General features: G+C 36.7%; 1 protein-coding gene and 1 pseudogene across 1 annotated transcript; one reads left to right on the top strand and one right to left on the bottom strand.

The window, feature by feature from the left end:
* Positions 1 to 12361: 12361 nt before the first annotated feature.
* On the bottom strand, positions 12362 to 14124 carry LOC114914318 (B3 domain-containing protein Os11g0197600-like; annotated as a pseudogene).
* Positions 14125 to 22401: 8277 nt separating this feature from the next.
* Positions 22402 to 62331, top strand: LOC105047074 (2-oxoglutarate and iron-dependent oxygenase domain-containing protein CP2). The gene is given in 10 exon segments (XM_010925866.4): positions 22402 to 22969; positions 28403 to 28450; positions 33663 to 33839; positions 33959 to 34091; positions 34094 to 34108; positions 34228 to 34314; positions 53572 to 53696; positions 54917 to 55035; positions 61881 to 61992; positions 62108 to 62331. Coding segments are annotated over 10 exon segments (1176 nt in total). The 5' UTR covers positions 22402 to 22642; the 3' UTR covers positions 62141 to 62331.
* Positions 62332 to 72089: the final 9758 nt, after the last annotated feature.

The raw sequence follows: 72089 nt of genomic DNA, 5'->3' as shown, positions 1-72089 counted from the left end.
TGGAAGGATGACTTACGAGATTTTTTACATCATGAAGAATTCTCACAATCTTGTGGAGGAAGAATGATAGGCTTTTATATCTTGATATGTAATGCTAATATAGTTAGAAGCGCAGAATGCAAAGCATATATGTGGCAATCAACATGTCACAGAGTTATCTTTCGTCAATTAAATTATGAAGGATACAAGTGTCTTACATGGAACTTACTTTAAGCTACCTATAGTCTAATAGAAAAACATTAAAGGGTTAGTTGATATGTGGGCAGTGTCATGATTTTTTTTTTTTCGTTATAAGAATCGGAATCAACATAATATTCAAAATATTACACTCTGGATCCATCATTTGGGTCGACCACGCGACATGACCATATAAACTCCTAGTAAGTCTTAAAAATCGTACAAAGCCTATAAAAATAGCTACATCGCTCGAACTCTACAATCAAACTCATCCAATGCTACATATCTTGAACTTTGGAAGAAAAGAAAAAATTAAAGATACGAGCATTACAGCCCAGTTAGAATCCCATCATAATTATACGGATATAATATGTAGTTCAAAATAATAAGTGAGCAAAATCAAAGAAAAATCATAAGTCATAAAATCTTGTATCAGGCATACAATACAACTTAGTAATTACATATATAAAACTACATCACAAATCATGTATTATCATAAATCTATCATAAACATTACCAGTGGATTCATATGACTCACAATTCATGGTTCATTAACATGTAATATATCAATGGTTGCTTTTCAGTTTGGATAATCATAGTTATGCTTCAGTCTATGACCGGCAAACCATACCTCATACTTTGATTCATGGTGGCAAACCATAATATCTGCACTTCAATTCACGATAGGAAATCAAAATATCCACATTTCGATCCACTGTGATAAATTTGAAATATCCGTACTTCAGCCCAAGGTGGCAAACTAGGATGGCATAATTTGGAGCAATCCAAGGTATCATGATTATGGATTCAACCTATGATCGACAATCATATAATGGCTAGTCCAAATCTTTTTACACAATCAATAAATTATTCAATAATTTTATATTATATTTTTTATTCAATTTTAAAATATCAGATATCATATTTTCAACGATCAAAACAATCCACATACGATACATATATATATATATATATATATATATATATATATATATATATATATATATATATATATATATATATATATATATGATAATAAATCTTATATCTAACATAAAGTCAAAAATCATCATGCATGGTGTAAAACATATATTAGTATATGGATGATCGATCTTTTACCTTGACTACTTTCACACTAGCAACCGATCTACTTATCGTATAGGCTCTGACTTTGTTAAAGAAAAGACCTTACTCTACTCCTAAAAGCGGTTGAGCCTCACATATCGTGGATGGGTTTCTGCATTTGTAACCAGTCCTAAGCAAGTTATAATTGGCCTGGAGGACATAAGAAGTTGATCACAAAATAAAAGCAGAGGGCATTACTGGAATCAAATAATTGTTTCTCAAGAAGTATTCTTTGAAGCCGCTTCTCTATAAACCATTAATGCAAACAACAAATCTTGACTTCCATGCACCATGATTTCTTTCTCAAACTTTATTCTGGAGCCTAAACCTATGTCAGATAATACTACCTCAAAAGGAATATAGGGGGAACATAGATCGTCGAGTAAAGGGGTCAGATACCTTAAGAAAGTGAAAGCCAATATGGAGCAAACAAGCCTAAGAAAGCAGAACCTTGGCGCTGATAGGAGTAGAAATTGATGGCTACACCTAGTAAAATGTTTTATTTCTCAAGATTTTCTTCCTAGAGCCTAAACCTGCATCAGCTAATACTACTTTCGGAGAAACATAAAGGAAATAGAGGTCCTCAAGAAGTAAACGAGTTGGATTCTTTAAGAAGATGGAATCCAACATGCAGCAAACAAGCATAAGAAAACAGAGCCTCTGCACCAGTAGGGGTAGAAAATGGTAATTGTGTCTCGTAGAGATATCCTTTACTTCCTAAAATAACACTTCCACACGAAGTGTGTGTGATTTGGTATCAGGAAGGGTCTCTGAACAACTTTAAGTCGGAAGAACCGTTTTTATATTTGAACAACCTTTGCAATCCATGTTTCAGTATCTAAGTATTGTCATTAGCTACTCCATCTATCTCATATACAGCTTTTAATTAATGTAATGAATAAGACAATAATGACTAAACATAAACAACGGCTATCTAAATCAACACAGAAACTGCAATCCTTGGTATATCATGTGTGCATATAACAAAAAGACATGTAGCAGTCGAACGACACAAAGTGGGAAGCCTTCAGACGGCATTTTTGTTCTGCTAATACAACCAATTTTGAAATGTAAACTAGTTCCTGTAATATTCCTTTCTAAAAATTCAAATATACTCCCCATCTCCTTTTTTTTTTTTTTCTTGTTTTTCTTTTTTTAAGGCCAAAATCCAAAGGTTCCAACAGACAGGATGTATTCACAATGAGAAATAGAGGGGGGAAAAGAAAAGCAAAAAAAAATAGATGGAGCAGCTTTCTCCGAACAGAGGCTTCGAATTCAAGGAAAATTGCAATAATATATGGAAGAAGAAAATGCACTGAAGTTCTTGGTTTCTTAAACAATTAATCAGAAATAATAAGCAGGACAATTAGATGGCAGAACTTTACCAAGAAAAAGCTAACATAAACATAGGTGTCCTGCATAACCAGGTGAAAAGAAAGGGTTTTTGGATTTGAATGATTTTGCCTCTTCAATAGCCTTATTTACTTCCTCCTTTTTTACAGGTCGCCGTTGTGGTATTAGACTTGGCATTCGCCATACCTTTGCGACAACTACAAGAAGCAAGATCACATACAACGCTTAGCACTATCTGGAAAAAAAAATCTAAGAAATGATTCACAAACATGAGAATTGGCAAATTTATGAAGACTCAATCAGAAAATCACGATATTTGTTCAGAATGGCAAACGCTCACCTTCCCCACGTCGAGTTCATCATTACTCTTTAGCAATTTTAAGGGTTCCGAAACCTGAATAGATGGTTTCGAGGCACTGATTTTACTGAGTCTGCCTAGCTTCTTAGTTAAGGATTTTGCTGTTGACGTTGGAGAATGAGGACTAGTTTTAGGAGCTGGAACTCAGAAGTTAAGCATATTAGCAAAATCTTGTGCAAGCAGCGCAAAAGAAGAAACATAGTTTTTCAGAAAAATGAACGAGCATTACCACTTGATTTCTCACTAAGATTGCATTTGATGCATCGCTAGACAATCTTGAAAGATAATATGGATTGCTTTCAATATAGATTACCACTATTAAATTATCAATAATATTGATTATTGTGTTTGATACACACAGATAATGTTGCAGTAAAATTATTGAGAATCTTGATTGACAAATTTGGTGTCACGCCCCCGACCCGAGATTGTGAGTCGAGGGTCATGGCAACCGCCGCATACTTATAGAATACTTTTCCCATAAGCATGCAAGGCATCTCATCATGATATCTTCACAAACAGTTAAATAATTTTTTTTTTTTAATATCTCAATAAATTCAACAATAATTCAAAGGCTTTGCATCAAATTCAATAAGCCTTCCAACCTAAAATAAAAGTACGAAGATTCTGCTTCTGATCACTCCTCTATTCATATCTTGTATCATCTTAATTCCTCAACATCTGTAAAAACAGTAAAATAAGAGGTAATGAGCTAGACAGCCCAGTAAGCAACGATCACTTCTCAACAGATTTCATCAGGCATATAAGTAAATAATCATTTATAGAAAATAAGCATATAGAGTTCATCAATTCGAAATCAATTTCAATTATGCAATATAATTCATGCCAAATTCATTTCTTTTTCGAAATTTCAAATTTCTTTCGGGATTTCAATTTCTTTTGTTCTTCAATTTCTTTTCGTCAACCATGAGCTATGACCACATTATCCCTGTGGCAGGGTCATAATACCGCGTATCTGCTTGCGGTGGGCTGCGAATCATCTGGCAGCCAAGTCCTTTGGAACCGCCGGTCTAACTGGCGTTTTGTCGCTGGTCTATCTGGCGACATGTCGCTGGTCTTACTGGCGACATAAATCCTCAGGACAGTCAATTGCCAACGTATATGCCCCCGTTGGCGGGGTCCTCAACACAGTCAGGTTGTCAATTCTTATTGTTTCTTATATCATAATTCTTCATAAATCATGTTTCATATTCTAATTTCGATAATAAAACATATAATCATGTAGTATCGAAATCAATCAATATAATGCATCATAAAATCAATATATTCAATCATGCTTCATCATAACATTTCAAATAAGATATTTTTATAACAAAAATACCATTCATCCAATTCATGCATCGTTTCACAAATCATGTCAGAAGAATACACTATAATTTGCCGATGAATCTAGAAAAGGTGAAACATTACTTACCTCGAACGCATTCCAATAAATCCATAAAATTCTATAAATTTTCTTCCAAAAATTCTGTTCGTAGATCATATCGCGATATCCCATGATCAAACATCCACAATCCTATACAGAATCAATTTGAATAATTAGAAAGAATACGAATTCTATATTTCAACGGTTTAGATTGGGTCCGATCATCTAATTTCATCTAATCAAAATCTAATTAGGACCTAAACGATCCAAAGTTTGACTATCAGATCAAATCGGATTCGAAGTGATAGGACCAAGGTTTCTTCATCGATTTCATAAAATCAAGTGGAGAGAGAAAATCAGAGGAGAGAGAATTCATGAGGTACAATTCGAATTGATCAGATGATACAATCCAACATTACGATGGGTCCAATATCTCGATTGGTGAAATTAATGTGATCAAATCAAGTCATGGCTAGATCGGAAATCATGAATGATCAAATCTAAAGATTCATGGTCTGATTAGAGTGGGTGCAGTACGTTGTCTGACAATCATGGATCAGGGTTCTTCATTAGAATCAGATCAGACTTATTAAAAGAAATTTCTTCATTCATAACTTTTTTTTTAGAGAGAGAATCAATCAAGAGAGAGAATATTTTAGAGAGAGAAAATTCTAGAGAGAGAAAATTCTAGAGAGAGAAAACTCATCTTGAATTCTTCAGACAATATGATTCAACAAATTCGATCGATCAGATCAAATCATGCTAAGATTATCATGTGGACAATTCAATAAGATCATGAGAAATAAAATCTAAAAATACTTGATCTGATCAAAGTGGAGGTCGGTGTACCGTCCGACGATCACGGATCAAAAATCCATCACGAGGATCATTTAAATTCATCGTCATTCTTCTCAAAATTCTAGAAATCTTAAGAGAGAGAAATAATCTAGAGAGAGAATTCTAGAGAGAGGAGAAAGTCTAATTTTAGAGAGAGAAAGTCAGGGTTCAGACTGAAGTGAAAAGAGAGAAGAGAGAGAAACTCTCTCTCTCATCAATTTCAATTTTTTTTCCTTTTCTTTTTCTTTTCTTTTTCTTCTTTTCTTTTTCTTCTTTTTCTTTTTCTTCTTTTTCTTCTTTTCTTCTTTTTTTTTTCCTGGTTCTTCCCACGCCGGAACAGAGGACCGGCGTGGCCCATGTTTTGCCGGGCCGTTCAGGCCACGGCCGCCGCGGCGGAGGCCGGCGGCCGACGGGGGCCACTCCCCCGGTTACGGAGGGGCGTGGCCGGCGATCAATTCCGATCGCCGGCGCCGGAAAATCCAAAGAAAAAAGCTCAAAAACAGGGTCTCTTTTCCGTTCGGAAATCGGCGACTCTCGTCGCCGGCAGCTGCGCACAGCAGCATGGGAGGAAGGGGAAGAAGGAAGGGAAGAAGAAGGAGACTTACCTCAGCCTCCGGAGACCTCGCCGGCGAGCAATTACGGCGAGAATCGAACGGTGTCCGCGGCTCTAATTCGAGGAAATCGGAGAGAAAGAGAGAGGGAGGAAGCCAATGATCGGTCTCAAGAGGGAGAGGATCTTCTTATAGAGGACCCTAGGACTCCGAGGGGTCCTAGGAGTCCTAATTTGCCGGGAATCGCCGGAGAAGAAGACTCCTACCGGGAGTCTTCTTCCCGGTTGCTCTGTTTTTTTTTTTTTTTTTTTTTGGGCTTTGATCGACTGGCTGGGCTGGGCTTGGTTGGGCTATCACATTCTTCACCCCTAAAAAAAATTTCGTCCTCAAAATTTTTCTTGCTTGAGTCTTCATACTTTCTTACTTGAATCTCATCCACAAATATTCTAATTCTTGATATAAATTCATTCTTAAATCATTTCATAAGAAAAAGTCGGTACATCAAATATCTATCTGAAACGGAACCATTCATTTTCTTATTTATCAAGATCCACGTCTCAAAGATTTTCAATGTTTCAAGATTTCGAAATTATGATCTTATTTTCTGTAAAAATTAACATTCAATATCTCATGACTCAAATTAAAATCAAATCTATCTCTTGTGAATAGAAGAGGATCAATGTCTCTATTCTTGCATAAGAACTTCATTCATCATCATCATTCATTTTTTTTTTTATATTTATTTCAAAATATTTACCACTCTTAATTTCAACCCATCATAAGATAGGAAAAACATACTTATGTGAATCATTTGATGATATCACAATCAATCAAAATTCAAAAATATTTCTCTTATTCATACTTTCAAAGGTTTAAGATTTATCATTTCAATCTCATTCTCGAACTTTTGATATTTTATTTCTCGATGCAACTTCATCATTAAGTCATTTCATAAAGATCAATATCATCATTGTTGATTGAATCAATATCACTATTTCTAGTCATCGAAATTTTCTTACTCAAACCCTCAAACTCTTAAATATTCTAAGTATATCAATTTTCTTTATCTAAATATTAACATCTCTTAATTAATCGATTCATTATCAAATTATGAATAACTCAATCCATCTTTTGTAGAACAATCGTCAATATCAATAGATAACCTTAATCTTTTTCATTCAGTCGGAGAAATAATAATAATCAAAAGAGTTCAAACTTCAAATTTCATTATACTCTGGAGATAATTATTTGAGTATACTAATCTAAGATCAAAATCATCATTCGATAAACAATCTCAAATTCTTCTTAATAAATAAAGAATTATAAATTTTAATTCTAGAATAGAGAAAATTTATCTCTAAATATTTAAATCTAAAATCAAAAATCAAAGGTCCACTCATCCTAGAATTAGGATGCTAATTATTTTTGTAGCATAGTAAGTGGAAGCACTACTTTTAAAAGTCACCTTAGGATATCTAAAATGATTCAAAATTTTAAAATATTATTCTTTCTAATGTCAATAAATTTTCTTGCATCAAACCATATCATCTATCATAATTCTTTGACTCAAAGAATCAAGATTCCTGACTTACTCAAAGTAATCCAAATTACCATGCTTCCGCTGCGCACTCTGATTTAACAGTCAAAATTTCTTAGGTTCACCAAAAAAAGTTTGATCAAATTATTTCTTTATCCAAAAATTTTAAATTTCAATTGAAATCAAAGATTAACTTTCAATTCTCATTCATACCTTTACTGGTGTACAATAATCTTGATTAACCCTTGAGTCCAATATCATATTTAAACCATCATATAGATTTACTATAATCAATATGAATCAAATCTCAATTCTCATATCAATTCAATTCGATAATTTTCAAACCAAAAATCTTTATAAGTCAAATCAACGAGAAAATTCTTCGATGCTCCATCAAATTTGGACATAATCTGAATATATATGAATTTCAAATCATTATTATTGTTATTTTTTTTCTAAAATTTCTATCATCAGAATCTTCAATATCTATCAAATATCCTTTCATAACAATCATACAAGCTTCAAAAATCAAATCTCCATTTAATAGTAGATTCAATTAAGGACCTCGTTAACAAAAGCAAAGGAACTCCATATCAATTCCTAAATCCAAAATTTCTAAATTATAAAATTCACATGGATCCCTTAGTCTGAAATAAATATAAATCAGATCTTTTATCTTAATCTGAAGATATCAATTTTTCATTAACAACCTCAACAATAATATCAGAAAATCTCTTGATCAACTTAGATACGAAGTCTTTAAATTAAAATTTCATACACATCATATAGTCTCTAAGAGACATAATAAGATCCATTATTTAGATCTAAGGATGATGATTAAAGATTCCAGTACGATGAATATTCTACAACCTCATAATCGATTTCATCAATAAGAAATAGGTTTCTTTACAATATCCTCAAATATACATTCATCCTAATATGCCACTTTATATATAATCTACATATCAAATTCAATTTCGATAAATATTCCAATCAAGCATCATAAAAAAAACTTTCTTAGCCCATTCTGGAATAACATTTTATCGTCAAGTCTTTATCTTGCTAATAATAGTCAACTTCTCAACTAGAAGTAATATCATAGTATTATTCTCACATCGAATTTGAACTTACGATTCACTTGAATAACCAATGATCAAATTAATAACCATAATGCACAATAAAATTTTATATCAATCCTTTTGTGATTACTTTCGATCAAGATCTAACTAATCATATCATGATCTATAGATCATCCATCATTTTTCAAACTCCATATGTCATAATCTCTTGCGATCCTTTTATACATAATCTCAATATTTAATCAAAAATTTTAAATATTTCTCCCACTACAATCATCAAAGATCTACACTATAATGTCCCTAGTGTCTATCCACTTACACCCATTCTATATCTGATTCTATGTTTCATAATTCATCTACTTATGCTCTGATACCATATTAATTGTCACACCCCCGACCCGAGATTGTGAGTCGAGGTCATGGCAACCGCCGCATACTTATAGAATACTTTTCCCATAAGCATGCAAGGCATCTCATCATGATATCTTCACAAACAGTTAAATAATTTTTTTTTTTTAATATCTCAATAAATTCAACAATAATTCAAAGGCTTTGCATCAAATTCAATAAGCCTTCCAACCTAAAATAAAAGTACGAAGATTCTGCTTCTGATCACTCCTCTATTCATATCTTGTATCATCTTAATTCCTCAACATCTGTAAAAACAGTAAAATAAGAGGTAACGAGCTAGACAGCCCAGTAAGCAACGATCACTTCTCAACAGATTTCATCAGGCATATAAGTAAATAATTATTTATAGAAAATAAGCATATAGAGTTCATCAATTCGAAATCAATTTCAATTATGCAATATAATTCATGCCAAATTCATTTCTTTTTCGAAATTTCAAATTTCTTTCGGGATTTCAATTTCTTTTGTTCTTCAATTTCTTTTCGTCAACCATGAGCTATGACCACATTATCCCTGTGGCAGGGTCATAATACCGCGTATCTGCTTGCGGTGGGCTGCGAATCATCTGGCAGCCAAGTCCTTTGAACCGCTGGTCTAACTGGCGGTTTTGTCGCTGGTCTATCTGGCGACATGTCGCTGGTCTTACTGGCGACATAAATCCTCAGGACAGTCAATTGCCAACGTATATGCCCCCGTTGGTAGGGTCCTCAACACAGTCAGGTTGTCAATTCTTATTGTTTCTTATATCATAATTCTTCATAAATCATGTTTCATATTCTAATTTCGATAATAAAACATATAATCATGTAGTATCGAAATCAATCAATATAATGCATCATGAAATAATATATTCAATCATGCTTCATCATAACATTTCAAATAAGATATTTTTATAACAAAAATACCATTCATCCAATTCATGCATCGTTTCACAAATCATGTCAGAAGAATACACTATAATTTGCCGATGAATCTAGAAAAGGTGAAACATTACTTACCTCGAACGCATTCCAATAAATCCATAAAATTCTATAAATTTTCTTCCAAAAATTCTGTTCGTAGATCATATCGCGATATCCCATGATCAAACATCCACAATCCTATACAGAATCAATTTGAATAATTAGAAAGAATACGAATTCTATATTTTAACGGTTTAGATTGGGTCCGATCATCTAATTTCATCTAATCAAAATCTAATTATGACCTAAACGATCCAAAGTTTGACTATCAGATCAAATCGGATTCGAAGTGATAGGACCAAGGTTTCTTCATCGATTTCATAAAATCAAGTGGAGAGAGAAAATCAGAGGAGAGAGAATTCATGAGGTACAATTTGAATTGATCAGATGATACAATCCAACATTACGATGGGTCCAATATCTCGATTGGTGAAATTAATGTGATCAAATCAAGTCATGGCTAGATCGGAAATCATGAATGATCAAATCTAAAGATTCATGGTCTGATTAGAGTGGGTGCCAGTACGTTGTCTGACAATCATGGATCAGGGTTCTTCATTAGAATCAGATCAGACTTATTAAAAGAAATTTCTTCATTCACTAATTTTTTTTTAGAGAGAGAATCAATCAAGAGAGAGAATATTTTAGAGAGAGAAAATTCTAGAGATAGAAAATTTAGAGAGAGAAAACTCATCTTGAATTCTTCAGACAATATGATTCAACAATTCGATCGATCAGATCAAATCATGCTAAGATTATCATGTGGACAATTCAATAAGATCATGAGAAATAAAATCTAAAAATACTTGATCTGATCAAATGGAGGTCGGTGTACCGTCCGACGATCACGGATCAAAAATCCATCACGAGGATCATTTAAATTCATCGTCATTCTTCTCAAAATTCTAGAAATCTTAGGAGAGAGAAATAATCTAGAGAGAGAATTCTAGAGAGAAAGTAGAGAGAGAAAGTCTAATTCTAGAAGAGAAAATCAGGGTTCAGACTGAAGTGAAAAGAGAGAAGAGAGAGAAACTCTCTCTCTCATCAATTTCAATTTTTTTTTCCTTTTCTTTTTCTTTTCTTTTTCTTTTCTTTTCTTTTTCTTCTTTTTCTTTTTCTTCTTTTTCTTCTTTTCTTCTTTTTTTTTTCCTGGTTCTTCCCACGCCGGAACAGAGGACCGGCGTGGCCCATGTTTTGCCGGGCCGTTCAGGCCACGGCCGCCGTGGTGGAGGCCGGCGGCCGACGGGGGCCACTCCCCCGGTTACGGAGGGGCATGGCCGGCGATCAATTCCGATCGCCGGCGCCGGAAAATCCAAAGAAAAAAGCTCAAAAACAGGGTCTCTTTCCCGTTCGGAAATCGGCGACTCTCGTCGCCGGCAGCCGCGCACAGCAGCATGGGAGGAAGGGGAAGAAGGAAGGGAAGAAGAAGGAGACTTACCTCAGCCTCCGGAGACCTCGCCAGCGAGCAATTACGGCGAGAATCGAACGGTGTCCGCGGCTCTAATTCGAGGAAATCGGAGAGAAAGAGAGAGGGAGGAAGCCAATGATCGGTCTCAAGAGGGAGAGGATCTTCTTATAGAGGACCCTAGGAGTCCTAATTTGCCCGGAATCGCCGGAGAAGAAGACTCCTACCGGGAGTCTTCTTCCCGGTTGCTCTGTTTTTTTTTTTTTTTTTTTTTTGGGCTTTGATCGACTGGCTGGGTGGGCTTGGTTGGGCTATCACATTTGGTATGACAATTAGATTATCAGTAATATGAAATCAAATTTTAAAATATTCTCATAAAATTTTATGAAATTTTGAATTACTAGAGAAGAGTTTGATTTTATCTTCTAAATTTAAATCAAAATTTTCAAGATATGCCTAACGAGAGGAGGCAGTGGCTGGGTAGGTGGAGGAGGGAATAGCAGTGATGGAGGCGAGGGAGTAGAGGTCGATGCTGGTGTAAAAGTGGGGGCCATGATCGGAGATGACTAAGGCATGGGTAGAGGGGAGGCAGTTGAGGGTGGCGAGGGCTTGGGGGAGTTTAGATAAGAAGAGAAGGTGAGAGCCATCGAGAAGGGGGTTGGAGGGGTGGGTTTTATATGATTTTTTTTAGAGATAATTTTATCTAATTTTTTTTTTATAATATTATCAAACAAGTGGTAATCTGCACAACTACCTCTCCCCAAGGTAATCTAGATTACCAATGCAATCTACATTACCACCTAAAAAGCATTCCAAATATAATAATCTGATGGGCTCATATGAAATTGTTGGCAATCTGAATAGATTACTAGCTACCAAACACAACCTAAAGCTTTTTTTGTAACAAAAAATAACTCACAATGCCCTCTCTAAAATTTTGTCTTAGCCTTGCTTGCTATTGCAGTACATCGATCGGAGACAATGGAGTTCTTATTCAAGGGCTTCTCTCTTGTAGTATTTTTCTGAAGTTTATACGAATTCGAAAGTAAGCTTCCCTTGTTCTTTTGTTTTCTCACTGCATTAGATCTCCGTGGTGTAGCCAAAGCTCTGGAAGGTGGGCTAGATTATATGTAAATAATGACCAAAGATGACCCAAATAGATGATAACAATGGCACAAAATGAGCTATTCAAATCAACTTGAGATATTGTAACAATTTTTTTGTTGGTAGAAATAAAGCACTCATACATTGTGAGTATGAATACAATCAAAAAGATCGAAAAGAAGAATATCACGGAAAGCTCTCGGCACCTCAGCCAACTCAGTCCACACAACTTCACCGAAGTGCTCAGCCACAAAAGAGGCCATCCAATCTGCCACACTATTGGCCCCTCAGTAGATGTGCCTGAAGTTAGTCGATAAGCAACTCCGTATAAGACATCAAATGTCATCGAGAAGAGAATGAGCATCCCTGACCTTCAAGTGCTTTCACAACTAGCCAATGGCTGTAGATGAATCACCTTCTATCATCAGTCTCTCCATCTGCAGCTGCAACCGTGCGAAGAAGACATCTACCCAGACTGCCCGCAGCTCAGCTACAGAAATAGTACAATCAAAAAAGTGACATCAGTCAACTATCATAAATTTGGAGTCAGGTCATGGATGACAAAGCCAGTGCCACCTTTGAGATCTCTCACAAGATCATTGAAATTGACCTTACGAAAACTCAGGGATGGGGGCCTCAGATGATGAACAGCACATGGGTTGCCACCAGAGCAGTTAGAAAGTTTCAGATGTCCTAAGTAATGAAGATCGAACCATCCACCATCACTTCAATAATATTTTGGTTTGGATCAGTGTATGCTGTACAGTGAGTCTCATCATCTACTAAGATGCTTTAAAGGTTCTCCAATTTCAGACAAACCAAATGTACTATGCTATATACGTCATTCTGATCCTAGACTTCCTAGTAGAATCACTTTATAAACTTCTTGAAACTCCAGAAAAAAATTGAACAGGCTCCATGATGGCACATGCCATCCGAGAGAGAACCCCGCCAGTGTCCAAAAAGATTGCTTCGAGAGCAGACCTTGCATCGCGAGGCAATTAATGCTCCTCATTCCAAAACTTTTACTTGCAAACAAAATCAGAGCTTTCGAATTATGCTTGCCCAAAACCTTCCTTCACTCGCCGCCGTCGCTTCCATGGAGGATGGTGATGTGACTACCACATGGCCTAGCTAAGAATGCGGCCTTCTTCTTGCAAGAAGTCGCATAAAAAACCAGCACCGAGAAGTGCAATGCGGCCTCATACTGGAAAACCAAAAAATCTCCAAGCTCAATAGAATGGCTAGAAATGAATTCCTTCCACCTGTTCTTGAACAAAACCTCTTTTGAACTCTTCACCAACTCCACATTCCATTCCCCGCCACTCGGCCCTTTCAAAGATGCGGTTCCCGATGACTCATGCTCGATGTATTCATGGAATGCAGGTAGTATTTTCGATGAAACTCCCGAAAGATTCCAACTTTTAGCAATCTTGTGGATTAAGATTTAATCTCTAATCCAAGGAAACCCTGAATAACCCTAAATCTTGAAAGAAAGTGAGGAAGGAGATAGAGGAAATACCAGGTAGTTGGAGGAGAGGCAGGGGAAGTATACCTTGAAAAAAATGCGGGCTTGATCTCGCCATGTGAGAGTACTTGATCACTTTCTTTGCTCTAATTATGGATTTTGGAAGCCTTTTGATAGTTTTTCTCTTCGCACCGGCTTCGAAATTGGGGATTTTTTTGGTCCTCTTAGTGGCACATTTGAGGTTTCTAATTACTGAAGCCTAGAAGCCCTACAATTTTGAACTCTTATGATGGGATGCAACGGAGACGAGAACAAGTGTAATGTTTCCTAGGTCGTTATCAAACTAAATGATGATGGTGAAACCAATCAGTTGAATGGGTAATGTATGGTGCCAAGAAACTTCTGGGAGACGCATGGTGTTTTGTAGCTTGAGTTGATGACGTGTCGATATAATAGTGGACTACTATGCTGGCATGAAGTTAGACATCGCATTTGATCTACTAAGACCAGCTCCCAGAGCATTTGGTTCATGGAGGAAAAAAAATAATAATTTCTCACAAACGAAAAGAAGATCTCTTATTTGATTAGGATTTTAAATAAAAAAAAATAAATTTTTTTTTCATTGGGAAAACACTCCTTACATTTCATAAGAAGCAAAAATTTATAAAAAAAATATATTTTGAAACTCTCCATGAGATAGAATTGATGATATATTTTTTTAAAATATCTTTTTAAGACGTATGGTTAATATTTTGTAAAATATTAATAGATGATTAGGATGAAATAATGAATATAATATTAATATTATCTTAATATTTATATGAATATGGTATAATTTTTATATCAATATTATAATATTTATTATATTTTAATATTTTTAATATTTATATTAATATAATATTTTTATTAATAAATTAATATTTTATCTTAATATAATACTATATTTATTATATTAAAATATTAATATAATATCAATATTAGTATTATATTAATATAATAATTTATTATGATCTAATATTATACTATAATATATTAATAGTATATTTGTATTAATATAAATATAATATTATTATTTATATAAAGTTTAAGAATAAAGAGATATGATCTTATATCTATTAAGGGTGTAATAGATATTCTACATAGTTTTTCTAGAAAAATGAGTGTTCGACCAAACATAAGCTACTTTACAATAAGTCATTTTTATATGATGAACTAAATATGTCAAAATCCTATTCTTAAGAAATAATTTTTCAAAAATTATTTTTAAGAAGAAAAGTTCTTCTCATCAATCAAACGAGTCCGAAATAGATTATGGAGGAAAATCGAGCCTTGGGTTTGGAAAAAAGATCCAGGGCTGAATCTTTGAGGTTGCTTCTCAGGTTGAAGGTGACTCGTCTATGTTTTTCCATTCTAAAAAGATTCTTTTTATTTTTTCAAATCAAATATTAGATATTTATGAAAATATCACTATTGTGTTATGGCATCTTTTTTTTCTTTTAATGGATGATATAGTCTGGATCCAATCACAATCGATATAGTAAAATTACTAATCAGAGCCTATCACGAAGCCTTTACCTCAACCAACTAGTTTTTATTGTGTGACTACTCTGAAAGCATGCAAAGATGCTCAAATCTCCTTCATTTGATTAAATTTATCCACAATGGTGGAACAGCCTCCATAACCATGAAATATATGAGTTAATCACCCAATGATATCTTTTAAATGTGTGAGTGGTTATTCACAACAGCCATCCTTGTATGTTCCAAAATTCTATCACGGTGGGCTTCATCCCCTGCCTATATAAATTGCTCCAAGAGATCTTCCAGATATGTCGAGTCTCAACTCATAAGTTCCAAGCTCAAGTTTGATTAGGCCAACTCTGCGATATAATTCTCTATTTTGAACTCTTTGAGTTCTCTCTCTCTCTCTCTCACCTACTTAGAATTTCTCATGTTTCATTGATGATTATATAACTTAGGTATCAAAGGGGCCTCTGTCTGACACTCCCTAATGAGCAAAGTTGTGGTGTTTTAGGATCGATCCCACTATTAAAGTGAATATCTAGCCAATATCACCTATCCTTCAAGGTGCTTCGAGATAGGCCACTAACTCCTTAAATCCTAGCCAATATAAAGGTATTTAAGGTTGAAAAAAATAATTAAATTCATGTTTAGTTAGAAATTGAGCTTGATTTCTAATCTCTTTAGCAGCAAGCAAACCAAGCAAGCTATATTTAACTCTCAAATGCGCAACTCTATTTTGCAAAACATATACATAGATGAATGATTTATATATAAAATATTATAATATAATAGTTAATATCATATTATAAATTATTTATATATTTATCTAATATAAATTAATAAAAAATATAAAAAATATTTAATTATAATATAAAATTATAATAAATAATAGATTAGACTATGTAATTAAAAGCCTTGAAAGATATATCTCTCTTCTTAGTCCTGTTAAATAAGTTGCTCATGAATAGCTCGAGTTTAACTCATAATTAAATAAGCTAGCTCAAGCTTGACTAGATTATAAAATGACCTGGGCCAAAGTCATGTGAGACTTCATGTTTGGCTCAATTACCACCCCCCAACCCAAAAAAAAGGTAATTTTGTATTTATTATCATTAGTAATGAAAGTATACATTATAGTTATATGAATTATAATAAATATAAATAAAAAATAATCAAAAGAAAGAAAAACAAATTCAAAATAGTTTTTAGTGAAATTCAATATATAAATAATAAATAGAAAAATAAGATACACACAATCAAGTTATGAACTTCTAAAAACATGATTAAATATAAATTTTGAGAATTCTTAAATTATTCAAAATAAAAATAAAATTAAAATTGATATATCATGTTGGACTAAGTTGGATCTATAAGATGTTCAACTGGACATGGGCCAGATGTTATGACCCAACTCGAGTTGGTGAGTAAAATCTCTATTCAAGTCTTTGTAAAATTGGGACAAAGAAGTTCGTTCTAAGTAGGAGTGGCAAAAATTGACTCGATTTAGAAATTTGTTCTGGCCTAACATAATTTGAACCACATTTTATTCAAAAGATTCTGAGTTCAAGTGAGTATATGTCAATTTTTCAACCCATATCTTAAGCAAAATCTCAATTTCACATAGGGTAGAGCTTTTTATCTCCTATCTATTTAATAAGTACAAAGATGTTTGGTAAAAATATTAGATAGGAGGTAGAATTTGAACTCAAATTATTGGTGTCGTACATAAAATGATTTTAACAATCCAAATAATTTTAACTAAAAGATTTACTTTTCCAAGGTCATGTTTGTTGGCATCACCTATTTTTGAGCAATAAAAAATTATTCCCATTCATCTTTCTTAATATATAAGAATAATGATTAATTCTCCAACATATGTTTCCTTGAGAAATAATTATGTTTACATTTAGTAATGGAAAATAAAAAAAAAATCTTCATTGATATATTTATGCAATTTTATCAGTGCAAAACTCTAATCTATTTACAAAATTAAAAAATTACATGATTTATAATATTTTTTAAACTTTATTTGGTAATTTTGATTGTTCGCAGGTTTTTTTTTTTTCAAAAATATTAACTTGATCGTATAAGATTATTTTTGATCTTTATGATTCTTGGCCTATTAACTTTATACATTTTCTTTTTACAATTTGGTTATAGTGGTGATCATCTAACATATATCCACGGACTTCATAAGATATTGATCTCATCAAAAAAATTTCAATATAAAATAATATCAATTAACACCAAGATTGTCAATTTGCAAATTATATGGGAATATTTAATGTAAAAGTTGGTACCTCTAATATTTAATGTAAAAATTGGTACCTCTAATATCTCACCTAAAAGGTATAGTCTGAAACTAATCATTAAAAAATAAAACTAAATAATTAAAATTAATCTAATGTACTAAACAAATGTATCTATTTTCTTTCTTTCTTAGCTAAAACTTTTCAAAATATACTTCAAATCTAATAGATGAAAATATATAAGAGAATAGTTTTTATAATCATTACTTTGCACGGCTATTTTTCTATTCTAAACTCTCATATATTTTATATTCTTACCATAGTTGTAGGGGGTTTTAAAATAAAATATAAACTAAATCATGTTACATGTGTGACCCAATATGTAATTTGTTGCACAGGAATCATGATATTTTCAAGATCCAAGGGATTACAATTTGCAAAAATTTTATATAAACTAATTTTCTTAAAAGGGTGAGTCAATAAAAATAGGTGGAAAATGATGAAGTGCAAGACAAATTATATTATCTAAGTTATCATAATTTTATAATTTTTTATGCAAAAAATTGTTCAACTAACTTCTCTGAAAATTTATAAATCAGCATTAAAAATTTGTTGCAGTCCATGGATCAACTCATCTACTTTCCCTACGATGTGCAAAAGAAATAATAACACTGTTAGGCAAGGGCTCTACAAGTCCATCCGTACCATTATGCCAAGATTGATGACTATTTATTACACCCAACAATGTCCTCAAATATCTTATGAGATATTTGATATATCTTATATAAAAGAAAAACTAATAATGATAAGTTTCAACCAACTATGTTCCAAAATGTAAAAATTAAAACTAATTTATATTTTATATTTGAATAAAATTTTCATGACAAGTTTTGCTTTCAAGTAGCCTTTGTATGTTGAAAAATGAACTTTTGTCAAAGGTGACTTGGTGTTAAACCCCACTTACCAAAACTACTTAAAATGTACCATATAAGTTTTCATCAAATATGCTATGGTTTATGCATATGTTGCTATAGGAATTATTATAATTTGTCATGTAAAATTTTTATATCTCAACATGCACCATGCCAATCGCATCAAAACTTTACATATATGAACTTTGCAATACACACACATATGCATTTTTGGATTTAGATAATTATAATATGGGTGTTAGCTTCCCTCTCTCAAATATAACAAACTATCGCTACTGATTAACAATATGATCTAAAAATAATTTAATATTTATTGTGATCTCAAATTTCTATAAGATAATCATGCTATATCCCTAAGACCCAGTTTAAATTATAGATACCAACTCAAAATATGCTAATAATCATCAATATAATTTAAAATTTCTTGGTACTTATTATCATTTAAAATAATTATATAATGTGAGATTATTACTATTTATTTATTGAGTATTTTTATGAATATCACTATATAGTCTTTGTGACTTTGATTATGAGATCCTATTTGCTTAACTTTACTAGCTATCTCACTCTATTGAAAAAAAAACTTATGCAGGTTGTTACATATCCTATAGATTAGTAAATTTCTTTTAATCATGTGCATCATGCGTCGCATGGCTTTTTATTTTCATGATTTATGATTTAAGTCTTCGAATTTTTTCAATAACTCTAATAATTAAGAAAATTTCTAAAGTAATTATAGTTAGATCCCTTTCTTAGAAATTCTAACCATATTGAACTTCATTGTGAAAAGAATCCTAACATTGTTTGTCTCCAAGGAGTAGGGAAATTCTTTATAAATTGTGACTTCCATGACTTTATGCATTCCAATAATCCCACACATTCTAAAATCCAAATTCATATTGATTTGTTCATTTTAGAAAAATTTAAGATGTATTTGGTGTTGTTTAGGTTTATTTTGTTAGGATAAAGTGCACTTAAAGCCACTTTAATTTTTAAAAATGATTTTGATTTATTTTCAGGCTTTTGACTATGAAAGTGAAAGATGAAAGTCATTTAACCCCTAAAATAACTTTCATCCAAAATAACTAAAAGGGAGGTAAAGTGGCTATAGGCAATTCGAGTTACAAAACTGCTTGATAGAGAGAAAAGATGCAAAAGAAAGGTCTCTTTATCACTTCACCCTTACTTTTTTTTGATATTACCACAATCATAATTTTAATAAAATAATAAAAAATATTATTAAAAGATATACTATTTTTAATAATAAATATATTACATACTTCATATAAATATTACTTACATATTAAAAATAATCTATTTATTATTTTAAAAATATTATTTTATTCCATCATAATTATGTTAACTATTTTCTTAAATATTATAATTAATTATTGATATTAATAACAATCACTAATATTAATATCATTTGTTATTTGTTTATATTTAGAATACCACTATTTATTATTCAAATATTGAAACATAATTAATATAAAATATACTATTTTATTTTAATAAATAATATATATTATAGCTAAAAATATCATTTAAATGTTTGAAGTAATAATATTTTGTTAAAATTTATTTACTTAGTCATAATTAATAGTATAAAAATAATGTTAATAATTTAATATTATTAAATTTAATAAAGCTAATTTGTTTAATTCTTAATAATTAATTATAGGACTTATTATTTCTTTATTATTAGTAATATTAGTATTTATTATTTGATAATGAAGAAAATTCATATAGCATGATATTATTCTGTTCAATCTGTACATGTAATATTATTTTTAATCAATAAACAAAAGAATAATATTAATAACTTAATGCTATTAAATTTAGTAAAGATAATGCTATTTAATTCTTAATGATTACTAACAAAACTTATTATTCCTTATTATTAGTAATATTAGTATTTATTATTTGCTAATGAAGAAAATTAATATAGCATGATATTATCTTGTTCAATCTGTGCATGTAATATTTATTTCTAATTAATAAATAAGTAATAATATAATGTAAATATTGATTAAATAGTTTTTAATAAAATAATTTATCATTCAATAAATAAAATTAGTATTATTTTTATTATCTATGATAGTAAGGAATAATATTAAAGAAGCAATAATATTATTATTTCAATATTGGTAATAATATTGTTTGAATAATATTATTTTTTTCAATCATAATGAATAATACAAATAGTTATCATTATTGATGATTAATAATACCAATATTATTCAATTAATAAGGCATAACTTGTTGTTACTTATAAACAATAACATAATCATTTATTATTCAAATATTAAAATATAATTTATTTTATTGAAAGTCTTTTTAAAATTAAAATTTCAATATTTATTTTTTAGATAAACTAAACACCAAAATTTTGCATAGGGATAACAATAAGTTAGATCGATCAACACCCATACCTGCTCCACAATTAAAATCTCTATACTCATATCTGTCTCGAGTTGAGCAAGGAACTCATCATGTACATATTATAAAATAATTATCATTTTGAAAGAAGGATTTAGATTAAGGTTGCATTGGGTTGCGGAGCATATTATTATCCATATATGACTAAAATCTATTTTGAATATTTTTTCTAAATTTATATCTGTTCCAGATTTAAATTAGATCAGATAAAATCTATTTTATTCAGATCAGATTGGATCAGATATCCGATGAGTCGATTAAAATTGCCATCCCTAATTTGGTTTCAGTAAAGTTATTTTTTAAGAAGTAATTATTTCATCTTGATTAATTTTCTATGACCAAATATTTTCTTTTAATAAAGCTAAAAGATCATTTTAAAAATATTTATCTAAATTAAACACGATATCAAACAAGTTCTATATATTTTCATAAAAGAAGATACCGAAACCTTTATCGATTTTTTTTTATATTGAAAATCTTTAATAGTAGCCTCATGCATATTTGCACATTATTATAAATAATATTTAAAAAATTAATAAAATGTTTTGTTTAAAATATTCTAAGTCATTTATTGTTTTGAGAAAAGCAAGAGAAGGGTGTTTTAAGTGCTTTTATAATTTTTTTTTTTTGACCATAGAAGTAATTTTCCGATGATGTTGTCAAGCACTTATTTTGTTTAAAAAGTGTCTTTCTAGCAAGCACTCTTGCAAGAATTACCTAACAGCTTTTTGCCCAAATTATCAGAAGGCAACTCCTTACACATCACCGACAAGAGAAATTGCATACCTGTCATATCCTTTTGGCTTTTTTTTGGCTTGGAAAAGCTCTTTGCTTATTGTCTCGGAGGAAGCCACACTCTCATCTCTTTCCAAACTCCGATATTTTTTTTTTTGATAAAAAAATCTTTGATAAATTAGTATAGTGGTTGGTATATATAATAAAAATAAAAATAATATAGATATTATTCGTCAGATTCATTTTTCATATCTAAGCCAATCCAAATACGGATAAAAATTTAAAAAGTTGATTAATATTTATATTCATATCTATCAAAAAAAAATATAGATATGAATAGATGATTATCTATCTAAATATCTGAATGAACATTAATCTATAAAATTTTATATATTATTTATTTTATTTTTTAAAATATATTATTATATAAATATATTATTAGTTTGATTTATCATTTATCTAGTAATATTTTTATTTTTATATTTAAAAAATTTAATTATTTAAATTATTTTAATATCTAAATTATATTTATATTTATTTAAAATAAATATAGATATTATTTTTTTATTTAAATAATATGTATATCTATTTTTATATCCATCAAATAAAATAAATATGGATGTTAATATGCTGGTTTCCGGTTTTCGCACAATCACCCGCCTTCTGGCTTCCGTGTCCACTTGTAGTCGGAGAAACCGACAAAATCCCGATATATCCGACACACAAGATCAATTCACGTAATTTCTCACCAAACCGGTGGCATTTGCCAACCCCGCCCATATCGCAGCTACGTGAAAAGAGCCAAAGAGCCACACATGCTCCACCTCTCCCACCCCAAGAATCCCCCAAGCCCTAATTCCACCCCTCTTCTCCACCCGAAGCTTCCCTCCAAAACCGAACACTAACCCTAATCTTCTCTTTCTTCCCTCCGCATTCTCTTCCGAGATGGCGGGCGAGCAGTGAACTCCTCCCAGTGCTCACCCCACTGCGTACTCCTGCCGTTGGAGCAATGTCCCTGGACGGCGCCGTGGGGAGGAGGGACGACCCGCCAGCGGGCAACGGGAGTGGAAATGGGGCGGTGTCAGCGGCGCTGCCGACCGGCCGGCCAACTTACGGTGGCCGGCCAACTTACGGCGACCGGCGTCTCCGGCTGAACCCGAACACGGAGCACAAGCCGGAGCGGTACGACGACTTGGAGACGGAGTTCGATGCGTCCCTCTTCAGCTCGCTGGAGAGGCACCTCCCCTCGAGCATGCTCGAGGCGCCGCGCGACTCCAAGGTCCAGTTCATGAAGGAGATCATCGCCAGGTACTTGTCCGATGGGGAGCGAACTAGGGTGAGCCGTCTCTCTCTTTTGCTCTCTCTCTCTCTTTCTCTCTGTAGCTTCCTAGATTAGGGTTTCGGGAATTAGGGTTACCGTTCTGTGCTTATGTTTTTTCTATTTCGAATTGAATTGAATGGTAAATGACGGAAATGCCCTTGTCCACTTGGTATGCCCTATCACCAACCAATCGAGCTGGGAAGCCTGTCCTGTGGTAGCCGGCACCAGAAGTTGCTGGGAATTATCTTCCGCACCGAATAGCAATCCATCTGCCTGTCGGGATACCCATCTGATCGTTGGCTGTAGTGCTCATGGTTGATCGATTTGCTCATGATCTTTTACTAGATAAGCTTATTGTGGGATGGATTGGGGAGCAGTATCAGTCGTTGGAAGATATCTGATTTGGAAGGAACTCCAAGAGCATTTTGATGTGTGGAAAAATCGCCACGTTTGGTTGATTGATATTCAAATCTATGGGTGGATGAATTGTTATCTATAGTTGATAGATGGGTTGTGGTGAATCGAAGGATCAATTGATTTGATCTGTCCCAGAGGAGCATCTGGGATCATTTCCTAGTTAGCAACATCTCACTATATTCATAAATGTACTTTGTCTTGATTTGTTGCACATGTTGGCTGTACTATAATAAACAATGGTTGGATGTAAAACTTGGGTGTCTGGGAGATTAGATATGCATCTCATCCAAGATTGGTGTGGTCGCTCAAACATGGACTTCAGGTTAAGATTCAGTGAATTCTGATGCCACATTGTTTGATTGTTGCAGTTTGCATACTTGTACTAATTAGTAGGAACTAATTTGAAGAAAGGAGAGCAAAGAAGTGCAAGTGGCAAGAGTCTGGAAGCCACCTACAAGTATTCAAAAGTAGCTCTATGTTCTTCACTTTGTAATGTTATAATAGTTATAAAAGGACTTTTTGAACTGGCTTATGATGATTGTTAAATGCTTTATACACATCAAGATTGAAAAGTTTCTCTAGATCAGCTTAACTTAACACATTCTGAACTAGAAGATGTTCTCTGAGACGGGACTTTGGATCATTTTAGGCCACAATCATGGTTATTTTTGCCTCTTGAAACATTCTTCAGCTTTGCCATGTATTGCATCTAAGATATGTAAAATAATTATAGAATGATGACTAATGCATCTATTAATCTATTTATGTATTTTCTTAATTGCTTCGTACCATTTAAATATTTGCCTCAAGCTTCTTCTTGGATAGATAGCTGGACCTCTTATATACAGATGTAGAAAAATATAAGTTACTTTAATGGAATGATAATAATCATCTTCCAAAAAAAAAAAAAAAAACTATATGAATTCACATGCACTAGTTCAAAGGAATCTACTCTCCTAGTTGCTGACATGTCCTAGACATGCTTAAGTGAGTCTACGATGCATCATTTGCTAATAATGATCAAATTATCGAACTTGTCTAAGCCACAAACCCTTCAAGCAGCCAGAGGCTTGCAAAATCTATCTTTAGTATATGTCATGGAGTCAGTGGTTCTGTGCTACTTCAAAGACCTTATGTCATGATTTAAGGATCATCTATAGTAGTTCTTGTGTTTATGTCGATTAAGCACTGATAAGGTACACATTTCATACTATATCCCTGTTCAGCACCGACCATATGATAAAGTCATAAAGCACTCTTGATGACATGCGATTGGAAGAAATTAAGTTTTTGGATTAGACTACTTATAATGGTCCCTTAGGAAAGTAGATATTGTTGTTTTACTAATTCCAGAGATGTCTGATGGTTGTCGATAAATTGGTTAAATGTACTGGCACTTTTTAGATCTAATTGACATACTGTTGTGATTCAACATTATACTATGATTAGATAAACGGAACCAAAGGCAAGGAACTCAGAAGAGACTAGGCAGGATTGCTGGAGTGAAGATAATTATCAAACCGACACCAAATCAAATAATCAACTTTTGGTGGAGTAAATTTCATATATGCGTATGTCAACCATGTGCCTACTTGTATTACCTGCAACAGCATTTTCCTGTGTGTCTTTACATGTATGTACAATCTATATCATGTGACTATGTCGCATATGATGTCTTGTATTGTACAATGTCATTTAGACCGGTACTTAATTCTTTGTTTTTTCTCCATGTAAAGAGGTGGTGAGATGTAGTAGGTCTATCTGGTTTGGTATAGTTGAGACTATATTTGTGATAACACTTGTAAAGTCTTGCATAGAGAGGTTGGTGAATTGCAACTGATACAAGTTGATAAGATTTTATCAAGATGAGTCTAACTTCTAGATTAGTATTAGCATGAAGAAATCATATTGATAAGGTTTTCTGCATATAGCCCAACGACCTTTTCCTTTCCAAAAGAGGGTGGGGTGGGAGTTTTGTTCTAAAATGTAAAGAGACTTTCTTGGTGCAGCTTTTATGATGCAATTTCTAGAATTAATGAGTAAAACAAGGATGATAAAGCTGGAGATGTAGCAAAGATGGAAAATGAATGCATTATAAAATTCATCATTAATATATTGAGTAATAGTGAAGCGGCTTATTTTGTTATTAGGAGCCTGAGCATTCCTTGATGAACGTAAAAGATTAACTTGTGTAGGTATCTCTAGTTGGAAGCTATTTGCTAGTGACAAAAGTAGAAAACACTCCTTACAAATACATCGGAATTATGTTTAGTCTTAAACACCTTGCTTGTGATTTGTGAATATGAGCTATTTTTGGCAGATTTAGAGCATGTTTTGGTGTCTCACTTTGGGTTAGTTATGTGCAATGTTTTTATAGGCAGTAACCTTGGGCATAGGCGATTGCTTGGGCCACATACACCACATATAGGCAATACCGGTCTCAAGCTTGGAAGGAAAAGGGACATTGGGTTGATGTTTGATCGTAGAAAGCATACCATTGTCCAAATAGTGGACTGGATAAAATTCAATATTTTTGGATGTAAGGGCATGGCTTTCCTTGTTTTGATTAACGCTAGGGGCGCATTTGATTTGCAATTAGAATTGGAATCGGAATTAGATCGGATTGGAATAGGAATCAAAATGGCTAAATTTCCTAGAGCATTTGGTTTGTGGCTGGAATCAGAATTGGAATTGGAATTGGATTTGAATATTAGGAGAGAGCAGGAATTGAATTTTTGGGGATTGAGAATGTGGGAGAGTAGGAATTGAATTTTGGGAGATTGGGGCATTCTCATTCCCTTCTAGAATTGGAATGGGAATGGGACTTCCCTCCAACCAAATGGCTGGAATGGGAGTCATTGATTCCCATTCCCATTCTAGAGTCTAACTCCCCCAAACCAAACATGTCTTAGAAGTATTGGTGCATGAGGACCGACAAAACTGACCTTAGATAGCTGGGACAAGTCTTGATGATAAGGGTTCATACATATGTGTGCTTGATGAGCATCAAAGCTAGCCCAAATAAGAATGCTTGGCAAATAAAGATAATAAAGCTGAACCTGAACAAGTGGGACAAGGCTGGATGGCGATCATTATGGTTATCATATGTGTATGTGCATGTATACATGCATATGCATATGCACGTATGTGTATGTATATATAATAAACATATGCTTGTAAATAGGCATACATATGTAGATGTAGCAATATATAAAGTTTATTTCTGTAATTTTTTTTAGCATATATCACATACCAATGATTAGATTACAAAAAGAAATCAAATTGTATTTGAAAAAGAATACAAAAGAATCCTAAATGAAGGGTCAAAAATATGACCCATGAAGGTCTTTCAGTCAGAACCCCAAACTGCAGCTCCAATCTCCAACAACTTGGATGATCAAGTAGCATCAGCAATCTATACCATTGGAGCTGAAACAGCACTGATATTTTATACATCAGTTATTTTTAATTGTTAATGAGTGCTCATGCAACGTGTCAGCTCACATGCCTTGAGCCATGTTAAGATGCTAGTGTTTGAAAGATCTGATGATATATAAAGTGATTTAACAAACAACAATTTTCTAAGAAGAAGTTTGGTCTATGAACTTGTTGCCCAGGTGTCCACATAGTCAATATGGTGGTCACTGGCATATTTGATAACTATGATAATGCAACTAATTATGGGGTGGGAAGACACATGATATGCATGAAGATCTGATATGAAAGATTATGCCACATGTGGTACTCTACTATGAAATAAGTTGAAACGTAAATTTTAACTGGAAGCAAAGACTCTAACAGGATTCTGAGAATGGTAAGATACTACATGAGTCACCAACTTATCAGTTTCAAACAAATAGATTTAACAGTCTTTTTTGTTAGAAGCAAGGAATCTGATGGGATCATGAGGAGCGTGAGATATTTACAGCTGAGTAACTAAATAACAGCTGATCAGTTCAATGAGAAAAGTACGATCGGTACATTTTCTGGTAAACTTTAGGTTGAAAGTATTTTTTTCTTGCATTCGTTGTTAGGGGAATATTTGTTTGTGTTGTACTTCTGACATTTTCTTGATATGGATATGCTACATTATACAATCCTGTTCTTTAAGCAGCTTATGTCTAAAGATTTTCTGGGGGGTAAGGTTTATCTCCTCTCTCACCTACTTTATTACATTTGAGTTTATTTATGGATCATCTTTGTAGTACTATTTTATCATAATGAAAAAAAAAGAAGAAATGCTAAAACTATCTTACCATCATTTATTTTTTTGGGTTATTTCATTTATCATATGAATGCAAAAATAATCAAATCAAGTCAAAAAATCATCATTGACTTATTCATGTGCAATTCTGTGTTGGCAAATACACATAAAGCCATGAGAAATGACAGGCATGGTAACAATGAAAACTCAGTGTGGGAATGTTAAGATGTTATTTCCCATGAAGGAGGAATTGGTAAGTCAAGGAGGTCTATACCTTTATGACTATGATTTTGGTGAGAACATATACATCCATGGGACATGGCATGGATGTTAGATATTGGAACTCAATGCTCTGAGTTGGTTCTTTCCAAGCTGGCAACAGCAGCAAGCCAAGGAGTTACTTTTGTTCTCACAGTGTAAGCTTCAAATATAAATTATTCTACTCCAACAGATTTTTTATAACCTAATAAGGGTACAAAAATTGAGGAATAAAAATTTGAAATGTATCATTTTTTATGATTGATTTGCATGATGGTAGCTTTGGTTCCTTAACTTGATAGATGCATCAATAATCTCAGAAAAGTGCAAAGTCTTAATGTCAGTGATGCCAGGTTAGAAAAATACATCAAATACAAATTTTCCCTTGTTCCCAACTGACTGATAGGGAGTTTTTGATGCTTAAACTATCTGTATGTTTTAAATTGCTGAGCATGTTAGATGACTTCATTCTTTTAGATTCTTGACTTCTATTGTCAATTTCTGATCATATTTTTTTGGTTAAGTCATTTTCCAGCTCAACTGGTAATAATAGCTTCTTACTGTATCAGGTTCAGAGGCACAAAGAATACAGGCAGAAGATAATGTCAGCGTATCAGGTCCGTCTTCTGAATGTATTTTATGCTTGATTTTTATGGTTTTTGATTTTTAGATATAGTTTCTTCTAATGTTGTTGTTGCATTTGTTTGATCAACTTAGTATGTTGTTTTTTGCTTCTTGTCCCCAAAGAAAACCTTTTTAGCTTAATATAATTTTGGAAATCTAGTTATTTGTCTCTCTCTCTCTCTCCCTCTCTCTCTCACACACACACACATATAGGGGCAGACTTGGGTAAAGTCGATTGGATTTGGGTTCAGATCCGATCTGGTCAAAATTGGACAATGGAGGTCCTACATCGATGATCCAAGCCGTTGGATATGGTCTACTATCTCAAAATTACTTGCACACCAAAAATTATATGATTTGAAGATCCCTAGCCTATGCATCAAATGATTAAAAAATACGTCTAATACAATTTTATTTAGGTTGTCCAATTTTTAATCACTTGATGCATAGGCTAGAGGTCTCTAAATTATATGATGTTTTATTTGCAAGTAGTTTTTAGATAGTAGATCACATTCAACGGCTTGGATCATTGATATAGGACCTCGAATATGGAGTTTTGATCTGACCGGATCTGAGTTCAAATCCGATCAACCTAATTCTAACCTGGCTCTCTCTCTCTACACACACACACACACGCCCCTACCAGTGCGTGCATGTGCGCGAGCGTGCTTGTGTGTTGCCATGTGTATGTGTGCGGGCATGCGTGTTCTGTATTTCCTTTGATTCTGTTCTCGAAGCAAGTTTATAGCAACCAATAGTTTGCTCATCATAATATATGATATATTAAATTCTGACCAATTCTCATAATATTGACAGCTTCATTGGTTTCTTGTTTAATGTGACCATAGTATTTTTTTTTTTTTTGGTGAATGACAAGTAGGAACTTGATTTTTTATTCACTTATTATTTTTTTTGTATATCAAGAGATTGTGATATGAATTGAAGGGCTGGAAAATATGATGGTTCTGGATCTTTTGTGTTTAAAGCACCTCACAATACATGAAGATGGTTATGCTCTTTTGGCATGAAGCTGTGGGATTTTTTGTAAACATCTGGGTTATAAATTCTTTGTTTTCTTGAACTATTGATTCATATCTATGTAGTTTCTGATTATTCTTAAAATACATTCTTATAATCACAGTCTTCCATCCATGCTGCATTTCCTGTCTTGAGCTGCATCAAACTTCCATATTTAGTCAATTAGATTGAGGCTCACAACTTGGCGGGTTATCCATATTGCTCAAGGATAATGAACTTATTATTTAGTATTATAATGATTGAAATTTTATAATACTAGTAATCAGGTTCATGGAATTTAGGGAAAATGATAAAAATATGATTACAAATTAAAATATTACAACTAAAACAAAAAAAAGAAATGAAAATAAACAAATATGTAAAATTGAAAGAAAATAAGAAACTAAGTTTGTACATTGAATTTAAAAATGTAATTCAAAGTGACAAGTATCCACGCTCATTTCTGGAGGGATAGTATAGATTAATAGGAGATGGGATGATGTATTGGTTAGAGAGATATTAAATAATTTTAATACTTTAAGGATCAAAGGGGAGAGTGGTGTGAATTGTAGAGCGGAAGAGAGGGAATTATATGTATACATGTTTTGTGTGTTTCCTGATTTAGGAAAGATCAAGGGGGGGGAATATTGTGTGTTATAGAGAGGATGAGAGGGGAGTTATATGTATATGTACATGTATATGCATGTGTGTGCATGCACAGAGAGAGAGAGAGAGAGAGAAGGAGGAGGAGGGCTAATTTAGGAAAGAGTGAGGATGATAGTGTGGATTAAGAGGGTCTTCCATCAAAACAGAAACTAGAATTTGGTACAGTTTTGGAACTGTCGATTGAATGGCAGAATTCTTGCCAAAATTGCAACGTAAGTAATATTCTTGCATTATAATTGCCAAAGGTATAGTGGTGAGTTGGACTAAAAATAAAAGAGAGAGAATAAATTAAATGGAAATAATTGCCCTAATTGAATTTTATAACTGCCAAAGAGGTTGGCCATCTTGGGATGAAAAGTAGAAGCAGGTTCTCAGCACAAGAGAAAAATCCCTTTTATAATATGGTTATAGATTATGTTACTTTATTAAACCATAACCATCAAACTTTACACAATTTTTTGGGGGCTGTGCTTGTAAATCCTTCTCTGACATTTGTTATAAAGCTACAACCATTGCCTCTCTAGGGTTTTTAGAGTTCATGGCAGCCTTCATCGAAATTGTTGTTGACCTTGTTTGAATAGTTTGAAACTTTGGAGTCTTGATCCTGCTTCTGCTAACTTTTCCATAAGCTTCCACCCTGATTTTCAGTTGAGCATCTTTTCTTGCTATCTTATTTTATCAAGATTAAACTCGGTTCAATAAAAACTATATCCTTTATTTTATTTTTCTGATTCTTGAATACCTGTATTATGTGATTTTGTGAACTTGAATGATGAAATGAGTAAAGCTTTGTTATTTTTCAATGAATGATTTTTTTTTAATGGAAAATGCTATCCAGGTGCTTCCAATTCCTAATTGTATAGAGCATGGTTTGGAAAACTGGACCGAACCGCCTGATTCAGGTTGTCACAAACCATAACGGTGTGGAACTGGGTCGGTTCGGCCCTGGTTTTTGGCATCCGACAAGAAAAAAAATTTAGGAACTGCCTGATTCAGCCCTGAATCGGACGATTTCAGATGGAATCGGGAGGTACGCCACAATACTGAGTTGAACCGCTCGGTTCGGTGGCGTTTTTAAGCCCCTGAGACAGAGAAGAAGTCTATTGACTTCTTCTCTGTTTCTTAATCTCTCTCTCTTTCTTACTCCTAACACTAAGAGTGGCAGGAAGACTCCAGAAAAATATGGATTAAAGCTTAAAGGTGTATTTCTTTTTCCTATCTCTCTTTCCTCTCTTTTCTTCTTTTTTTTTGAAAAATTTATGAAAAATAGAAAAAGAAGGAAAAATCATGTCAATTTTTTTTTTGATATGATTTAGTATATATTGTAGATCTATGGATGATCTACACAATGACACTAAAATCATTAATTTTCGTTAAGTATATAATTTTTTAAATTTTAAAAATATTTTTTAAATAAAAAATTATTAAAAAATAACTGTAAAATCAGATATTGTTTAGAGACTTGCAAACTATTTTCGACATAAATTTGGTGCCCATTTATTTAAGTTTTGATGCATCTTGCACATAGTAGTTTAGGCTTAAATTTGGAAAAAGCAGCATTTCATGCATGTCCACTGTCTAAAAAAATTATATGTAGTATTCATGATAAGATTCTACATGGATCTAAGATCAAATTATTTTTTCATAATTTTTTAAAATTTTTTAATATATTTTATTTGGGGTTTAAAACATTCAATTTGGGCTTTAAAACATTAATTAATGCCATGAAATATCAATTTGGGCTTTAAAATATTCAATAATCTATAAAAATTTGATTGGACACTCCCCCCCAAAAAAAAAACTAAAAAAAATTATCGTATCGGTGTGACCGGCACGCCTGCCGTGCCATGTGTCGGTATGGTACCAAACCGGCCGATGACTGGTATGGTTACCGGTACTTGTTTTAAAAACCTTGGTATAGAGTTTGCTTTTTTGTGCTTGCAGTTACTCTTCATTTAGGGATCTTCCTCTTCGTTTCCCAACCATATAACAAACTCAAACTGGTCTCCTTACTAGGGCCTCCTTAAATATGAGGTTCATATGCTGGTGCTTGATTTACCACTTTTTTTTCAATTGCTACAAATCTAAAACCTGCCACAATTCCTTAAAGTATTATGCTTAACTACATTTTTTCTAGTCTTTCAAGTTTCGACACATTCATCATACTGAAGCACACCACCAGGCTACAATCCATTAGATGTATTTGTCCATCTCTTTTTAATATTTAACATATGCAAGCAAACAAATGATTATCATATTTTGAAATTGGGACCTAGTTGGGGCCTTATTTTCATTCCTATTATTACTAGAATTGCATTTGATTTACTTTGTTCTAGTTCTGCTAATTTTTAAGTCCTTATTCACCTCTATAGTTTTGATTTGATATTCCATTCTATCATTATGTCATCAACTAGCATGATATCATTTTATATAATTTATACTGCACTATCACTTCTTGAAAATTCATACTGTATTCATTTTGTGAGAGATGGTCTAATGCTAACCACAAATGTCACTTCATGTCCTCAGCAATTTATAGGTTTCCTCTAAGTGCATCTTGCTTCCGTAATGCCCACTAAAATACCTTGTTTGTCACTCTATCTAATGCTATCGCCCAATTGATATAGAAAATGATAGAATGCATCTTCCTGCAAAATCTTCCCAACATTTTCCAAATTGTGATTTTGGGTTACTTGGGATTAAGGTTTCAGTATCTATAGTTTTAAGATTTTTTCTTTTTTGAATCAAAAACATGTTTCTGTTTTTCTTTAGTCTCTATATTAAATGGATAACCCATTTATAGTGGCTTTAGGAGTTGGATTAAATTGAAATCATCCTAGTTGAGCACATTTTTGAAGGAGAGATGGTTTAGCTGGTTTGGCAAGGACAGTGATCATACCACAACCATGCTGCATCGTCTACACCAGCATTGGCTTTATGATTATGTTATGCCATTTCTTTTTACTGTGCCATATATGCCATATATCATAATGCTTTTGTTGATATTCTTCATAGAAGCATAAACTGGGTTTCATCTACTTATCATTTTGACCATACGTGGTTGTCTGAAACTGAGTATGCAGGACAAAGATTGAAAAAAATTATGAAACTCAGGAATAACTTTGGTGATGAATATATAAAAGGAAATGTTGGTGAGCTCAACAGAGTTCCCATTAATGTACGGTTCCACACAATTGCTTATATTTGTACCACGTACAGTAGCTTCCCTTGTAGTGTCTATAAAAAACTTGGGGAATATAGAATGACAATGAATTACTGAATTTCTGGTAATAAAGGTGCTACTTTGACAGCTGTATTATATGTGATGGCCTGGTTAAGCAAATTATTTTTCCATTGGAATGTGATAGATGCTGTCAAGATACAACTTCTTACATCACTTTGATGATGATATGAATGGTTGCATTGTTTATGAGTTAAGAAGTGATGTTGGCCTCCCGTAAATTCTATCCACATCATGCCTGAAAAATTCGGTGTTTTTTCTTGCTTCTTCTACCTTAACAGCCTCTCCATAATGAGCTATACAACATGCATCCTGCAACTTTCTTTGTGCCGTCATTTGTCCAAGCAATCAATGAAAACACAGAGGAGAGTTTCAGAAGCATAATGTCAGAACCCTCTCCTGGAGTTTATACATTTGCTATGCTTCAGCCAACTTTCTGTGGGTTGCTACTAGATGAGGTACTTCCCCTTTTTTGTTGTAGTATCATGAAATGAGCAAATGCGTTTCTATTAAAAATCCTCTGCAGCACTTGTATGCTTAACTTGAACTTTTTATTCATGTCATGTTGATTTATTAGGTTGAAAATTTTGAAAGGTGGGTCAATGCAGTTAAGTTCAAGATAATGAGACCAAATACAATGAATAAGTATGGTGCTGTTCTTGATGATTTTGGCCTGGAAGCTACACTTAACAAGCTTATGGAAGAATTCATATGCCCATATCTAAAGGTGATGAATATATTTGCCCTTTACTTTTTTCCTATTACAAGCTGTTAGTGATCAACTTGTCATAACTTTTATTTTTTATTTTTTAAAAAATGGAAACCTTTTTTTTCTTGGGGTAGCAGTATTTTTCCCTGAGGTTGGTGGATCAACACTGGACTCGCATCATGGTTTTGTGGTTGAGTATGGAAAAGACAAGGATGTTGAGTTAGGTGAGTTAACATAAACACATCTATTAAGTATAAGTTTAGTTATTCTTTTCTGGTGCATATTCTTTTATGTTAAGTTGAATATCCTAGTTAATCTCTGGGGCTTTGACTTCGACACCTCTTTGTTCGTGATCGCTTAGAGCCCCTCTTCCATCAATAGGTACTCCCAAGGTGCCGACCACAGCCTAACATGGCATTTCCTGCAGGAACATCCACAATAGATCCTATGCGCTCAACAAGATCTCCTTCTTTAATTACTATCACTACCAAAGACAACAATATTTACATTCTCATTCTGAAGATTCAATGTTATTCCTTTCACACCACTGGCAAATTCCACCATTTCGGCAACTTGAATCTCGTTCAATTGATAAACACGTGCAACCCCATCTCCAACTGAGACCAGTTGACTGATCTCATCCGCTTGAAAATTAAATGAAGGCTGTACAGTTTTCTATATTGTTAGATGTAACATATATGGCTTGTGCAGGGTGATAAGTTTCTTATATGCTAGTGGTAAGGAATGATATTTGTATCTGTCTTTCTTGCTTATCCACAATTGTCTTCCTTGGATTACTTAGTGTGTTCGTACGTTATATTTGGGATCACCCAGGAAATACAGCATCCCAGATTATCTTTCCTGAATTTAGAAAGAAGCAACGCTATTTTTTTTATTTTCTTCGCCTGCTACTTACAATCCCATTTTTATCTGGTCTCTCTCTCCTTGATTGTTTTAGATGTTAGAAATGCTTATCGTTCAGTGAGACATGTGAAGATATAATATTTATTGGTATGGATTTTGTTCTTTGAATTTATTTGACTTGTAAGAAGGGTTGAGAATAAATATGTGCTTACAATGATGTAAACAAGGAAATTTAGAATATCAGGAAAGCAAATACTACTTCATTTATTGATTTGCATTGATGTAGACGCCACTGATAATTAGAGTGACAAGAAGATGTTGGAGATGGTCAAGAGAATGCCTATTGTTCTTGAAGGATTCATAGATAAATCTGGACACAACAGATAATAATTTATAATTGAGGAGTACTCAATTTGGGCTGCTAAGAAAGGACAGAGGAAGATGACCGGAGGAAATGCTAAAAATCTTCATATTAAAAAGCTAACCATAATAAAGGTTATGAGTCATGTTCATTGGTTAGGAGCTCAGTGATTTTGTTGGGAAAGGATTCATATCAACAAAAGAGATTGTATGAAGGGGTGAGGGGTTGACATCAGGGTTTCTTGAGCTGGTACTAAATGCCTTACTAGCCAGGAATTGGGTTAACATGGTACTAACATGCAATACGGACGCATGGTATGTACGTATTGCTGTGGTACCGGCTCTGGATTTTAACCTTTTATTTTGTTTTCCCATTTTTCTAGTTTTTAAAGTTATTCTGAGGTCTGGAAACTTGGAATTAGGTTTTTAATGTTTTATTCATTATATGGTGCAAAAATTTTTCTTTTATATTAATCTTGAGGTATTGTATGCTTTGTGCAAAATTATTAGATTAAAATAGATACTAACTTAAGACTTATATCAAATAAATTTAAATTTCATAATACATACTTCTGGTCTCTTGTGTCTATGATGCACATAGTTGTCGGGATCTTGTTCATAATCTGGTCTTGGGACTTGACTTCAACCTAGAGGCTATGTCCACCTCTCTTTTGGTAATCACTCTAGCTCGGAAAGCTATATGATACTGATTCTCTGTTTGATACTGAGCTGGCCATCCAATCTCAAGGAAGATAGAGGTAGCAAGTTGTGATCCATCTTTGGCTAAGAAGGCTATGGAGGGTGGTTGCCACTCATATATACAAGTCTCAGAAAGGGGTACAATATGGGTAATATGCTGACTATGGAGAATAACTGGTACATGATGATTTGGACTATTTGTCAAATCTCGAGAGGATCTAGGGTTCCTACTCCTATGACATTGTTGGGACCATTCAACCGACCTCCGACTCCGACTCTACATCGGCCTTATGAACACAATACTCCGACTAATAATCAGTTAACCGACCGACAGTCGGCTATTATCAACCAACAACGGACAACCACGACGATGCAGTTAATATCCGATTGACGACCATCGACATATCAGAGTCATCGCCCGATGATCATTCGGGTCTTCACAACTACCGACCTACTATTATTACGACATATAGTCGGCTTATCTTCCACGATCACATAAGGCCGGAATGTGCGGAACCTACATATCTAGCCGTTATAAACGGTTATTGACTCGTATCACGATTATTAGTGGGCATAAACAACTCATTAACTCATGATTATGGTCCGATAATTTAGCGGCACAAAAAGCGGGACCACGTGCTCGACGGTTACATCAGAATCACCTATAAAAGAAAGATAATTGAACAATATTGGTAAGACAATTCTGGGCTAAGACTGTTATTTCAAAATTCTCATCTGCTGTTCACCACTCTCCACTGACTTAGGCATCGGAGGGTCCTCACCGGACACAATTTCGGTCTGTGAGGATTTTATTTTGCAGGTGCTCTTCACCGGCGATAGACGACAGGAGATTGGCCGTAATAGATTGGCGTGCCAGAAAGGAGATGAAAATACAAACAACCATACCAAAAATCAAAGCTCAACACTCGACAGGTTCAGCAAGGCAGTCTTCTCATCGGAAAGATGTTTCTCTCCCACCTCTAGTGGCAGAGTCCAGTTCTTTGCATTCTGTGGTTACAATAGGTGCACAAATTGCTGCACTCATGCAGTAAATGAAAGTATTAACGGAAGCGGTTCAGAGCCTCTAATAGCAACAAACACAGCAGCAACAGCCGTCGGTGGAGGAGTTAGTGGCTCATTCCGTGCCATTTAGGCACAGCCATCATCCTCCACGGTGCTCACCTTTCTCTTCTTCAGAGCGGCGACCATCTCGGCATTCTCATCGAGACGGGTAACCACATTCTCGGCACTCCCATTGTGCCGCCCATCATTTGCGGTGCTCTCTCTTCTTCTCGTGCACATAGTATCAGGAAGGAAAAACGTCGTGGACGCCTTCTGCTTCTCCCTTTCAAGCTTTTCAAGGGGTTCTATCCCTGGAGTTTCTCAGCAACGGCGATTTGACGACTACGAATGCAAGTTCAAAGAGATTAACCGTCAGCTTGTCCGACTTCAGGTGGAAGGTCGGAAGTCCTTCAATGACTACGACTTTCACACTGTCCAGTCTCTCTCTCGGTGCATCTTGGATGAATTGATTTTCTCTCGATTCAAGATGCCGTAGATAGAGTCATACGATGGCTCCACCGATCTGATCGATCACTTGGAGGCTATAAGGTTCTCATGATTGATTCAGGGAGCAACCGACGCTCTCTTATGCATCGATTTTCCGACAACTATTCGGAAGGCTGCTCGAGCCTGGTATTTTGGCTCCAATCGGGAGCATCAACTCCTTCGAGCAGCTTGAGCATTCTTTCGTGGCCACTTCATCACTATTCGAAGATCACCACGAATATCAGGCAGTCTCTTCTCTATCAAGTAGGGTGAGATAGAGACGTTGAGAGACTTTGTGGCTCGATTTAATGCAGCCACACTTGAGGTCAGGGACCTCAATGCAGATATGGCCATATCGGCCATAAAGAGGTATGAGGGGATTAAGATTCACCTACTCTCTAGACAAGATTCTCTCAGACCTATGCTGAACTTCTGGAGCGCACGTACAAGTATAGTCGTGCGGATGAAGCTGCTTCTGACCGACGCCAGACAGACGAAAAAGGTCAGAAAAAGAAGCAGAAGAAAATTGAAGCTCCGATCGAATCAAATAGGCCGACTATCAATAAACGAGCTTCACCTCGACGACGGAGTCCGAAGTCAAACAGCTACGGCAAGTATGACTCATATACTCTTCTTTCTGTTCTCTGTGCACAGATCCTGATGGAGATCGAAGGAGAGGAGTATTTACGACATCCTCCGCCAATGAAAGCGTCATCGAGGAGCCGTGACAGGAAGTACTATTGGTTCTATTGTGATCACAGTCACGATACCGAACAGTGCATCCAGCTCAAGGATGAGATAGAGGTCCTGATTCGACGAGACTATCTCGAAAAGTTTCGACGTGATCGTCCGATTCAATCTCCCACTGACTAACAATTTCGGCTGCAAGCTGAGGAGACACTCAATAATCGACCAATGGTGGGAGTATCAACATGATCTCCGGACGACAGAAGAACTGGAGGGCAACTTCCGAAGAAGAGTCAGAGAAGAAACGACGACTCGACAATGTAATTACTCTTTCGGAAGATGTTCGGAGAATACAAACTCCTTATGATGATGCTGTCATTGTCTCGGCAATGATAGCAAATTATGATGTAAAAAAAATTTTAGTGGATAATGGAAGCTCAACAGATATTCTGTTTTACTCGTCTTTCTTCCGAATGCGACTACCGACTGATCGACTCAGGAGAGTCTTGACGTCATTAGTCGGTTTCACTGGGGATGCAGTTGCCATGGAAAGAAAAATCACTCCCATTAACTGTCGGAACAGATCCACGAAAGAGTATTGTTCTCTTAACATTTACGGTTGTCCAAGATCTCTCGGCTTATAATGCCATACTCGAAGACCTGGTTTTAATGCTCTGAGAGCAATAGTCTCGACATATCATCTGCTAGTCCGATTTTTGATAAAAAATGGAGTCGAAGAAATGCATGGAGATCAACTTGTCCGACGCTGCTTCCTGATTTTCACACAGAATAATCAACCTAAAGACTCTTTGTCCGTTGATAAATTGGATCAAAGAGAAAATGAAGAAAGGGATGAACCGGCCGAGCAATTAGTTCCATCCCATTAAAAGAAGAAGATCATGAGAAGATTGTTCAAATTGGATCGCAGTTGCTTGATCCGGAGCGGCAACAACTAATAAGTCTACTAAGAGTAAATGTCGATATTTTTGCTTGATCGGTTACTGACATGCTAGGCATTTCTTCGGAGGTAATAACTCATCGGCTAAATATTGATTCAAAGATTAAGCATGTGAGACAAAAGAAAAGATCTTTTGCTCTTGAAAGGCAGAAGGTTATGGACGAAGAAGTGACAAGCTCATTGCGGCTAATTTCATTAGAGAAGCAAATTATTTCGATTGACTCGCCATTGTAGTAATGGTGAGAAAAGCCAATGGAAAGTAGAAAATCTGCATCGGCTACATAAATCTAAACGAAGTCTGTCCGAAGGACAGTTTTTCTTTGTCAAAAATTGATCAATTAGTTGATGCGACTTCGGGGTACCGATTTTTAAGCTTCATGGACGCCTTTGCAGGCTACAACCAGATTCGGATGGCATCCGAAGATGAGGAGCACACAGCCTTCGTAACAGATAAGGACATCTACTGTTATAAAGTAATGCTGTTTGATTAAAAAAATGCCAGAGCAACTTACCAACGTCTAGTCAACAAGATATTCAAGGCGCAAATTGGGTGAAATATGGAAGTCTATGTAGATGATATGCTGGTGAAAAGTTCTCAAACTACTGATCATATTCGGGATCTGGAAGAAGCCTTCAGTACACTTCGATGACATCAAATGAAGTTGAATCCGATAAGTATGCGTTCGGGATAACTTCTGAAAAATTTCTGAGATTTCTTGTGTTACAACGAGAAATCGAGGTCAATCCCGAGAAAATAAAAGCTAACATCAATATGAAGCATCCTAGTTTCAAGAAAGAGATACAACAGCTTAATGGAAGGATCGCCGCACTCAGCCAATTCATCTCAAGATCAACAGAAAGATGTTTGTCTTTTTTCAAAACCTTGAGATAAGCAAAAGACTTCTTATGGTCAGACGAGTGCCGACAGTCCTTTGAAAGTCTAAAAAGATATTTGGCGTCTCCATCATTGTTTACAAAATCAAAAGTCGGAGAAACTTTGTATATCTACTTGGCGACTTCTACGGAGGCAGTTAGTTTGGTACTTGTTCAGGAGGATGAAAATCGAATTCAACGATCAATCTACTATACTAGCAAGGTGCTTCACAATGTCGAAGTAAGATATTCAAGAGTGGAGAATATCTACGTTCTAATCATATCATCACCATGACTTCGTCCATATTTTCAAGCACATCCTATTGTCGTCTTGACAGATCAGCCGTTGAAGATAATTTTATACCGACTTGATACTTCAGATCGAATGGCAAAGTGGACAATAAAACTCAGCGAGTTTGATATTCAATATTGCCCACATCCATCGATGAAGGCATAAATTTTGGCCGACTTCGTTGTCGAGTGTACAATATTTGATAATAATCTTGAGGATGAATTCAACGACAAAATAAAGCAAGCTACAACTCCTGAACCCGACTTAACGTTGGCATGGGTGCTACATATTGATGGAGCATTTAATGCACAAGACAGTGCAGCTGGTCTCATCCTCACCAATTCCAAAGGGGTTGTAACTGAATATGTCTTTCGATTCAATTTCAAAGCTTCAAATAATCAAGCCGGATATGAAGCACTCCTAGCCGGTTTAAAAATCGTCAAGGACCTTGATATTGACAGCTCGAAGGTCTTCACCGACTCAGAGTTGATTGCTGGACAAGTTAAGGATGAGTTTGAAGCCCGAGACCCTGTTATGATGAAGTATCTTCAGAAGGTGAAAGATCTTACATCCACTTTAAAGTATTTTGAGATCTTTCACATTTCTAGGACAGAAAATGCTCGAGCCGACGCACTCTTGCTATTCGCAACCACTTCTTTCAACTCGCTGGATTGGACATTCGTCGAATGCCTTGAACAGTCGAGTATTGATAAAGTCGAAGAAATGCTACAAATCAATGATGAACTAAGCTGGGTGGACTCGATCATCTAATACTTGACTGATGGAACTCTACCAGTAGATCCTTAGAAGCTAAACGACTCAGATAGATGGCTTCACAATATATTTTGATGAATAATCAACTATATAAGAGATCGTTCTCTCTTTCCTTACTGAAGTGTTGGGACCGACAGATGTCGACTATGCACTCAGAGAAGTTCACGAAGAGATTTATGGAAATCACTTGGGGGGCAAATCTTTAGCTTACAAAGTCTTACGATAAGGATATTATTGACCCACCATGAAGAAAGGTGCAGCTGAACTTGTCCGACGGTGTGAACCATGTCAGAAATATGCAAATATACCACCAATCGATCAGTCAGTTGGCATCAATTGTTGCACCATGGTCTTTGCGCAATGAAAAATTGACATACTTAGTTTTTCCCTCCGACATCTGGTCAGAGAAAGTTCATAGTGGTCGTCATTGATTATTTCACCAAATGGGTGAAAACTGAATCTCTGTCACAAATTACTGAAAGTAAGATGGAAGATTTCATTCAGAAATCATTATATGCAGATTCGGTCTACCACATATAATTATCACTGACAATGGTTGACAATTCGACAATCAGAACTTCAAAGAGTTCTGTGCGAAATTTCATATTACGCACAAACTCACATCAGTCGGCCATCTACAATTCAACAGTGAAGTGGAAGTGACAAACCGAACGATCCTACATGGACTCAAAATCATACTGAATGAAGCTAAAAGTCTCTGGGTAGAAAAATATATCCGATCTTATGGGCATATCGAACAAATCGTATACTAATGGAGAAATCGTCATTTAACCTGGCATATGGAACATAAGCGATGATCCTACTTGAGATCGGACTACCATCAATAATACAATGAGCTGAGCAATTCAAAATGTCGGAGAGCCGATCTAGACTTACTTTCAGAAGTTCGACAGCAAGCTTAAGTTCGGATGGTAGCATATCGGCAAAGAGTATCCCGGTACTATAATGCAAAAGTTAAGCCGAAGGCCTTCCGTCCAGGAGATCTGGTCCTAAGGAAGGCAGAAGTCTCAAAACCTCTGGATCAAGAAAAATTATCTCCAAATTTGGAAGGATCTTACAGAATAATTGAGACACTTAGATCGGATGCATATTGGCTGGAAACTCTTGAGGGAACATCTATTCCTCGAACGTGGAATGCTGACAACTTAAAGATGTATTATCAATAAAGTTGTTCATAGTACAGTGCTCAAAATGAAACATTAAATTTCAGAATCACAAAAATTTTAGCCGACTACAAAATGATGTTAGACCGATGAATGGACGGTCAATTCCTATCAACTATATTTCGATTTTTCACGTAAAAACTGACACATCGGCTATATCTCGGCTTTCACTGTAAAAGCCAACATACCGACTGTATCTTGGTACCAACTATATCTCGACTTTTCACTGTAAAAATCGATTGAACAATTATTTATGCCGACTTAGTTTTGACTAAGCGGAATATTATGTCAATACGACCCAAGTCGAATTGAAATTATACCGACTTGACTACGGTCAGTCGAAGGATATTCGGCTTGCCACGTTTATCAAATAACTAGGCATATTGACTTGACTACGGTCAGTCGATGGATGTTTGATTTATCATCCTTTATCCTAATACTTAAAAGGTAAAGTATGTCAATTGGTATTCGACTAACGAACAATTCTACAATTATTACTGAACGTTCGATTCGTTGATCGATATTCGGTAATCAAAATACGATTTAATGACATTGTAGATGCACAGAAAAGAAAGACTTGGCACTTAGAAATTTTTTTTTCATTCATTGAAAGGAAAGTTACAAAATTGGACTAAAGTCCGATTACAAAATTTTTGATTACAAAAGAAAAACAAAAATGCTACACCGATCACCAGTCGTTGTCTTCATCTCCTTGCTCCGACGCAGCATCGATGACTGGAACAGCTTCTGGTGCAGTCGGTGCGTCGTCTTCGGTGCAGTCCCTTCTTCAGTAGCGTCATCTCCCGAGCTAGGAGGAATAATGCTGCTCAAGTCCAGATCCGGGTATAACTTCTCGATCGCATCTTGATGTTCTTGTACCCGACACAATAAGAAACATATCCACCTTCGAGAATTTCTTCCTTAAACTCTTCAGAATTTTTGAAGTTCTCGATGGCCAGACTCAGGGCTTCTTTTGTCGACTTTGCTTCAGCTCTCGTGGAGGCCGACTTAGCATCGGCCAGTGCCAGTCTTTCCATGCCTTCCACGTTTGGCTTCAAGTTCATCCATGCATCCATCCCTCTCTCGCCGAAGTTGATGGATGGAGTGCTTTTTGCTCTTGATCCGCAACTCAAGAGACAGGATATTCTGACGAGCTGACTCAAGTTCGGCTCTGGAAGACTGTAGGTCGGCCGTCATTTGGGAGATCTGCTCCTGAAGTTCCTTCTCCCGTTCAGTCGCCGTCTGAAGTTGTTCGATGACAGTATTCTTTTCAGCGGTGACGGTCGCCACCTTATCCATCCACGATCGACGAAAGTCGGTAATCTTTCGATAGCTGCTTTCAAGATCGTGCATGTCATGCGCCCACTGAAAGCAGAAGATGAATCAAATCAGAAATATATATATATATATGTGTATATGTATATGTTGGAGAACTTACCCAGAGTATTATCAGGTAAAAGGAAGAAAATATTTCAGCAACAGTTTTATTCTTCCTGTTCTCTCGATCAGTCGGTAGAAGGGTAGCTTCGATGAGCCGTCTGGCCAATGTCGGATTGGCCAAGACAGACTCACCCTCGAAGATTCGGATGTCGACGAGAGTCGGAAGGCCTGCAGACGACCCGTCATCAGCTGAAGTTGCTGGCGCCTTTCCTCGACTTTCAGTCGGCAGTCCCGCGCTAAAAAATGCTGGAAAGTCAGAGCTTGACTGCGCTCGAGACCGTTCCCCGGAGGAACGGCTGGTGCAGTCGCTGACTGTTCTGGTTCAACCGCGACTTCCATCCTGTTCCGAACCTCAGCTGATGGAGCCGTCGATGGTTCTACTGCAGCTCCATTATTTCTTGTCGTCCCATCTTCAGCTCCATTGTTTCTTGCCAACGTCAAAACTGGCTCGGGAATTGACTCCGACGGAATGTCGGATTCTTTCGCTGGTGCGGACGGAGTGGCGACCTGACTCTTCTTCGGCGGTTGAGAAGGGCCAATTTCGAATGCTGCCTTCTGGTAGTGTGCGGACGAATGTCGGCAGACGACACTCGTGTCCTCGACTGCATGACTGCAATCAGAACAAAAAATCAGTATAGTTTAGAAACAAACAAAAATAAAAAGTAAACAGCCGACTATGTTATACCTAAAGAAGTGACCGAACTAAGTCCGGTATCATAGAGAGCTTGTTCGGTTATCAGCTTTCGCTGCAGTGGAACTGTCATGTTTTCAGTCGGATGAAGTGTTTCCGATCATTGGCCTCCACCCGACTGTTCTTGTTGGGGCCAGTCCTTGGGTCGCCCCAGCATGAAGGAAAGCCCCAGAGAGAAGAAGAAACGAAGAAAAAATGGTTCTTCTATCCATGAATGGATGATGGAAGATCGATGATAAAAGAAAGATCTTTTCTCGGATTGAACAACCACCAACCCTTGACCTTCGGATGAGGACGAAGGACGAAGAAAGATCGAAAAAGGAAAGGACGAGGAACAGTCGGTATAAGATGATACAATAAAGCAAAGCTAATGATCAGTCGGATAGACTTTGGAGCCAGCTAAGTAGGGCAAAGGCCGTAGTAATCAAGAAGATTTCGGATGAACTCCGAAATCGAAAATCGAAGACCGATCCGAATGTCCTCGACATAAATTGCGACCTGACCCGGAGGAAGAGAATTTATCCAACCGTCTGAGTCAGGAGCATACAACTGATACTGCTTCGGGATATGGTACTGTTTTGGAGCCGTTCAACGTTGGACTCGGATAAGGAAGAAGCTTTATTTTCGGACCCAAAGGAAGTCGTCGGCTGGATTTTCCGACCGATTATCTCGAGAAGTTTTTCTACTAGCCATGGAAAACTAGAGAAGAGAAGAAAATCTTAAAACAAAAACCCTAAGGGGAGAAGGACCCAAGGATAAAGACAAGAAAACTTGACATGAAGCTAAAGAGGGGTGAAGAACAACACTCGGAGCTCCTAGTACTGGGGCAGCCTTCCAGCAGTATCTTCTGCTGCAGAGGATGGTGACAAATGCAAAGTAAAAGTCTGACTGAAAGCGACTCCATATTTATAGGATCCCTCAATGGTCCGGATGAAATCGGTCAAATCTGAATTTCATCAGATAACGATACGTGACAACATCTAGACCGACCATTGGTCGGACGGTTCGACGTATCTGCTCCTGATCGTGCCACTTCACTGTTATCCGCGTGAATAACTCAAGCCAATGATGTTTTGATACGTGGTCAAAATCTACTAGTCAGAATCAAATCGTCCGACGTCGAATTATTTTTCTAAAACGATGACTCAATAATGATTTCATAGCTATCGAAATAGTAAAACAGCCAGAGATTTCTCGTATTTCAAAAACTCATTAATATCAGCAGCCGAGTCGGGGTCCGAGACGACATGTGACGACTCCCTTCATCCAACGTGATAAACCACGTGATGATATACACATTAGACCACCTTGGAGTCGGGAGTGGGGGGCAACTGTTGGGATCATTCAACCGACTCCCGACTCCGACTCTATATCGGCCTTATGAACACAATACTTCGATTAATAATCAGTTAATCGACCGACAGTCGGTTATTATCAACTAACAACGGACAACCACGACGATTCAGTTAATATTCGACTGATGACTATCGGCATATCAGAGTCATCGTCCGATGATCATTCGGATCTTTACGACTACCGACCTACTACTATTACCAACATATAGTCGGATTATCTTCTCACGATCACATAAGGCCGGAATGTGCGGAACCTACATATCTAGTAGTTATAAACGGTTATCGACTCGTATCACGGTCATTGTGGGCATAAACAATCCATTACCTCCATGATTATGGTCCGATAATTTAGCGCAATAGAAAGCAGGACCACATGCTCGACGAATACATCAGAATCATTTATAAAAGGAAGGTAATTGAACAGTATTGGTAAGACAATTCTGGGCTGAAACTCTGCCATTTCAAAATTCTCATCTGCTGTTTACCACTCCCCGCTGACTTAGGTATCGGAGGATCTCCGTCGGACACAATTTCAGTCTGTGAGGATTTTGTTTTGTAGGTGCTCTTCACCGGCGACAGGCGACGGGATTGGCCGCAACAGCATCATTAGTTGTATTGGTGCCACATCTTGAACCATCATAGGAGCACCCTATATGCTATCTATCATCATGTGCTTTGTCTTGTGCATGGTCTGTATCTTGCATGGTATGAATGCAATGAGACTCATTGATGAATCAACTTACACCATATGTTGTGAGTCATGTGCACCCCTGTCATGTCTGTTCCTACCACCTTGGCCACCAGATACATCATAGCTTGAACTGTCATTTTTATTATTACTCATATCATGAGATGATTTAGACAATTAATTGTCCAAGGGCTCAGTAGTCTTGGAATCTGAGTGAACTGGCTCCTCATGTATCCTTTCTATGGATTTGCAATCGCCGTTCCTTTCTTTTTTGTGTTTGAGTGGATGCTTGAGGAACTACCTTCTTTTCTTGCCAACCCAACTTGACCCACTTTGTTTGGTGGCTCGACTAGGCCCACCACCTTGACTGGCCTTACTTCCCTGATTGGCTTGTGTACCATGGTAACCTCTCATTAGCATCTCCTTATCATATCTCTAGCTTGAGTTCTTAGAGTTGTTAGTTGTGTGATGATCCTAGCCAGCTTCCTTCTAACCTTTGTGGTTGCTATGTCATCGAATGCCTTAGCATTGCATGTACCTCTTTGCCTGCTGCTTTGAATTCATCCTAGCTTGTTTTGCTAGGACATTGGTTATTTGAGTTGGTGATCCTCGCCCATCAAACTCTAGTTGGCTCTACATCCTTCGTCATATTCAAAGTCATTGTACAATGGATGATCATATTTTAGTACTTTCTCTATAATGCACTTCAATATTGAGCCTTGTATTGCAGTGCTCATATATTAGATCACTTAATTGCTTGGTAATGTCTTTGTTTGCTATGTAGCAATGAGCAAATTGATCAGTTGCACTCATAGCCATTGGAGACCGTCTACAAGAGGATCCAAATATCTATCCTCCTAAGGTATTGAATGCCCCATCAAAATGGAGTCACCATTCAGCTACAAATGCAATCATGGACATTCCATGCCAGACACCATTTATCATAAAGCATTAGTTAAATTAGGTGTCTAAGAATAGTTGGATTCGTATCTAGATTGCTTGCCATAGGTGCCTTCTTAGCAAAGCTATAGAAGCTCTCTCTAAATGCTGTAGTTTGTGAAACATATGCCATTTATTGCATTATTTTGCATGTTTGTGAAACCTAAGTATTATTCTCTATGGTGGTATCCCATTAAATTCATCTTGCCTTATCTATGCATTGAGCATCATTGGTGGCATTGGTCTCCATCTTATAACTTACATTGCATAGCATGGTTAAAAGTTTTTCATCCAAGCCTATTCCTAGGACTTCATATTGAAACTTTGGATTAAGATAGGAAGTTTCCAAGACATGTATTTGATTTATTTAGCAAACAAAAGCTTGCACAATGTACTCAATGACTTATATTTACAATATTTACAAGAGCATTCAGGTAGGCAAGGTTTAATTTTGATTACTTGCTAGATGCAACCCCTTCCCTATCTAGGTATTCCACCATTCCTCATGGATGCTGATATAATCACTGGGATGCCTTGGATCAGCTTCTTTGATCTCGATTTATGGTCAAGGGAGCACATGCAGGGATAACGCCATCCACAACCCATAGCACTAGATATAGTGTTGTGAGTATCCTAACTAGTTCTTCAGTCCATTTCTAGAATTAAGTGCCTGTCACTAAGGGTGGCAATTTATGACCCGATTTGTCAACTCAACCTGCGAACGATATGCTTTAAGTAGGTTTGAGTTTGATGTAAACAGGTTTGGTTCATAAATTGATCAACCCATCGAGACCTATTTATTAAATGGATTGGGTTTAGGTTTAGACCTTAGACTTGTTTAACCCATTGTGATCTATTAAATAATTGGGTTGGGTCATAACTTGACCCATTTAATTTGTATAAAACATCTTAACATGTTTTTGACATGTTTAACCAACCTATTTAACCTGTTTGACGCATCTAACTCATTTAATTATTTAACCCAATTTGACTTATTTAATAAATGGGCTATGTGGATTGGCTCAGGTTATCTATTTAATAAATAGATTGGATTCAGATTTGAATTTTTGACCTATTTAATAAACATGTTAGATTTGGGTTGACAAATTTTTGATCCGACGCGCATTCGATCTGACCCGTATCTGATCCGACCCAACACAATTGCCACCCCTACCTGTCACTAACATCCACATGGCTCTCCTCCATGCCATGATAGGCATATCTGCTGTCTTTCCACTTCTCATTAACATAGACTGCAACCTTGCCTTCTTTCCAACAAGGCTATTTAGTGCAATCTCTTAGATGTGCTTCTTTATCAAAGCCATTGCCTAAATGTGATTGTATATGAATTTTGTAACCACAATCTGCTTTGCCTTGTGCAGTTTTTGCCTCTATCCATTAGAATTAGGTCAATGTGGTGGGTAGGTCATGGGGCCTAGAAAATGTGTGGCCTTTCAATCATCACAATATCACTGGTGGCCTTGTACTATGATTTGTTATCTACAACCATTTGCACAAGATGTTCCTCCCCTATCTGATTGATAACTTTTTGCATCAAGCTTAGGATGTGTTAAGCATCATGCACCTTGTTGGAACTATCAATTGACTTCTAGAAGAATGTCTTCTTGTTGCATTTTGTGCTAGTATCTTTGCTCTTCTTTCCCTTCTTACTGAAAGTGCCAAGCATGCTATCCAACTGCCACCCTTACCAATTATTGTTCACTAGCTGGCTCCTCCCATAGCTTGGATATGCTCTGAGGCTTTGGAAATAGAACCCTTTTTGTATTGTGATGGCTCAACCTATGCTTTGTGCCTAACAACCTTGTCTCTTTGCCTTTGATCATTCAGATTATTTCGTACGATAGTCTAAATTTGGGCCTCTATGCCATATGAATTTGACACTGAATGGTCATACGGATCTTGGAATACCAAGATGGTGGCTTAGTTGCTTGACAATCGATCTCAGTTTGTTTCACCTTGCTTTTTTTCTTTTCTTTAAAGCCTTGACAGTGGTTGACTAGTTAATGGACATACTGTGGACACTTCTTACAAGCTGCCACATCAAGATACCCACCAGCTAGATATTGCTTCGGCCTAGTCATTCTATCCCTCCACTCAGTCTCACATTAGTTACACTTACAATAATACTGGCCAGTTAACAACCAACCAATGTCGACATCCTCCCTTTCTGATTCCATTTTTGTAATTTTGAATAAACATTATAAACCACCTCATTCATTATTACAAATTATATAAATAAATCTATAATTTTATATAATTTTCATCAATTATTATATTTTTTAAGATATATTACTGCTTTTAGTAGTTGTTTCACTAAAATATATTAATTTAAAAACCAATATCAAAATTATGCATGTTGTTCCAAGAACTATTTCCAATTATCAATATACACTAACAATTTTTTCATGATTTTTTGTTGAATTAATAATTTTTAATTACCAATAACTTAAGAATTTTGATATTTTGTACCATAATGCAAAAAATAATCCAATTATATCAGAAAATATGTTTGAATTATCTCTACATAATACTAATTTTTCATGATTTTTCTAATTTATTAATATTTTAAAAACATTCTATTAAAAAATCATTATTGAATAACTAAAAAGAATATTTTAATTAGGCTAATTTAGTGCCTTTTTAGTGGTATACATATCATGGAATGTTGAACTATCTGGAACCACTCGGTTCAGGGCATATCGAATCATACCGGTGGTCCATCGGGATGGTTCCGCCGTTCAAAATGAGAAATCGGCGAGGAAAGGGAGAAGGAAAGAGAGGAAAAGAGAGGGGGGAGAGAAGGAAAGGAGAAGTCTGGGAGGGCCGCCATGGCTACCAAAGAGATGCTATGGCCATCGGAGGGTTGTGGATGCTGGTGGTGCACGGGATAGGATGAATCGTAGAGAGAAAGAAAGAGAGAGAGGGAGGGAAGGAGAGGGAGAGCCATCCATGGCCGGTAGTGGCCGTCGGAGGGCCCTCCCTTCCATGCGGCGCTTCTATTTTGATCGCAAAATGGTGATCAATTTTTTTTCTAGATTTAACGGTGAAGTCGGCATCTGGTTTGTCGGATTCACTAAATCCGACAAACCAGTTGTTGACTTAAGTGAATCCGGCAAACCAGTGGCCGACTTCACCATAAATCCCCCAAAAAAAATTTCACGAAATCGGGGTAGGTCGCTCCTATTTTGATTCCATGGAAGCTGTGGGGGCTATTTCTCCTAGTTAGGGCCTTCGGTAGCTCTCTGGCGGCCTCTCCACCATCTTCCCCTCCTTCCTTTTCTCTCCTTTCCTCTCTCTCTCTACTCTCGTCTCCTCTGAGAGAGGGTGGAGCTTCGGAGGCGTTAGTGGTCCTCTGCGATCCTCCAGTGGCCATTGCCGGCATCTTTGTTGGCCTTCCTTTCTTCTCCTCCTTTATCCCTCTCTCTCTCTTTTTCTCTCCGATTCTCCGTCTCTCTGGCGTTCACTTCTGTGTTGGTTCGCATTTGGTATGGTTTGGTACGGGATGTACTGACCCATATTGTTGGTCGGTCGGCATAGGGTCGGGTTTCGAGTCGGCAAATCTTGCTACATATATGTTTTGTAGTCCATAATTATTTTTATTGACCAATTATTTTTGAAATTTGTTTAATTTGGGCTTAGGTTTGGATAGCATAAATATGTCAAATTTAAACAAATTGTTGCAAGAAAATTGCAGGTTTATGTACGCCCAAGTGTGCTGCCTTTTTAAATTATGAATGCTATTTAATTATTTTTATCCAAAAATATATTTTAAACCCCCAAACCAACTAACCAACAAAAAATCACAAATTTGGCATTAATATGCAAATCATACTTAGATTTTGTGCATATCATGAAATCATATCAAAATACAAAATATTTACATGATTATTCCTTATTTTTTAATTTTTGACCTATTTAGACTGTAAAAGAGAAAATAAGGAAAGTGGAGGGTTTTTTTTTTTTTTTTTTTTTTCTGGCTGTTGGAACTTTGTGTGGGGGGCGGTGGATTTCATCTTGCTCAGGTATGGATTGGGACTGAAAATTGGCTCAAATCCCTCCTCCCATGCTTTGCCTCACCTCCTCCACAATCCCACGTGCCTCCTTGCTGAGACATGAGAGGACAAAGGCTTGAGAAGGCCTTTAACCTGTCTTTTCAACGGTGGCAACCCCAGAATTGTCAGGTTCTGTTTAAAACCAACCCTAATCAAGCAAAATTGGGTGTTTCTGATTGGTTTGTACATATTCATATTGGTTTTGCACCTGTCCCAAACTAAAACCAAGAATCATCCCAATTTTGTACAGTTTAGTTTGATATCCCCAAATGGGGTTGTTTAGGATGGTTCGAGAAATGTTGGTTGCCATATACTTGTAGGAAATACAAAGTATTCTGCAACATATTTGCCAAGGAATTTGAAGCTTTAGAATTTTGCTTCCAATGGATGAAAATAAAGAAACGAATGTCATGACAAAAAGGTGAAAAAGCTGATAGAATTAAAATTTGGTGCTAGATGAAATTGTTACTGTTTTTTTTTGTTTTGTTTTGATGTTGTCTGTTTAAATTTATTTATTTATTTATCTTGCTATGTCAGGTTAATATAAGAGGTATTTCTTTGTAGCTTCCTTCTAAGAACAATTGGACACCTCGATAGTTTTTTAGGGATTTGTGGTTTAAATACTTCCATGTGCATATTATATGTGAAAGAAGCTGAATATTGAGAGTTACAGTTCTGTTCAGTGCCTAATGTGGAAAAGCTTTTCAAGAATTTACTTTAGACAGGCAGGAGTTACATATCTGAAAGAAAACCAGCAGTTTCTTGGTAATCTTTATTAGTTTGTGAGTGATGATCACATCTCTATGAATTTCATAGACAAGTTTGGGTTGCTTAGACACTGCAATGCATAGGGCCTGACATGGTCAGGCTCCTTTATTCTAATTTGAGAGGGTGGAACAAGCTTGAAATCTCCTCGTCCTATTTTAAGAAGGTCATTGGCTGTTGAAAAGATGCAGTCTGACTACTCTCAGAAAGTTCTATTGGGGTCATCTATCGTGATATTGTTTGCAGTAAGAGGTGGCCTGCTCGAAATATTAGGGGTTCTTCTATTTGGTCCATCCAAAATGAAATTAAAGGATAGCTGTATGCTAGTTATCAGATCTAGGGCTTCATATGGGCTTAACTTGTTCACGCTCATGTTATTTTTTTTAAACATTTGCTCAGGCATGGCTATAATGCCACCAAGATGAGCTGATTCTCAAGCCAACCTCCAACAAATACAAATACTTTGCAAGCTGATAATGCTCAGCTTGTTTCTGACCAGATGAGCTTTAAAAAGCCAATAAGCAAGCTGTGCACTACCTCTTCAAGAATAGTTCTGTTGATTTCCAGCCTTAGTTTGGCAATCATAGTTGTTCCATATGTAGCGTGCTGGATTTTGTGGAAAGTGTGATCTGCATATTTTAGGCTAGTCATGATTCTCTTGCTAGTGAAAGAGTCATTCAGTTTTTGGTGTAGAGCTTAGAAGTGAGTGACCGGTCTGGTAGTATTTTTGTATTTCTTGGGTTGGTTTGTTGGATATCATGTGCCTCTCTCCTTAATCGTGTTTTCTCCTTGTTTCTTAAGCCTTAGTGCTTTCTTTTCTTGTTGATATCATCTTCATATTGGTGTGCACTCTTCTGACTTGAGGTTTTGCTCTACGTCAGGTTTGTTCCTTGTCACTTATATGCCACTTATTATTTTGTTGATAGAACAAATGCAGTTAAATTCCAAATTGCGTGCAAATATGATTTTCCCCTTGTATTACTGTGTTCCAAACTTTTGATTTCTTAGAATATTCAATTCTGCAGAACATTTGAGATACAGGTGGATTGCAGAAATCAAAATTTGCAGTACAGTGTGATTTTGGTATCATTGCACATGAATATTGTAAATTGCTTGATTGATTATCATGTATTATTGGCTTATCTCACTTTCTCTTTTTATATAGATTATCAGCTTTTTTCTCCTTTTTTTCCCCTCCCTCTCTGGTTGCCTGTGAGTTTGCAGGGTGAGATGTGTAATTATGATAAGTTTAGGCTGTTCTTTTTTCAAAATTTTTCATTTTGATTTGTAGGTTTCCATGTGGATGACTCAGAAGTCACGCTAAACATATGCTTGGGCAAGCAATTTTCTGGTGGTGAATTATTTTTTCGAGGCGTTCGATGTGACAAACATGTAAACTCAGAGACACAACCTGAGGTATGTTAATGTATAATAAAAAATATTTTCCAAGAGATTATCCATACTTCTAATATGTGATTGGCTTCAACAATGATTTGTACTATTTATTAGTTTTCTGCAACATTTCTATGTATATCCAGAATCCTGGAAGGTTGTATAGAAGTAAACTTATATAGTTAAATACCTAAATTCTGATGGGAACTGATCTAGTACCAAAACTCAAGAAAGTAGACAATTTAAGAAAACATAATCTATCTACAGATATTTAATGGATAAGACCTCAACTGTAAATTACCATACATTATTCCTGTGTTTGCACAATATGAGCAGCATCATACTGTGCTTTGCCCAGTTCATACATCAAGGCGAACTCTGTATGACCTTGTATACCATTTTTTTCATGAGATACAAAAGTCATGGTAACAAAAGCTAATTTTTTTAAGGTAAATCAATTTGGCAGAGTTTGGTAAAAATGAATAATTATGTTCTGAAAATTTGATTTGCGTATTGAAGGGATCAACTATGTTAGCTTAATATTAGTAGATTCAACTGACATAACAGTGCTTGCAAATATAATTCAAAGACATAAAATAAACAATTTACTTTCAGCCTGAAATTACCCAAGCTACACAGATTATAACCCTAGATAACTCGAAACACAATAAGTTATCTTAAATTTTTTCTTAAATTTTCTAGTTTTTAATTTTACTAACTGTTTTTATTGAAGCTCTAACACTTGGAGCTGCTGGAACCGTTGAAACTACTGAAATCAAAACTTTGCTTAGAGGACTGAAACTGAAACCAATAGCAAGTTTTTAAAACCTTGATGAAAGTTGTTATAAGCTTTCATGGCAACAAATTGCATGTCTCAAGAGTAGCATGTCCTGCATTTAGCGGATAGATGGTGGCTATTGTATCCTCTTGTAGCACAATAAGATAAGCTAAAACCAGAAGTGATAAATAGCTTTTTGTTGTGTGTGTCTATGGTTCAATGCATCATGTTATGTTTATTAACATCAAACCCTTCCTTGGAATGATTTCTTGTTTCCTCTTCCTTTTCCATTCTCACTTATGCATTTTAAATTTTGTTCAGTTTACTTTTATTATGCTCTTGTTGTAGATAATTTAGAATGTAGTTTTCATTGGTAGTCATGCTAAATTCTATCCTCCAATAAAGAGGAAACTTACTAATCTCTATTTTTGTAGCGCCTTGTGATAGTGATCTTGCTTATTCACAGGAGATCTATGAGTATTCCCATGTCCCTGGTCAAGCTGTACTTCATCGTGGTCGTCATCGGCATGGTGCCCGTGCCACAACATCCGGACATAGGATTAATTTGCTTTTGTGGTGTAGAAGGTACCCCCATTTCTTCTGTATGTGCACATGTCTGAGGTTTATTTCTAGGAAGAGATCCACTAATATGCACAATCAGTATATGTAGAGTAGATTTGGCCAATAGTTAGTATATGTAGAGAAGATCTAGACATTGTGCAGTGGAGTTACAAATGAATGTTCCGAGGCTTATCATAACTTTTTATCCTGCGAAAAACCTGGTTTGGCTGGACATTAGAATCTATGCAAGATCTAAAAAAACTGGCAACGAAGAGATACAAGAAGATCATGGAAAGAGGAGAGAGATGGGATAATGATGTTTTTGCAGTTCTTTGTTTTTGTACCAAAAGGGCATCCAAGTGCATGAGGCTCTTGCTAACTGTGGGTCTAGGTAGAGTCAAATGTATGCAGCCTTACCCCTGCATGCAAAGAGGTTGTTTTATATTTTGATCCCGTTGCATCTAGATCATAATGGAGCAACCTTACTATTGCGTAAAGTCTCTACCTCAATCCCTTGCTTTTGTCTAACTCTATTAATTAGTAAAAAAAAGAAGAAGAAAAAACAAGAGTGCTGTCAGCAACAAAATTAGGCATGCGTAGACTTCTTCTGATCCAAATTGAATGCGATTCTTTACAGGTCTATGAATATTGTCTTTATGTCATATAACATGAGTTACAAAATATTCATAGCCTAGTAGGTTTGGTCTTGAAAGACGGACCACCTATAACCAATTCACATACCATCAGAGATGATTTTACAAAGGTTGGTGCATTAATAACAGAAAATATGATGAAGCCACTACGTGTAGCTAACAAATCAATTAGAGATCATTGACTTTTGTTGGGAGGGAGATTTGTAATTGTTGTCGACTATCAAGAGTTTAACTCAGCCATGTTTTTTGATGCAAAGAGTTTGTCTTATGCTATTCTGGATCCTTAAATGATCTGCAATAGTTTCTCATATTCATGTATCTTTGTAGTCCAGCGTGTTTTAGCTACGAAAAAGCAATATACAGCATGTTATTTTTCCTGAGCTGGTAGCTCAAAATCTTTGCAGGATCTTTGACAAAGATGTTTTGAAGCTTTTCCTCTAAAAATATGACAAAGTCATATATGATATATTTGTTCTTTGGAGTTGTTGAACATGCAGAAGCTTCTGTTGTGGAAAAATAAATAACAAATTACTGAAACGTGTTATTTGCTGGTAATGTTTCTATTCATAATAAGTTGAAGTAATTAGAAGAGAGTGCTGCACTTTTATTAAACCTGAATTCCTGCTCATGTTGCTAGTGGTTTGAAATTAGAATGTTAACTTTGAAGGAAAGATGGTGTATAATCAATTATATTTTCCTATGCTATTTGGATGAATTCATGTGGGAAATTCAGTTCCCTATAGCATTAGGCTAAGTGGAGGCATCTGCTATACGCTATTGCAAAGTAATCAGTTGGCTGACCTGTATTGCAAGTTGCAGGAACTGTTTGTATGCCTACAGATCCTAGTTTGGTTCAAGATATATCTGAGGTTTATTGGAGCTATACCTAGATAAAGCTTGTAATATTTGCTGATTATGCAAGCTATCACTAAAACAAGGTCGTGATTTAAAGATATTTTCATGCAGCCTTTTTTTCTCTTATGTTTTATAACTAAACTTTTTATGATGAATTAAATTCTAGTTGTATTTGTCAGTTTACTTTAGATGGATAACAGTCCACTTTTACATGTTGCATGGTGTGACTTCAAGTACTGTTCCATATTGGTCCTTACATGGCATACCATACTGTATTAGTAGGGTACTTTAAGCATCTTATTAGTATTCTCCTTCTATCAGCACTATGTTCTAGACTGGAGTTTTGTGCCGGCACTTGCTCTACTTGTAAGCTGGTACAGCAGACATGTCATCCATTAGGTTGAGCTAGCTTCAGGTTGGGCCAAGCCTCAATATCAAGAGCAACATAACTGACTAAACCCCAGCTTGGTTTTGGACCAAAATTTTGGAGTCTGAGTTCAATCTGACAATAGAATATGTATTCGTGCACTTGGCCTAGCTTGAACTGAAAATGCACACCTTTGTCTAAGGGCCAAAATGGTGGTCCATTCCTCTATGTTAGAGACCAAAAATGAGAGAGGGAGAGCATTAGTCGAAAGAAGGATGGGGAGAGAGATGAAGCAGAGATGATGGTTTGGTAGTTGCGACATGATCAATGCTGAATGGATATAGAGATGTAAAGAGAGAAAAGAGTGAGAGAGATGCCTGGAGAGAGAAAAAATGTTTAGGGGGATATGATGTGTCATGGAGGACAAAATTGACTTTTGAGATTAGGAGTTTAACTCTATTTAAAATATTAAATTTATACTTTTGAAAAATAGTTGGGTCAGATTGGGTTGGCTTGTCCCAAAGTTCGTTGTGCTAGAACTGGATCCCATGCCGATTGGTCGGTCGTATAGTTTGGTATGCCCTCATACCGTTTTGTAACAGTCTAAATTGACACGACACAGAAAGCGGAGGAGAGGGAGAACCGGAGAGAGGAAGAGAGAGAGATTGTGTGGGGGGGGGAAGGAGAGGGAGAAGGCGGAGATACCGGTGGTGGCTGTCGGAGGGTTGCGGAGGCCCTCGGATGATCGAAGGAACGAAGAAATCTGAATCAAGATAGAGAGAGAGGAACGGAAGGATCGAAAGAGGGTGGGGAGGTTGGCAGTGGCTGTCGGAGGGCCGTGGAGGCCCCAAGCCCCCAAGAGGGTGGAATCTTCCTCCCCGCTCTTCGTCGGATTGAAACAGGAGTGATCACCCCTATTTTGATCATGATTTTTTTTTAATCATTATTCACAATGAAGTCGTCACTTTCGATCCTTCAGTTCCGCTCTCTCTCCCTCCCCCTCTCTTTCTGCCTCTCTGTCTCTCTCTATTTTCTTCTCTACAGAGGGGGAGTTTCGGAGGCCTCAGCGACCCTTCAGTTGCCTCGACGGGCTTGCGGCGACCTCTCCAGCATTTCCGTTTCGTTCCCTCCGCTCCTCTCTCTTTTCCTCTCTTTTCTTCTTTCTCCTCACTGGTGTTCCATTTCTTATGCTGGAACCATCCCGGTCGGCTGCTAGTATGGTTTGGCAAGCCCCGAACCGGGTGGTTCAGGACATTCGGCTAATCTTGGTTTGTCCTTTCGACTTATCTTGAGTTTGGCTTGGCTTGTTGTGCCAAAAATGCCGGTTTGCCGAATATTGGGGTGGGCAGATTGAGTCAGGCAGCTGGGTTGGTTGGCTTTGATCAAGTTTATGGTATAGGTACTATTATTGGTAGTTAAATACTTGTTGTAGACTGATAAATATAGACCGGTTTTATTGATTGTATCTAAGTGAGAGATTTCCACATTTACTTGAAGGCTTCAATTGTCTAAAGAAGTGACTATAGGCTGAATATTTAATATATCTATTGATACATATGTATGTGTCTATTTGATGGAATTTTAGTCGCATTCCTCCCAATGCAGATCAATGATAGAACATCTAAATTGACACTCGACACTATTAAGTATGTCCTACAATATCTTAAATTATTAGACACAACATCATTTGTTTTGTAGGTTTCCTATATACGCATTAGGTGATCATTAAAAACCTTTTTATTTAAATAATTAATGGAGCATCTAGATACATTGAATCTGAGTTTGCATGTGTTTTATGATATATACATATATATGGTGATCAACAGTATGGATTTTCAACAATAATATATTCAACATACAAGTCCTTTAGATATTGTACATTGAGTCCCTTGGATGCGTATGTATGAACTCTCCAATACATGTAACTTTGGTTTATAAATATTTTAAAAATTGTAGGTCATGATCAATAACATGGATCCTCAATATTCCTATTATTGATTTTGTGCTGCTAGGTTTGAAGCTTCAATCATCCTGATGCAAGATTGATGGTAAACTTGAAAATTTGCACCATTGAACATGATATACAACATCTGAAATCTTTAGAAAAAGAAATCAAATGTTTTGGAAATTTCCTATAATGCATAAGTGGTTCCGTAAAGGAAATTAGTAATGGTATTTTTTGAGTTGACAAATGATTTAGAACTTTGAAGAATCTAGGTTAGTTCAATTATTATTTATGTGCTTGAATCTATCTGGACCAAGATCAGTGATTTGGATTTCTAGTTTATAGACTCTACAATCTCTTTGGAGAGAGAAAGGGTGAGGAAGTCCTGCACAAGTTTTGTTTCCCAGGTCCAAATACTCGTGACTGAACCCATAACCTCTTCCAAGGAGAGGAGTGTCACAGCTAGGGCATTGCCTGGATCACAAGTGTACGTTATTTTTCAGTATGCTAATTGGATCGATATTCTTATTCTCTGTGTTCACTTGATGCATACACGATAGATTGTCAAAGCATGGGGATTTTTGTTTTTTTATGCATTTTAAATATTGTAGTTCGTGTTCAACCTTGTGGATTCTTAATATATATAACCTTCTTATTTTTCATCAGTTGGATGGAAAGCTTCAAAGGGTGACTCTAGAGGTGCAATTGAGCTGTGAGCTGAGTTAAGCAGCTAGAAGCTCGAGCTTGACTCGATTTAAAATATTTGGGCTCAAAACTCAAGTCGAGATCGATTGAGTCTTAATACCCCAAGCTTGATTTCAGCTTGATGAAAAAAAGGTAAAGCTCGAGATCGATTCGATTCGATTATCAGTCGAGCTATGCTCGGGCTTGAGTTCAAGCTCGAATTCAAGCCTTAGCCTCGTAATAATAAATATATAGTAATATATATATTATAGATAAAAATAATATTATGAAAAAAATATATAAACTAGAATATGTTTGTGAGCTTTCTAGTCAAGCATCTTGCTCCTTGTGTTCGACTCAAAAAACTATTTTAGCTACTTGAGTTTGACTGTGACTGAGTCGAGTCGACTTTGGACTTAAGTCGAGCTTGAGTAGTTTGCGAGTCGCTCAACTTGTTTGTACCCCTAGGTGAGCCTTGGCGCAATGGAATGGTTGCTTTTTATGGTTTGAAGGTCACAAATTTGAAATATGGAAATGACTTCTTTGCTTATGGGTGTGAGGCTAGGGATGTCAACAAGGTGGATTAGGTGTAATTAGTGAAAAAATCGAAACTGAACCCGAAATCAACCACTGCTCCCCAAAATGGAAACAAAAACCATAACCGCCACTGAAAAAAAGCATAAAATCGAAACCGAAACCGAAAAACCAAAAACCATTTAACTTTTTTTTATTCATTTCAAAATTTTCATATATAAAATATCCAAATTAAAGATATTGTCTATGATTTTCATATAATTCATACAAACTCAACTAACTAATGTCCAAAAATAATAACACAACCATCTAACAAACTTAATAATTCTAAAATAATAATAGAACCATCCAGCAATCACAATAATCCAAGTTAAAAATGAGTCCAACTATATCAAAGAAAATAAGTCCAACAAATACAACAATTACAAAGAAGAACAGAAGGGAGGAAAAAGCCATCTCTCTAGCCTTGACGGTACTAAGAGATATTGGGTATGTTTGGTTTCGGGTTTGGTGTTCGGTTGGGTGTGGCTTGGGGAAATTCACCAAAACTGAAACCGAATGGTTTGATTTTAAAACCATCACCAAAACCATCCCCATTTAATTTAGGTTATAAATGTCCCATTCAATTTGGGAATGGGTAAAATATTCAGGTATCCGTCCCCATTGACATCCCTACGTAATGCCCCATACATCTGACCCTCCCTAGGCTCAGAATGGCTGGAGCCTGGCATACCGGGCTGCCGTTTTTTGTAGGATGGAAGGTCAGTTCTACTGGGAATGTGTGCATGCATATGTATCATTTTTATGTGCGTGTGTTACCACGTATGTAATTTTCTTGAATTAATGTTGTATGCCTTGCTGACCATGTTTCATCTGAGATAACGTTTCCAGCAAGGTTAAGTGTTGGGGGAGATAGTAATGACCATGATTGCTGTAAGTGTTGGTGAGATAGTAATAAGCATAATTGCCTCTTCTTTTCTTTATTATGAGGTTAACATGATCTGGTGGTTTATAATTGTTTAGTTTATGTGCGAGATTTTTATTGCTTATTAATGTTGAGCCTCACGTGAAGTTTTCTGCTCATTATTATTGGTTTCTGTTTCCCGGTCAATGTTTATATTGAGGAGCTTCTATGTTCCTTTTACTGGTCTGTCCTTTTGAAGGAGACATGGGAATGTATTGCAGTTGATTTTCTCATAATTGTCTTGAAGTATTTTAATTCACCCCGTCATTGCTTTCAGTTCTTGTGGCTAACATTCAGTTCATGACCATCAAGTTACAGATTGTCATGGTTCATCATTTTCCTAGATTTTTTCCTGATTCTTCAGTATAGCATTTGCCATTTGGTACCTACCATTCATCAGGAGCAATGGTATGCTGCAGCAACTGAGACGACAAAGAACTACTTTGTAGTCGGATGTATTTCTTTTCCATGCAAGTGTGCTCTGAGCATTTTCTTAGACTTGCTGGTAACCTCTTTCATTTCTTTTCCATTCCAGACATGGCCTCAGTAACAGCTCTCTAGTTAGGTTAGTGAGATTCGACTTTCCTTTTGGGGCATATCTTCTCTGTGAGAGAGAGAGAGAGAGAGAGAGAGAGACTTGGTGACAAGCTTTTTCGGAAATATTCTTGGCATGTGCTCAGAAATCATGATGCATTCCTCCTAATTGAATCAGTCATCTTCTTTCCTCTTTTGTGTTTGTCATGTTTTCTTTTGCATCACTTTTTTTTTTTTGTGATTCTGTTTCTTTTGACTTCTTACTTCCAATTATCTTTTATGATATGCAATTAACAGCCATGTGGTCTACTAACTAAATTCATTGTGTTACAGTTCAGTTTTCAGGGAGATGAAGCAATATCAGAAGGATTTTTCTAGCTGGTGTGGTGAGTGTCAGCGTGAAAAGAAGGAAAGGCAGCGCCACTCAGTTGCTGCTACTAAGCTGGTTGCATTCTGACCTTGTTTCACTACCATGCAATTCTGAACATATTGTGAAACTTGAAAGAAGTGAACAGTGCATGACTATTAGAATAATATTTTCCTTTGTTTCTCTACAACAGGCATTCCTTCGGAGTGGAGGATCAGTCATCTAAGCAATTTTTTTGTATGTAATTTAGTTTGGATGGTTGTAAAATAGCAAGCTTTCTCCTCCCTCAGATACTAAGTGGTTGCTGTTGTAATTCACATTAGTTCCATCAGCCCCTCTTTTGAGATGGTTGTTGTTTGAAGGATATTTATTTATAAGTAACTAATGTCAGAATCCAGTCATAACATTTTAAGTACAGTTTTGATTAAATCGTTGCATCACTTTGATATTGAAATTCTGAATGGTAGGCCATGGCTACGTGCAACCTAATGGATATTCAATTACGCGGATAAGAATGCAGAATTCCGTTTGGAATATTATTATTGCACTGACCAAGCAATATGTTGGTGAACTCAACTTTCGAAGTAATCAGTGGGGAAACATCTTGATGCCCAAGCATGTTTTTTTCTTGTCAAATGCTTTTGAAAATCATCGTTCATAATTTCGGTGAAAATGGTTTAACATTTGGAGAAATTGTTGGCTAGCGCTTGGGAAGGACCGGTCGAGCATTTTACCCTCAGATCAGTTGCATGTTAGCCGGTTGTTTAAAACAGCAATTTTATTAATGTTTTCCCCAGCAGCTGGGTTGTATATATGGGCATTATTATGCCATCTACTAGAGATATCTGGAAGACCATTGTAACCGTGTGTATTGAAGGTTTGCAGACCCAAAAAGTTGGGTGGGTTGGGCACTCCTAATGTTGGGGTATTAAACAAGGAGCTGCTCTTGAAATGGTGGGTAAAGTTTTATACTAAATATCAAAAAGCTCTGGTGTACCTCATCAGAGATATCTATTATCTACGAAAGCTCCCGTCCTATTCGTTGAATCATTTAAGAAATGTGGCATCAGCATTTTGGAAAGAAGTTCTCAGCACTCGTAAGCTCTTCCAGCAAATTCTTCTCCATTTTGATTGGTAATGGTCATCGGGTATCATTCTAGCATGACATGTGGATACTTGATAGAACACTCAGCTCAAATTTCCCAAGCATTTATTCTTTGGCCAACAAACAATCATCAAATGTAGTAGACTACTTATCTTCAGAGGATTGGGAATTGAACTTTAGAAGTCCGATGCGTCATGCTGCTAGAATTGAGTATAATATTTTGAGGACAACTCTCTCATCTATCCAGCTTTCTAACATGCCTGACAATTGGATCTGAAAATGGAGTTCTAACCATATATTCACAGGGAAGAAATGTTATTTTTTCTTAATGTACGGAGGTATGGTCTTCTACATTAGTAGGGTAATATGGAGACTTCCTCTTCATGAAAAAATGAAGCTATTTACTTGACTGTGTTATAACAAGAAAATCTTGACAGTAGAACATTTGGAGAAGAAAGGAATCACAGGGCCAAGTCACTGCCCCTTTTCAAAAGCCTCGAAACCACTAACCACCTCTGACTACAATGTTCATACTCCAAAAAATGCTGGTTTCTTCTCTTATAAAGCTTCGGCATCAAAGGATTACCTTCATCAATTCATGAGCTTTGGAGCAGATGGAAGAAGCAGAATTCCGAGCATAAGCCATCACTTGTTTTGGAAAGCCTTGTGGCCACTCCTTGTTAGTTCCTTTGGAAGGAAAGGAATCAAAGGTGTTTCAGTTCAAAGCCAAATATACAGAGGAAATGGTGAGGAAAATAACAAGAACGCTCATGCAGCCAACTCCCTGTCACCGGTATCGAGCACCTGCAAGACAGTTTCTATACAGATCGAATTGGTATCCGATAGGGACTCTCCGATGTTTAAGTCAGAAGAAGTTGGTGAACAGTAACTTTGATTGTATGAAGTAACAGAGCTTTGGTCCAAAGTTGGCTTATCCCCACTGTTCACTTACCTTTCTTTTTTATAGGTGATTCTGGTATAACCGTCGAGCACGTGGTCTCATTTTTTATGATGCTAAATTATTGGACCATAAATATAGAATTAGTGGGGCATTACTTCTCCTTAATAGCCGCGACATAGTCGATAACCGTTCGTGACGATCATGGTATGTTGAGCAGATTACCGACCATACGTCGGTATAACCGACTTTATGTCGGTAGAATCTATGAACGACAGTCGGCTATTAGCTCTGTCATACCAACACATGCCGATGGTCTAAGTCATCCGCTGTCGACCGGTGGTAGTCGAATACTAGTCGGTCAATCGATCTTAGTTGATTAGTCGACAGTAGATCGGTGCAATTAGCTCGGTCAGTCGATGAAGAATCGGTACTATTTGTTTGGCCGATGCATTGTCGGAGTCGTAGTGACCAAAGTCGAGGAACTGTCGATTTACCCCAACAGTTGCCCCCCACTCTCAAGTCCAAGGTGAGCCGACGTATGAATTGCCACGTGGTTTATCATGTTGGACGAAGAGAGTTCTGTCACATCAAGTCCCGATTTTGATGCCGTTTTCTTCGAGATATGGGTGATCGGCTACTTTATCATGTTGGCAGGTACGGTCATCTGTTACACTGATCGATCGATCCGATATCAGTTGTCAGTGTTAGGCATCATTTTGGGAAGTCGATTTGACGTCGGACGATATGATTTTGATAAGTAAATTTGTGCCACGTGTTCGAATGTTATTGGGTCAGAGTTGTTCATGCGGATAGAGGTGACGTGGCTTGATCTGGGGTAGGTGCGTCGAACTGTCCGATTAATGGTCGGTCCAGACGTTGCCATTTGTTGTCATCTGGTAGATCTTTGATTTGACCGCTTTCATCTTGGCCGTTGAGGGATCCTATATATATAGGATCATTCTCAGTCAAATTTTTACTTTTCGTTGTTTTTGGTGCTGGAATTTTGTCGGATTGTTGCCCCAACGTTTAAGATTATCGCTCCCAACTTTCTGGTCAAGTTCGTTTTTCTTTTTGAGTTCTTTTCTCTAGAATCCTTATCTTCTTTAGAGTCATTTTTATGGCTAGGACTTCTTCTTCTCGGGACGATCGATCGGAGAATCCGACTGATGAATCCCAGTTGAGTCCGGATATGGAGGTTTCTTTACTTTCGAGACCGAATGTTGAGTGGCTCTAGGAGCAGTTCTGTATTCCAGAGCAGTTTCAACTTTTCATCCCTGGAGCTGATGGTCGGGTGAATAACCTTCCTTCGAGCCAGGTGGCCTTCTATGTCGAAGATCTTCGGACGGATCTTCGATCCCAAAATTTATCCGAAATATTTTGAATTATTACGGACTTTGCCCGGCTCAGCTGGCACCGAACTCGGTTCGGCTGATAATTAGTTTTGCTTTGCTGTGTCGGATATTGCCGACCATGCCTTGTCCTTTTCTTTTTCGAGCCTTCTTTATCCTCCGACCTCATCTGAAGGCCCGAGGGTGGTGGTTCTTCAACCTCTGAAAAGGTCTATCCTTTATTATCGATCTTCTATCATCCATTCATGGATGGAAGAACCAGTTCTTCTTTGCTTCTTCTTCTCTTCCTTAGGGTTTTCCTTCTCGTTGGGACGATCCACAAATCGGTCCCAACGACAACAACCGAGTAGAGGTCAACGACCAGGAGGACTTTCACCGACTGAAAGATATGGCGGTCTCGAAATAGAAAGAGCTTGTAACCGAACAGGCACTTTATGACACCGGCCTTAGTTCGGTCCTTTGTCTAGGTATAGTATAGTTGGTCAGTCATTTTTGACTTTTCTTTTACTTGCTAAATTGTATTGACTTCCGTTGTAATTGCAATCATGCAGCAGAGGGTGCGAGTGTCGAACGTCGATATTCATCAGCACGCTGTCAAGAAGAGGGCAATGTCTGAGGCTGGGCCTTTGCGGCCGCCGAAGAGATGTCAAACACCAGCTTCAATCGACGTTTCAACATTGGCTGTGGAACCCGATGCTCCGTCGGCATCGATTCTCGAGCCAGTCCTGGCACTGTCGGCCCCGACAGTGCTCCCTGCTGGATCGTCCGAGAAAAGGGCGGCAAGGGGAACTACTGAAACAGCATCGGTAGTCCTACCACCTGAGGAGGTTCGGACCGAGGTAGGAGAGCCCGAACAATCTACCGTTACGCCAGTTGCTCCTTCAGTTGGGGTGCAGTCAAGCTCAAGCTTCCTCTCATTTTCAAATATAGGGCCGTCGACAACAGATTGAGGGAAAGCTTCGGTGACATCGGTGGAAGAAGTTGCATCGGAGGGCCATACAGTTCACTTGGACCTTCAAGTACCTGTCGATGAATCGGCCCTGGTTAATTCTATACCAGCCAAGCGACTGTGCCAGGCTACTCTTCTTCCGACTGATCGGGAGCATCGGAGGAAACGATCGGTGGTCGAGATATTTTCATCTTTTTATCCGACGATCATCGGGGTAAGTTTTTTTGATAGACTCTTCTTCTTCTTCTTCTTCTTTTTATAACCCGACTTATCTTCTGTCTGCAGTTGATCCACGACATGTTCGACTTGGAGGCCGGCTACATGAAGTTCGACGATATCCGTAGTGCATGGAAGAATAAGGTGGCAGCCACCGATGCTGAGAAAGCGACTGCACTCGAACAACTTAAGTTGGTGACAGAGTAGAAAGCCAAACTTAGGAGGAGGTTTTCTGACTAACTAACGACTTGGTATCCTCGGGGGCCGAACTTAAGTCAGCTCACGCGGTTATTTTGGCTCTTGAATCGCAAGTCAAGAGCAAGAAGCATTCTATCCACCAACTTCGACGGGAGCAAGATGGATGCATTGAGGAACTCGAAGCCGAACGTGGATGTCATCGGGCCAACCTGAAAAGGTTGGCATTGGTCGAAGAAGAATTGTCCTCCACTCGAGCCGATGCTGACTTGGCAAAGGCGAAAACAGAGTCGGCAAGGGAGGCATTGAGTAGGGCAATCGAGGATTTTCGAAGTTCGAAAGAATTTCAGGAAAAGATCCTTGAAAGTGGCTTCACCTCATACTACATCGGGTATAAAGACGGTCGAGATGCGGTCAAAAAATTATACCTGAGCCTCGACTTGAGCAGCATCATCCCTCCAAGATCAGAAGATAGGGTTGCTGAAGAAAAAGTTGCTCTGACTCAAGATGAAGCACCGAACGGGTCTGAAATCATTCAAGTCGATGATGTTACCCCCAAACAAAGGAACAGGAACGGTGACGAAGCTTAGTCGGTGTAGTTTGCCTCTTTTTTTTTGTAGTCTGATACTTGTAGTCGGACTTCGATCTAATTTTGTAACTCTTTGTTGACAATGAATGAAAATATTTCTAAGTTGAAACTTTTATTTTTTGGAATGTCTGCAATGTAAAGTAACCACCGAACATTGATCGGTGATCCGATCATTCGGTAAGACTCGTAGAATATCCGTTAGTCACGTAGTCCTCGATGTACTTTGATGGTAAGTCAAATATCTAGTACCCGATACTTGGTCAGATTTGTACGTCAGATTATTTGATAATCGGTAGCAAGCCGAATATCCTTCGATTAGCTGTAGCCATGTCGGTATAATTCAATCCGACTTTGGTCATTTTGGCATTTCTGTTCCTCTTAGTTGGGACTAAGTCGGCATATTAGTATTTCGACTATAGTCAGCTTTTACAATGGAGAGCCGACATTGAGAACCGATGTATAATCGACAGTACGGCTTTTACTGTGAAAGCCTGTATAGTCAATGTCGGTTGAGATTACAGTCGGTATGTCAGTTTTTGCAGGAGAACCGAAATACAGTCACCACCGAAGTAGTTGATTCTTCGATTTTTATAGTGGAGGCTGAAATAAATTTCGTGTCAAAGTACAACAGATAGTTCGGCTTTGACAATGAAAGCCGACATATAGCCAGTAGTTGATAAAATTTATCAAAAACTTGTGATTCTGAAATTTTGATTGTATTTTAAATAATGTACATATCGATGACTTTATTGATAATACATCTTCAGATTGTCGGTATTGCATATTCAGAGAATCGCCGACCCTTCGAGAGTTTCTAGTCGATATGCATCCGGTCTAAGAGTTTCAGATATTCTGTAAGGTCCTTCACAGTTCGGGGATAGTTTTTCTTGATCCAAGAGTTTTGAGATTTCTGCCTTTCTTAAGACCAAATCTCCTAGTTGGAAGACCTTTGGCTTGACTCTTACATTATAATATCGGGCTATCCTTTGTCGATATGCAGCCATCCGAACTTGAGCTTATGTCGGAGTTCTGGAAGGAGATCTAAGTCAGCTCTCTGACATTCGGAGTTGCTCGATTCACTATAGTGTTCCACTCTTATTGACGGCAATCCGATCTCGAGCGGTATCATTGCTTCTGTCTCATAAGTTAAATTGAAGGAAGATTTCTTGATCGGTATGCGGGGAGTCGTTCGATCCACCCATAAGATTGGATATAGTTCTTCCACCCAGAGGTCTTTGGCTTCATTCAGTCGGGTTTTTAGTCCGTGCAGGATTGTTCGGTTGGTTACCTCCACCTCTCCATTTGACTGTGGATGGCCGACTGACGTAAGTTTGTGCGTAATATAAAACTTCGTACAGAACTCTCTGAAATTTTAGTTGTCAAATTATCGATCGTTGTCGGTGATGATGGTGTGCGACAAATTGAATCTGTAAATGATGGATTTCTGAATGAAGTATTCCATCTTGCTTTTAGTGATTTGCGCCAGAGGTTTGGCTCCACCTATTTGGTAAAGTAATCGATGGCGATCACTATGAATTTTTTCTGATCAGATGTCGGGTGAAAATGACCAAGTATGTCGATTTTTCATTGTACGAAGGGTCATGGTGCTACAATCGATGTCAACTGACTAGCCGGTTAATGTTGTATATTTGTATACTTTTGACATGGTTCACACCTTCGGACGAGTTCAGCTGCATCTTTTTTTATGGTGGGCAAATAATATCCTTGTCGCAGGACTTTATAAGCTAGAGACTTGCCCCCTAAGTGATTTTCGTAAATCCCTTCGTGTACTTCTTTAAGTGCATAGTCGACATCTGTAGGTCCCAAACACTTTAGCAAGGGGAGAGAGAAGGACCTTTTGTAGAGATGACCATTCATCATCACATATTGAGAGGCCGTCCATCGAAGTCATTTAGCTTTTGAAGAGTCTACAGGAAGGATCCCATCGGTCAGGTATTGGATGATCGGATCTATCCAGCTTAATTCGATAGTGAGCTGCAATACTTCCTTGACTTTGTCGATGCTCGACTGTTCGAGATGTTCAATGAATGTCCGACCCCATGAGTTGAAAGCAGTAGTAGCCAATCGTGAAAGTATGTCAATCCGAGTATTTTCGATTCTGAGAATGTGAAAGATCTCAAAATATTTTAAGCTCGCTATAATATCTTTTACTTTCTGAAGATACTTCATCATAGTAAGATCTCGGACTTCAAATTTATCTTTGATTTATCCAATAATCAATTGTGAGTCAGTGAAAACCTTCAAACTGTCGATCTCAAGCTCCTTGGCTATCTTCAAGCCGGCTAAAAGTACTTCATATTTGGCTTGATTATTTGAAGCTTTAAAGTTGAATCGAAGGATGTATTCAGTGACTACCCATTCAAAATTTGTGTATTAGGCCGGCTCCACTACTTTGTGCATTAGATGCTCCGTCAATATGCAGCACCCAAGTCGACCTTAGATCGGGGTCGAGAGTCGTAGCCTCCTTTATTGTATTATCATCTGTATCTTTTGGCTTATTATCGGATATTGTACATTCTGTGATAAACTCGGTCAGAACTTGTGCCTTTATGGACGGTCGTGGACGATATTGTATGTCAAACTCGCCAAACTTCACTGCCCATTTCACTATCCCACCTGATGTATCAGGTCGATGTAAGATCATCTTCAATGGCTGATCTGTCAAGACCATAATTGGATGTGCCTAGAAGTACGGATGAAGTCGTTGTGCTGATATGATTAGGGTGTAGATCATTTTCTCTGCTCTTGAGTATCGGACTTCGATATTGTAAAGTACTTTGCTGGTGTAATAGATCGGTCGATGAATTCAATTTTCATTCTCCTGGACGAGCATCGAGCTAACCGCTTCAGTTGAAGTCACCAAGTAGAGATATAATGTCTCTCCGATCTTTGGTTTTGTAAGCAAAAGTGAAAAAGCCAAGTAGGTTTTCAAGTCTTCGAAGGACTGTCGGCATTCATCCGACCATGAGAAGTTCTTCGTCTGTCGCAAAGTTTTGAAAAATGGTAGATATCTCTCGACCGACTAGAAATAAATCGGCTGAGCGCAGCAATCCTTCCATTGAGTTATTGTATCTCTTTCTTTGAACTTGGGTGCTTCATGTCGATAATGATCTTTATTTTTTTGAGATTAGCCTCGATTGCTCATTGTGAAACAAGAAATTCAAAAAATTTCTTGAAAGTTACTCCAACGTACTTTTGGTCAGATTTAACTTCATCTGATGCTATCAGAGTGTGCCAAAGTCTTCCTCCAGGTCTCGAACATGATTTAAAGTTTGGAGACTCTTCACCAGCATGTCGTCTACGTATACTTCATGTTTCATCCGATCTGTGCTTTGAAAATCTTATTAACGAGCCGTTGGTAAGTATCACCGACATTCTTTAGATCGAAAGGCATTACTTTGTAGCAGTATATGTATCAGTCACAAAAGTCATATACTCTTCATCTTATGGTGCCATGCGGATTTGATTATACCCAGCGAAGGCATCCATGAAGCTTAAAAGTCGATGGTCAGAAGTCGCATCAACCAATTGATCAATCTTCGATAATGAAAAGCTGTCCTTCGGACAAGCTTCATTCAGATCGATATAGTCGATGCAGATCTTTCATTTTCCATTAATTTTTTTTACGATCACCACATTGGCGAGCCAGTCGGGATATGTAGCTTCTCTGACGAAGCCTGCTGCGAGGAGTTTGTCAATTTTTTCATCAATGACCTTTCATCTTTTAGGAGTAAAAGATCATTTTTTCTATCTCACTGGCTTAACATTTGGGTTGATGTTAAGTTGATGAGTTATTATTTCTGAAGGGATCCCGGACATGTTGGTGGCCGACCAAGTAAAAATATAGGTGTTGGCTTTGAGCAATTTTATTAATTGTTGTCGCTCTGAGTTGGGTAGTTGTGATCCAATTTGGACCATTTTCTCGGGATCTTTTTTTTTTAATGGGATAGAAACCAGTTGTTTAGCTGGTTCACCCCTCTTCTGATTCTCTCTTTGGTCTAATTTGTCAACGGATAAAGATTCTTCAAGTTTATTACTTTGGGTGGAGACAAGGAAGCAACGTCGGATGAGTTGTTGATCTCCATGCATTTCTCCAACCCCATATCTCGTCAGGAATTGGATTAATAAATGATATATCGAAACCACTGCTTTCAGAGTATTAAGCCTAGGTCGTTCGAGTATGACGTTATAAGCCAAAGGTACTCGAACCACCGTGAACGTTATGAAAATAGTGTTCTATTATGGTTCGGTTTCAGCGATTAAGGGGAGAGAGATTTCTCCTTTCACTGTGATAGCATCTCCTGTGAAGCCGACCAATGGAGTTGAGACTCTTCTGAGTTGGTCAGTCGGTAGTCACATTCAGGAGAAAGTCGAATAAAACAGAACATCAGTTGAACTTTCATTATCTACAAGGATTCTTTTTACATCATAATTTACTATCGTTGTCGAGACAACAATAGCATCATCATGGGGAGTCTGAATTTTTCGAACATCTTCTTCCGAAAAAATTATTATATTATTGAGTTATCGTCATTTCGTCGACTCTTCTTCAGAAGTTGCCCCCCAATTCAGTCGTCTGGAGATCATGTTGATCACCTCTACAGTCGGTTGATTATTTACAGCTTCTTCAGTTTGCGACTGAGGTCATCGATCGGCAGGAGGTTGTGTCGGTGGATTTCTCTGATACTTTTCAAGGTAGCCTCATCGAATCAGGACTTCTATCTTATCCCTAAGTTGAATGCATTGCTCGATATCATGATCATGATCACGATGAAACCGACAATACTTCCTTCGGTCACGGTTCCTCGACAATGCTTTCATCGATGGAGGGTGTTGTAGGTATTCTGCTC

This window comes from Elaeis guineensis, chromosome 6 (genome assembly GCF_000442705.2).
Source record: "Elaeis guineensis isolate ETL-2024a chromosome 6, EG11, whole genome shotgun sequence".
In the NCBI taxonomy this organism is placed as follows: Eukaryota; Viridiplantae; Streptophyta; class Magnoliopsida; order Arecales; family Arecaceae; genus Elaeis; species Elaeis guineensis.
Note: the sequence above shows the minus strand (reverse complement) of the source record. Positions and strands in the feature narration are given on the sequence as shown.